The sequence below is a fragment of the Bufo gargarizans genome, chromosome 1 (assembly GCF_014858855.1).
Source record: "Bufo gargarizans isolate SCDJY-AF-19 chromosome 1, ASM1485885v1, whole genome shotgun sequence".
Classification (NCBI taxonomy): Eukaryota; Metazoa; Chordata; class Amphibia; order Anura; family Bufonidae; genus Bufo; species Bufo gargarizans.
In genome coordinates, this window is record NC_058080.1 from 13,880,015 (window position 1) to 13,952,103 (window position 72,089).

General features: G+C 44.8%; 1 protein-coding gene across 1 annotated transcript; it reads right to left on the bottom strand.

The window, feature by feature from the left end:
* Window positions 1–733: 733 nt before the first annotated feature.
* On the bottom strand, window positions 734–24,776 carry LOC122938854. The gene is made up of 9 exons (XM_044294702.1): window positions 24,615–24,776; window positions 18,044–18,409; window positions 13,179–13,307; window positions 8,564–8,668; window positions 7,782–7,850; window positions 6,926–6,982; window positions 6,343–6,435; window positions 5,751–5,852; window positions 734–1,613 (listed from the first exon to the last, which is right to left on the bottom strand). The coding sequence occupies exons 1-9, from the start codon at window positions 24,649–24,651 to the stop codon at window positions 1,516–1,518; spliced, it is 1,056 nt and encodes a 351-aa protein (XP_044150637.1). The 5' UTR covers window positions 24,652–24,776; the 3' UTR covers window positions 734–1,515.
* Window positions 24,777–72,089: the final 47,313 nt, after the last annotated feature.

Genomic DNA, 72,089 nt, shown 5'->3' on the forward strand with positions numbered 1-72,089 from the left:
TGCCCCCTTAACAAATCACTGAAAAGACCATACTGTAGTAATTGATGCAAGGTCGACAGCCTTCGACTCTATTGTAGAGGTCAGGGATTCTGGTCAAGAACACCCGGGTTTACATTTATTTATTCGTATGAAAATACCATACAAATGTAAGGTGTCACATGTACAGGTAGTAATACCTACATATAGACCCACGAGATACACGTAAACTCCGTGCTGGACTGTGGGGCCGAGCATGACAGCCCCGCCACCCCATCTGCTTCAGAATGGTGTAGAATGCAGATTTCTGTGCAAATTAGTTTATTGAGAAATAATACATTACAAACCAATAAATAATAACTTAGAAATTATACAGCTTATACAAAGGTAAAATAAAACATAAAAACAACAATTACAGCTAAACCCAGAAACAAAAAGCGAACGGTCAACGCTCTGAAATATGGACAACCAAAAAATCCAGTTTAGAAAGTGCCGCTCCCTAAATACTAGGGCGCATAAAGTGCTGGCCTGGAAAACTCTTGTAACTTTCTAATTTGAACGTAATTCAGGAGAATACGGGGGACACAGAAATGTATTCACTATGAAGGTTACTTTTGGCGCAGTAACCAGGGGCAGTAGTAGTAGCCGCCATCGGGAATGTAAACAGACATCAACAGTACTACCTAACCGACGTAATTATTAAATATTGTATAAATATCATATTAAAATGTAAAACTGCCACATTTTAAATTTTTTAAAAAATCACAGTGCCAACATAAGATTTAAGAAATGTTTCGATAACACTTTGCACATGTCCTGTTAAAAATGTAACAGCATGTCGGACCTCCTGGAGAACAGTCCTCCATTTGGAGGACCCATCTCTTTCATTTCTGTAGCTCTTAATTGATAAAAGGTAATACTCCATTTCTCCACTAGGAGTGCTACAGAAGAAATTAACACTTACCAGCAGCTAACAATACCCACAGCATCTCATTCTATGTTCAAGTATTCTGCTCTTCCTTCCAGATTATTCTGGATAATTTGAGGTCAGTTTTCCACAATCAACTGAATAGGAATACCTGACATTCTGACACTTATGAATAGTGTTGAGCGAATCGAAGTCCACAAAGTGGACTTCAATCCAAATTTCAGGATAAATTTGATTTGCCGTAAAGCCGAATTTCCTTAAGCTTCGTGGTAGTGAACCAATTTAACTTGAAATAGTACAAAAAAAGAATCTGCTCCATTTGCTCGGGACGGGCCGGCTGCCACCATCTTGCTTGAAGATCTTGACTTAAATCCTGTGCGCTGTGACGTAAGAACTCATCTTGGGCCATGCGAGATTTCGCTCCAGCTCTGGTAAGTATGTTTTTTGTTTTGTTTTTATCTACTGCTAGTCCTTCAGTACAGATGACAGCCCTTACCCCCAGGTTTTATCATTTTAAGTGAGGTACAATTTGGGTCCACTAGATCTGAGTTGTCCACAGCATGTACATTGGACACCGGTGCTCGGCAGGTGTCAGACAGATCATGGAATCTTCATACCAAGGTTTCGCAGGTCTTTCCAGGGTTATCAGGTGCCGTTTGAACTTCCTTGGAAGGAGCTTGAGTGAATCCATTCCGTTTCGTTTTATAACCTAAAAACATGAAATAAAGTAGAGATGAGAATGTACTGATACACACATGTAAAATCGATAAATCCAGTTGTCGTAAAGGCGTCAGCTTATTAAAAACGGTAGGCAGAGGTTCAGGGAGGGTTGAAAAGGATAACAAAGAAGTGTTACTCACCGATCCCTGCCACTTCCATTCCAGTCCTCACTTGTTGGTCTCTACTTCATGGACAAATCGTAAAAGACACAGAAAATGCCTGCTCAGCCAATCACCGGCCACAATCATGACCCGTCAGTTATTGGCTGAGCAGACATCTCCTGGCATTTCCTCTGTGTTGAGACGGGAAGGAAGTATAGACCAGTAGGACCCAGTAAAAGCTGGAAAAGGAGTGATGGATGTCGGTGATAAGAGTAGTGCATTTTTTATTTTTTATTTTAACCCACTACTTTTTTCCACCTGTACAATTTTTCCAGCTGGACAAATCCTTTAATGGAGTTCATGCAGCCGTGTGTAATCATGCAACTAGTCCCATTTAAAGGACCAGGGATGAGGCATTACATAGAGTAAAGCGTCAGCCCCTTGGCCGATAGCTATTCATGTTAAATCGTGCAAAACCGCACCAGTATTTCAAACCCTATGCATGGAATTTATGTAGAAACCTGTGACATTCAGGAGGATCTTAATGGAAGTTAAAGAGCATTCACTTCTACACTTCTCAATCTACAGGCAGCATATAACAGAGGGGGAGATGCCGAGCTCAGGGATATATTGGTTTCTATTATTTCACTCACTATTTTCATATCAAGAGATGTTAAACTTCTGCAAGGTTTACATTGAAAATCTGTGAGTCCTGCTTCCCCCACTCATTTATTGAAAAAGTCTGTTAGATCTGCTTTTCCAATCCAGAGTTCCAGAGGGCCCAGGCTCTGATACAGTACTGGGCCCTAAAAAACCTGGAGACTAGGGTCTACTTCTTTGATTCAAAACCTATAACACTGTATTTATGATATGAGGTTTGGGCCCTGAGAATAATCTCCTCTGATGGGCCCAAGAGACCCCAATCCAACTCTGTTTGTGAGTCCAGCATTCCTCTCCCAAACATATAGAAAGCCTGTGAGTCCTGCTTCCCCCTCGTTCTCATATAGAAAGCCTGAGAGTCCTGCTTCCCTCTACCTTCTCATAGAGAAAGCTCATGAGTCCTGCTTCTTCCTCCTCTCATACAGAGAGCCTGAAAGTCCTACTTCCCTCTACCTTCTCATAGAGAAAGCTCATGAGTCCTGCTTCTCCCTCCTCTCATACAGAGAGCCTGAGAGTCCTGCTTCCATCTACCTTCTCATAGAGAAAGCCTGAGAGTCCTGCTGTCCATGCACACACATAGAGAAAGCTTTTCAAGCCCTGCTCCCTACCCACTCACTGAAAAAGCATGCGAGTCCTGTTTCCCTCCTCAACCACCAAGCCATACAGAAAGCCTGTGAATTGTGCTTTCCCCTTTCTCCCCCATCCTGTAATACAGAAAGCCAGTGAGCTCTGGGAACCTACGCCCCACTTATTGAAAGCCTTATTGAAAGCCTGTGAGTCCTGCTTTCCCATCCGTTCATTTAAAAAAAGCTTGTGAGTTCTGCTTCCCCAGATCATTCATGGAGAAACCTGTAAGTCCTGCTTTCCCACTCATTCATAGAGAAAGCCCAATGAGTCCTGCTTCCGCCATCAACTTGTAGAAAAACCCTGATAACCATGCTTTTTGCTCCCACTCATTGAAAAAGCATGTGAGTCCTGCTTCCTCCCATCCATTCATAGAGAAAGCCTGTGAGCCATGGTAACCTATACCCTACTTATAAAAAGTCTGTGAGTCCTGCTTTCCCGTCCCTCAAATGGAGAAAACCTGTGAGTCCTGTTTACAACTTAAAGTCATAAAGAGAGCATGAGAGTCCTGCTTCCCCCTCCATCTAATAGAAAAAGCCTGTGAATCCTGTCTCCCCACTCACTCATACAGTAAGTATGTGAGCCCTGGTGTGGCACTGGTGTCCCATGGCCACCACTGCTTTGAGGGTAACAGGTGTTGTGCTCAACAGGTGTTGGCACAACTCATATCGCAGGCACAACTCACGGGGCTGGATTTCTCCGTCCATCATTCACTTCTGGCTGGCTGGCTGGCTGCCACCGATCAAGACCAGTTTTAATGTGACTCTGCCTGACTAATCCTATTCATTGTCCCATTAGTGCTGCTTACTGCCTGGACTCATCCCATCAATTTTTCTGCCGGGACAAAAACATCCAATCATTGACTGCTCATGTGCAAAATCTCTTAAAAAATCCCAGAAATGCCAGCACCAGTCTTCTGGGCAAAATACCAGTTAGGCCAGTTAAATACTGGCCAGAAAGCAACCCTATCTATAGCATATGGCTGGCCATCCCTGGGTATATTAGGCCCTCTCCCCAGTGGGAGGGTCACTGAGCTTAAGTTCTTAGTTTCTAATTTACCAGCAAAAGTGCATGATTCTGTCTGAGTGCACATGTACTGATCTTCTGCCTGTTAAGTGACTTTGATTCTCCGTCGCTTGCCTGACCTCAGACTTGTTTCTTGGATACAATTGCAAACAGGCTGCCCTGTTTCCTGACTACACTTCAGCCTGTTCCCTGACTACAACTATTGCCTGACTCCTTGGTACTTTTCAACATTGTCTCTGACCCTTGTGGGTCAGCCACCAACTACATAGGGACTATCTCAAGAGGTAGCGGCCTGGCAGCTCCCCTGCCAGGGTAATGCCCTTAGAGTCAGCCCAAAGTCAAGCCAATTAGTTGGCACAGTGGGTCCACTCTCACCACCCATTACTCCTGGTAACCCATGACCCACTCATAAAAAAAAACGTCAATCCTGCTGCTCTGGGTGGATGAGGGGAGCAGAACTCACAGGTTCTCTCTATGTATGGCAGGAGAAGCAGGACTTACAGGCTCTCTCTATGAGTGGGCAGGGGAAGCAGGGTTTACAGGTTCTCTCTATGTATGGCAGAAGAATCAGGACTCACAGGCTCTCTCTATGAGTGGGCAGGGTAAGCAGGACTCACAGATTTCCTCTATAAGAGGGCAGAAGAATCAGGACTCACAGGCTCTCTCTATGAGTGGGCAGGGGAAGCAGGACTCAGAGTTTTTCTCTATGAGAGGGCATAAGAATCAGGACTCACAGACTCTATCTATTAGTGGGCAGGGGAAGCAGGACTCACAGGTTTTCTCTATGAGAGGGCAGAAGAAGCAGGACTCACAGGTTTTCTCTATGAGTGGGCAGGGGAAGCAGGACTCACAGGTTTTCTCTATGAGAGGGAAGAAGAAGCAGGACTCACAGGCTTTCTCTATGAGTGGGCAGGGGAAGCAGGACTCACAGGTTTTCTCTATGAGAGGGCAGAAGAAGCAGGACTCACAGGCTCTCTCTATGAGTGGGCAGGGTAAGCAGGACTAACAGCTTTTCTCTATAAGAGGGCAGAATAATCAGGACTCACAGGCTCTCTCTATGAGTGGGCAGGGTAAGCAGGACTCACAGCTTTTCTCTATAAGAGAGCAGAAGAATCAGGACTCACAGGCTCTCTCTATGAGTGGGCAGGGGAAGCAGGACTCAGAGGTTTTCTCTATGAGAGGGCAGAAGAATCAGGACTCACAGGCTTTCTCTATGAGTGGGTAGGGGAAGCAGGACTCAGAGGTTTTCTCTATGAGAGGGCAGAAGAAGCAGGACTCACAGGCTTTCTCTATGAGTGGGCAGGGGAAGCAGGACTCACAGGTTTTCTCTATGATAGGGCAGCAGAAGCAGTACTCACAGGCTCTCTCTATGAGTGGGCAGGGTAAGCATGACTCACAGTTTTTCTCTATAAGAGGGCAGAAGAATCAGGACTCACAGGCTCTCTCTATGAGTGGGCAGGGGAAACAGGACTCAGAGGTTTTCTCTATGAGAGGGCAGAAGAAGCAGGACTCACAGGCTCTCTCTATGAGTGGGCAGGGAAGCAGGACTCACAGGTTTTCTCTATGAGTCGGCAAGGAAAACAAGTCTCTCTATTATATGAATACTTTCCATATAAAATGGCATGGAGCCATCTGAGATTAGCTTTCTGTAACAATAGTCTTCCTGGTCTCACATAGTATTTCTCCGAACTCTCAGCAGTTGGCCATAAACTTACAGTAGCCAATGAAGAAAATTCCAAGATTCAAAAGAAAAGAAATGATGAATGCGATGGCCACATAACCATTATCAGGAGATTGTCCTCTTGAATTGTCATCATCTGAAAATTAACAAAATTTTTGTGGTTAGATATTGGGATTGTTGGGCTCCTCAAAGAAACAACTAATACCCATGAGTGACCAGTCTTCATTAACTTTCTCTTGGTGCAACATATCTCAATATTTATGTCACAAAATGACCAACTTTTAAAATAAAATTATTTCATGATACTCTGTCACGAGATTTCTAACTTGTATGTGTCCATGTGTGGTCACCCAGTGGTTATGGTGTTACTTGTACTCTGTTAAGAGTTTTCATAGCATTTTGCTGCATGTAAGGCAGATGTGGAGACTCCTTCATCTCTAAAACCATTTAGGTGCCATGACCACCATGGTCTTCAACATCTTTGGGGTAATATTGCTGAGGGGTACGGAACCTGTGCCATATGTGTAGAACAATAATACAGTGTGGGGTTAGGTACTATCTTCTCACTACACCAAACTATTGCATCCCACTGCGAGAAGGGGATAGGATTTCCAGAAGACACCTACCGATCTCATAGTATATGATCCCAACACAGACTGTAAACGCGACCTGAAGCAGCAGAATGAAAATGTAGTGAGCGATCTGCTTACATCTGGAGTCTAAAAGGGAGAAAATAAAATGGAAACATTTTATAAAATCCCAATAATATACCATAAATAATACAAATCAATTCAGAGGACTACTCCTCCTCAATGCATATGATGTCCACAAATATAATATTGAGTCATCCTCTTGTGTTAAAGGGGCAGTATACGAAAGTATACATGGTATAAAAAAAATCCTAGTGCTGAGGATAGTGATTGGCTGCAGCTGTCACATGACTGATGTGACATCATCGCTGCAGAATCAGTTGTGACTCTTACAGGAGAGTATATCTCATTTCTTGGCAACATTTCCTGCTCTTACACAGGTTTCTTAAAATCCCAAACTTGCCCTTTTAAGTTATCACATATTCTATTTTGCTTCTGGAAAAGATGAGTGACAACCAATATGGCCGCCACAGTCGTTCTGGCTCCTGTATTGACTTATAATTAGATTGTTTAACCTATTGAGCTGAGCAGCTCACAATCTTTAAAATGTACAACTTACTGCAAAATCTGTCCATGAAGGTGGTGATTTGAGCTCCAACACATTTCTGGAGGCATCCTGCAAAAATGCTGAAATTAGGACTTTTTCTGGTTTTATTACCATTAAAGTAATAATACAACAAAACTGGTCATTATCAGCTGTTAAGGGCACGCGCTCTACTCCCCGACCAAGTCTCCTGGAGCAGGCCATGAAACACTGTAATGTGTAGGCTTACAACTAAGGCCTCATGCACACGACCGTTGTTGTGTTCCGTTCCGCAAAATGGGGTTCCGTTGTTTCGTGATCCGTTTCCATTTTTGTTTCCGTGTGTTTTCCTTTATTTTTGGAGGACCTCCAGACATAAAGGAAAGTAAAAAAAAGTCTAAGTCAGGTTTGCCATGCAAATAGAGGAAAAAAACGGACGCGGATGCACAGATCTTGTGTGCCTCCGCGTTTTTTTGCGGTCCCATTGACTTGAATAGGGCCACAAACTGTGTTGCGCAAAAATAATAGGACAGGTTATATTTTCTTGATGGACTGGAACCACGGATCACGGACGCGGATGGCAAATGGTGCATTAGCCGAGTTTTCCACGGACCCATTGAAAATCAATGGGTCCGCACAAAATTAACGAAAAACGGAGCAACGGACACGGAATAAAACAACGGCCGTGTGCATGAGGCCTAAGGGTTACACAATGAAGTGTTTCCGTATGAGATACATCAGTCAGACAGAACATTACATCCACCTGCCTAATACTGTGAAGATACGACACACACAAACATTAAATGAACTGGATGAAATATACCCGAGCGAAGCCGGGTCCTTCTGCTGGTATATATATATATGTATATATATATATACATGGAAAACTCACCAAAGTATAGCAATATGTCCATGACAAGAATGATGGGAATTAATATCAGGAACCATGAATAGGACCATTCTGTGGAAAGAAAGATTTCCTGTTCACCATCACCGGGTGAAGGGTTGTTACAATACATCAGTGTAGGCAATACTTATATCTTCCTTTTTCTACATTAGTTCCCAGGTTGACACTTTTAACCTACCCGGGGGCATAAATCTCCCCTGTAGGCTGCTGTCTAGGGTGGCTGTATTAAGGGCGGAGTGGGGGTTAATATGCATTATGATGGCAGATTATAAGGAGGGTCTTAGCGTAATTGTCTGGAGCCTCCACCATCTAGTGACCTTCACGGCCTAGATTTTTCCATCAGCATAAAAGTTTAACATTTTTTAGGGAGGAGATGATATTGCCCCGTCCAACAGACACGGCTGTGAATATTGTCCTACCACAAATTTCCAACCACAGCAATCTGCTTTGACCTTTAAATGGACCCTGCAGATAGTGTTCAATTTCCCTGTAGGGCCCCCTCAAAAAATGAAGCATTACACCATCCTCATTGAAATCAAAGGACTGAGTGAGAAATGCCATTGTTCTCCACTTCTGCAAATAGACCCTCCACTATTATTGTAACTTGTGCATGTGGACATATAGCGTATGAAGTCCAGTTTTAGGAGATGTTGTGTGTCCCTGCTCTGCTGGGGTCTGACATTTATCTTATTCTCAGGATATCAAGATATAGGATGGTAGAACTGAGAAAATCCATCCAGCATGTTTCATCTGTAACATACTCTTACCGCTGGAGATCAAGCCTAAGCTGACGACTTGAGATAAGACCATGAAACCGCAAATGATCCCACAAGCGAAATTCACACTGTGCTCCTCCAGCCTCTCGAAGAATCCTGGTAAAATTTAAATACATGTAAAAAATTCTGAAACCTTCTACATACAGATCTGTAGGTTTAATGGTTACATTGGGAGGTGTTGTCCATGGACTGCACACTCTCCTATTCTCCTGCAGTGATTCTGAGGAGCAGAAATCAACGCTTGGAGGTTCATAGTAGACAAAATATGTCTTCCCACCATGAAAACTGACAAAATCCTTACTATGCATCTGCACAAGATGTTTTTTGACGGACTGGTAAACTTACGCTGGGGCGCAGTACCAGCCCCTCATGGATTTTTAGATAAACCAGCAAAAGATAGAAAAAGAGCAAAATGTGCAGGTTATAAAGAACCACATGCTCCACATCTAATAAAATAATACATCTACTGCACTCTATCAGCCGTCTATGGATGAGGTGAATAGGGCTTCACTGTCCATCAGGCGAGATAAGCAACTGGTACTCCACCGTTACTGCAAAAGTGCTGGTGAAGGTGGCAATTTGGTCTTCAGCCCAACACTCGTGTACAGCCCTGCACATATCTGTGCTGTGAGGTCTATGATAATGAGGTCTATATGAGTGCTGGTGATAGTACACATGTCCACATCTATATGAGTGCTGGTGACGGTACACCTGTCCCCATCTATATGAGTGCTGGTGACGGTACACCTGTCCCCATCTATATGAGTGCTGGTGACGGTACACCTGTCCCCATCTATATGAGTGCTGGTGATGGTACACCTGTTCCTGATTGTCTATATGAGTGATGGTGATGGTACACCTGTCCCCATCAATATGAGTGATGGTACACCTGTCCCCATCAATATGAGTGCTGGTGATGGTACACCTGTCCCCATCAATATGAGTGCTGGTGATGGTACACCTGTCCCCATCTATATGAATGCTGGCGATGGTACACCTGTCCCCATCAATATGAGTGCTGGTGATGGTACACCTGTCCCCATCTATATGAGTGCTGGTGACGGTACACCTGTCCCCATCTATATGAGTGCTGGTGATGGTACACCTGTCCCCATCTATATGAGTGCTGGTGATGGTACACCTGTCCCCATCTTTAAGAGTGCTGGTGACGGTACACCTGTCTCCATCTAGATGAGTGTTGGTGATGGTACACCTGTCTCCATCTATATGAGTGCTGGTGACGGTACACCTGTCCCCATCTGTATGAGTGCTGGTGACGGTACACCTGTCTCCATCTATATGAGTGTTGGTGATGGTACACCTGTCCCCATCTGTATGAGTGCTGGTGACGGTACACCTGTCCTCGTCTTAATGAGTGCTGGTGACGGTACACCTGTCCCCATCTATATGAGTGCTGGTGACGGTACACCTGTCCCCATCTATATGAGTGCTGGTGATGGTACACCTGTCCCCATCTATATGAGTGCTGGTGACGGTACACCTGTCCCTATCTATATGACTGCTGGTGACGGTACACCTGTCCCCATCTATATGAGTGCTGGTGACGGTACACCTGTCCCCATCTATATGAGTGATGGTGACGGTACACCTGTCCCCATCTATATGAGTGCTGGTGATGGTACACCTGTCCCCATCTATATGAGTGCTGGTGATGGTACACCTGTCCCCATCTATATGAGTGCTGGTGATGGTACACCTGTCCCTGATTGTCTGTATGAGTGCTGGTGATGGTACACCTGTCCCCGATTGTCTGTATGAGTGCTGGTGATGGTACACCTGTACCCGATTGTCTGTATGAGTGCTGGTGATGGTACACCTGTCCCCGATTGTCTGTATGAGTGCTGGTGATGGTACACCTGTCCCTGATTGTCTATATGAGTGTTGGTGATCGTACACCTGTCCCCGATTGTTTGTATGAGTGCTGGTGATGGTACACCTGTCCTCCATTGTCTATATGAGTGCTGGTGATGGTACACCTGTCCCCGATTGTCTGTATGAGTTCTGGTGAAGGTACACCTGTCCCTGATTGTTTGTATAAGTTCTGGTGATGGTACACCAGTCCCCGATTGTCTATATGAGTGTTGGTGATGGTACACCTGTCCCCGATTGTCTGTATGAGTGCTGGTGATGGTACACCTGTCCCTGATTGTCTATATGAGTGTTGGTGATGGTACACCTGTCCCCGATTGTCTGTATGAGTGCTGGTGATGGTACACCTGTCCCTGATTGTTTGTATGAGTGCTGGTGATTGTACACCTGTCCCTGATTGTCTGTATGAGTGCTGGTGATGGTACACCTGTCCTCCATTGTCTATATGAGTTCTGGTGATGGTACACCTGTCCCTGATTGTCTGTATGAGTGCTGGTGATGCTAAACCTGTCCGCGATTGTCTATATGAGTGCTGGTGATGGTGCACCTGTCCCCGATTGTTTATATGAGTGCTGGTGATGGTACACCTGTCCCCAATTGTCTATATGAGTGCTGGTAATGGTACACCTGTCCCCGATTGTCTACAGGAGTGCTGGTGATGGTACACCTGCCCCCGATTGTCTGTATGAGTGCTGGTGAAGGTACACCTGTCCCCAATTGTCTGTCTGAGTGCTGGTGATGGTACACCTGTCCCCGATTGTCTGTATGAGTGCTGGTGAAGGTACACCTGTCCCCGATTGTCTGTATGAGTGCTGGTGATGGTACACCTGTCCCCGATTGTCTGTATGAGTGCTGGTGATGGTAAACCTGTCCCCGATTGTCTGTATGAGTGCTGGTGATGGTACACCTGTCCCCGATTGTTTGTATGAGTGCTGGTGAAGGTACACCAGTCCCCGATTGTCTGTATGAGTGCTGGTGATGGTACACCTGTCCCCGATTGTCTGTATGAGTGCTGGTGATGGTACACCTGTCCTCCATTGTCTATATGAGTGCTGGTGATGGTACACCTGTCCCTGATTGTCTATATGAGTGTTGGTGATGGTACACCTGTCCCCGATTGTCTGTATGAGTTCTGGTGATGGTACACCTGTCCCTGATTGTCTGTATGAGTGCTGGTGATGGTAAACCTGTCCGCGATTGTCTATATGAGTGCTGGTGATGGTACACCTGCCCCCGATTGTCTGTATGAGTGCTGGTGAAGGTACACCTGTCCCCAATTGTCTGTCTGAGTGCTGGTGATGGTACACCTGTCCCCGATTGTCTGTATGAGTGCTGGTGATGGTACACCTGTCCCTGATTGTCTGTATGAGTGCTGGTGATGGTAAACCTGTCCCCGATTGTCTGTATGAGTGCTGGTGATGGTACACCTGTCCCCGATTGTCTGTATGAGTGCTGGTGAAGGTACACCAGTCCCCGATTGTCTGTATGAGTGCTGGTGATGGTACACCTGTCCCCGATTGTCTGTATGAGTGCTGGTGAAGGTACACCTGTCCCCGATTGTCTGTATTAGTGCTGGTGATGGTACACCTGTCCTCGATTGTCTGTATGAGTGCTGGTGATGGTACACCTGTCCCTGATTGTCTGTATGAGTGCTGGTGATGGTAAACCTGTCCCCGATTGTCTTTATGAGTGCTGGTGATGGTACACCTGTCCCCGATTGTCTGTATGAGTGCTGGTGAAGGTACACCAGTCCCTGATTGTCTGTATGAGTGCTGGTGATGGTACACCTGTCCCCGATTGTCTGTATGAGTGCTGGTGAAGGTACACCTGTCCCCGATTGTCTGTATTAGTGCTGGTGATGGTACACCTGTCCTCGATTGTCTATATGAGTGCTGGTGATGGTACACCTGTCCCTGATTGTCTGTATGAGTGCTGGTGATGGTAAACCTGTCCCCGATTGTCTTTATGAGTGCTGGTGATGGTACACCTGTCCCCGATTGTCTGTATGAGTGCTGGTGAAGGTACACCAGTCCCTGATTGTCTGTATGAGTGCTGGTGATGGTACACCTGTCCCCGATTGTCTGTATGAGTGCTGGTGAAGGTACACCTGTCCCCGATTGTCTGTATTAGTGCTGGTGATGGTACACCTGTCCTCGATTGTCTATATGAGTGCTGGTGACAGTACACCTGTCCCCGGTTGTCTTTATAAATGTTGGTGACCTCATGCTTGTCCCATACCATCCCTATCAGTTTTTACAAATCTTTTGTTCAGACATAAAAAGAACTTACAAAAATGAGCACTGCTGGGGATGAGGCATTTCTCCATGTAGTGCAACACACCACCCCTCATCCCATCGCAGGAGTGGACTAATGGCATCACTTAATTACCATAAATCATGTGACCAGTTACAAAAAATAACCTCAGAGCACATCTGTATCAGAGGGTACCTTTCCTTTATCATGCCCTGTGAATAGGATTCACAACTATGCAGTATTAGTGCCCAACATGGATGGGTTGTGTAGTTGCACCTTTTTACTAATTACCAGCTATGGACACAGGACCTTCCACCTCTCCAAATCCCTTCAGAATGATTGCAAGAACCGGTGAAGAGGAAGGATGTGCCAGTCCTGGAACCATCTCCTAGTGTTTGACATTAGACTTTCTCTTTTTCTACAGCCCACCTTCTCACTCACATTCTGTATACCCGTTACTCACGTTTTAATATCAGTATTAGAAGCACAAAAGTGAATATGGCGTTAACCACAGAGTTCAGCGAAAAGCAGAAGGAGACAAAGCCGAGAAGTCTTCTAGTAGAAACCTGGCACTCGTTATGATTGGTGGGTTCTGAAACAAAGCAGACATATGCTGATATAAAGCAAAGTCTAAGATCATAGCTAACCTCCAACCTCAGGTGTGAACAGGGCGTCATTAAGGGCGATAGACACCATGAATAAAGTTACTTGAGGTTCAGCTTTAGGCTCTCAGTACAGGTCTGAGGGAACTTCTTCAGGATGACCATATGTTAGGATGTTGATTACAGTTCCTGTGTAGGGTGTTTGTGGTGAACTATGGTAGTAGCTCATGGTGGTGGGGGTCAATCCAGGCTGGCATTGCATTGCTTTGTTTATTACCCCGTTGGCCATGATGAAAATCATCACCAAAAGCATACCTTAGCAGGATAGTCCTGTATCTACATGAGAAACTGAATTATTTCATGCCACAAGATACTGATTTTGTATTTCTTTGGGCCAGAGTAGTCTCTAAACCAATAGTTCCAGCCGTGGTCTATAGTCAAGGTGACCTAACTCACTGTGCCAAGACCTGTTGAAGGTTGCATTACAGAGGCAAAAACACATTGCCTTATTGCAATCATTTTCTGGACTTTTTCCACTTGAAAAGTTGCCACGCGTCTTTTATTTTCCTTGCAATTCCTGCAATTAGCTAAGCAACTGGAGAATCCATGTCAAAGGGCACTGTTTATGAACCACTAGGCTTGAAGCTCACTGTTTCCTAGGGACATTTGGTTTCATGGAGATCTGGCCTTGAAAACAACAACTCCTATGGTCCTAAACTGTGCCCCTAAAAAGAAAAACACCAGTGACCTGTCCATGGGCGCATTGCTGCTCTGTTCACTGCCGGACTGGCTAGCGGCCTGTCACAGCCCTCAGCGGTACAGCGGCTTGAAGGATAAGTCACAGTCCTGGCAGGACCAGGAAGCGGCTTGGGTTGACGGCTGCAGCAAATCACAGGCCTCAGCGATTAGCAGTGATATACTGTCCAAGCTGATGTGACCACTGAGGCCTGTGACTGACCACAATGGCCGTGGGACCAAGCCGTGGACAGGAGAGCACAGGATTAGATACAGGACTCTGCAGACAGTGTCACACAGGAGGGGATTAGATACACAGCTCAGCAGACAGTATCACACAGGATGGGATTAGATACACCGCTCAGCAGACAGTATCACACAGGATAGGATTAGATACACCGCTCAGCAGACAGTATCACACAGGATAGGATTAGATACACAGCTCAGCAGACTGTATCACACAGGATAGGATTAGATACACCGCTCAGCAGACAGTATCACACAGGATAGGATTAGATACACAGCTCAGCAGACAGTATCACACAGGATAGGATTAGATACACAGCTCAGCCGACAGTATCACACAGGATAGGATTAGATACATAGCTCAGCAGGCAGTATCACACAGGGTAGGATTAGATACACAGCTCAGCAGACAGTATCACACAGGGTAGGATTAGATACACAGCTCAGCAGACAGTATCACAGGATAGGATTAGATACACAGCTCAGCAGACAGTATCGCACAGGAAAGGATTAGATACACAGCTCAGCAGACAGTATCACACAGGATAGGATTAGATACACAGCTCAGCAGACAGTATCACACAGGATAGGATTAGATACACAGCTCAGCAGACCGTATCACACAGGATAGGATTAGATACACAGCTCAGCAGACAGTATCACACAGGATAGGATTAGATACACACGCTCAGCAGACAGTATCACACGAGGATAGGATTAGATACCAGCTCAGCAGACAGTATCACACAGGATAGGATTAGATACACAGCTCAGCAGACAGTATCACACAGGATAGGATTAGATACACCGCTCAGCAGACAGTATCACACAGGATAGGATTAGATACACAGCTCAGCAGACAGTATCACACAGGATAGGATTAGATACACAGCTCAGCAGACAGTATCACACAGGATAGGATTAGATAACAGCTCAGCAGACAGTATCACACAGGGATAGGATTAGCTACACAGCTCAGCAGACAGTATCACACAGGATAGGATTAGATACACAGCTCAGCAGACAGTATCACACAGGATAGGATTAGATACACAGCTCAGCCAGACAGTATCACCACAGGATAGGATTAGATACACAGCTCAGCAGACAGTATCACACGGATAGGATTAGATACCAGCTCAGCAGCTCAGCAGACAGTATCACACAGGATAGGATTAGATACACAGCTCAGCAGACAGTATCACACAGGATAGGATTAGATACACAGCTCAGCAGACAGTATCACACAGGATAGGATTAGATACACAGCTCAGCAGACAGTATCACACAGGATAGGATTAGATACACAGCTCAGCAGACAGTATCACACAGGATAGGATTAGATACACAGCTCAGCAGACAGTATCACACAGGATAGGATTAGATACACAGCTCAGCAGACAGTATCACACAGGATAGGATTAGATACACAGCTCAGCAGACAGTATCACACAGGATAGGATTAGATACACAGCTCAGCAGACAGTATCACACAGGATAGGATTAGATACACAGCTCAGCAGACAGTATCACACAGGATAGGATTAGATACACAGCTCAGCAGACAGTATCACACAGGATAGGATTAGATACACAGCTCAGCAGACAGTATCACACAGGATAGGATTAGATACACAGCTCAGCAGACAGTATCACACAGGATAGGATTAGATACACAGCTCAGCAGCAAAGGGTAATACAAGCTATCACACAGGATAGGATTAGATACACAGCTCAGCAGACAGTATCACACAGGATAGGATTAGATACACAGCTCAGCAGACAGTATCACACAGGATAGGATTAGATACACAGCTCAGCAGACAGTATCACACAGGATAGGATTAGATACACAGCTCAGCAGACAGTATCACACAGGATAGGATTAGATACACAGCTCAGCAGACAGTATCACACAGGATAGGATTAGATACACAGCTCAGCAGACAGTATCACACAGGATAGGATTAGATACACAGCTCAGCAGACAGTATCACACAGGATAGGATTAGATACACAGCTCAGCAGACAGTATCACACAGGATAGGATTAGATACACAGCTCAGCAGACAGTATCACAGGATAGATTAGATACACAGCTCAGCGACAGTATCACCGGAGGATTAGATACACAGCTCAGCAGACAGTATCACACAGGATAGGATTAGATACACAGCTCAGCAGACAGTATCACACAGGATAGGATTAGATACACAGCTCAGCAGACAGTATCACACAGGATAGGATTAGATACACAGCTCAGCAGACAGTATCACACAGGATAGGATTAGATACACAGCTCAGCAGACAGTATCACACAGGATAGGATTAGATACACAGCTCAGCAGACAGTATCACACAGGATAGGATTAGATACACAGCTCAGCAGACAGTATCACACAGGATAGGATTAGATACACAGCTCGCAGACAGTATCACACAGGATAGGATTAGATACACAGCTCAGCAGACAGTATCACACAGGATAGGATTAGATACACAGCTCAGCAGACAGTATCACACAGGATAGGATTAGATACACAGCTCAGCAGACAGTATCACACAGGATAGGATTAGATACACAGCTCAGCAGACAGTATCACACAGGATAGGATTAGATACACAGCTCAGCAGACAGTATCACACAGGATAGGATTAGATACACAGCTCAGCAGACAGTATCACACAGGATAGGATTAGATACACAGCTCAGCAGACAGTATCACACAGGATAGGATTAGATACACAGCTCAGCAGACAGTATCACACAGGATAGGATTAGATACACAGCCTCAGCAGACAGTATCACACAGGATAGGATTAGATACACAGCTCAGCAGACAGTATCACACAGGATAGGATTAGATACACAGCTCAGCAGACAGTATCACACAGGATAGGATTAGATACACAGCTCAGCAGACAGTATCACACAGGATAGGATTAGATACACAGCTCAGCAGACAGTATCACACAGGATAGGATTAGATACACCAGCTCAGCAGACAGTATCACACAGGATAGGATTAGATACACAGCTCAGCAGACAGTATCACACAGGATAGGATTAGATACACAGCTCAGCAGACAGTATCACACAGGATAGGATTAGATACACAGCTCAGCAGACAGTATCACACAGGATAGGATTAGATACACAGCTCAGCAGACAGTATCAACACAGGATAGGATTAGATACACAGCTCAGCAGACAGTATCACACAGGATAGGATTAGATACACAGCTCAGCAGACAGTATCACACAGGATAGGATTAGATACACAGCTCAGCAGACAGTATTACACAGGACAGGATTAGATACACAGCTCAGCAGACAGTATCACACATGATAGGATTAGATACACAGCTCAGCAGACAGTATCACACAGGATAGGATTAGATACACAGCTCAGCAGACAGTATCACACAGGATAGGATTAGATACACAGCTCAGCAGACAGTATCACACAGGAGAGGATTAGATACACAGCTCAGCAGACAGTATCACACAGGATAGGATTAGATACACAGCTCAGCAGACAGTATCACACAGGGTAGGATTAGATACACAGCTCAGCAGGCAGTATCACACAGGATAGGATTAGATACACAGCTCAGCAGACAGTATCACACAGGATAGGATTAGATACACAGCTCAGCAGACAGTATCACACAGGATAGGATTAGATACACAGCTCGGCAGACTGTATCACACAGGATAGGATTAGATACACTGATGTGTTACCGCTGAGTGTGAGGAGCGGTGGAGCGGTGGTTGTGGAGTCTCCGGGGTTCATGGTGACGGTGTAGTTGATGTAATGTGGTCCGGATTTGGTGTCTATGCCGAACTGGAAGTAGACTTGGAATTTGGTGCCGTCCGCCTCAGTCAGGTCAGTCAGGGTCACTGTGCAGGTCGTCTCGTTGTACTTCAGACGACCATTATAACTTCTCAGTCCTTTCCATCCTACATGATACGTCCCGATCTTCTCTTTTTCAGAGTAAATGTCAAAGGGATACCTGTGGTTGGTGCGGCAGGCGTCCTCCACCTGGAAGAGAAGGTCGGAGCCCAACCGCCCGGGTACATCGATGACGTCCCCTGAGGTAATGACACCTGAGGGGGCCAAATACAAAAAGAAAGCATTACAGGGAGGCCTTTGTAAAGTGAGAATATGAAGATTTATCCTGTCAGGTGCAGATCCTACAAGTGGCCAGCAGGTGGAGCTTTACCGTGAAGAGTATAAATACAAGAAACAGACCTGGATCGCACATCCTCAATGCTAAGCTTTTATCTAACTGCTTCTCAGCGTAATTTATCATATACCGACCCCTCTGCTGCATGCTATACATGAGGCGTTAGTGTGCAATTTGGTCAAGAGCTTTACCGTGAAGCGCTCTCTGTCCTCTGCAGTCTAAGACGTATAGATTGGAGCGCTCTCTACTATCTGATGTGGCACGGAATCATTCAGTACATGATCACACTCAGATCATTTATTCTAAAATTAACAAAAAAGAGATAATCAATATAAAAATAATATAGGGCTACTGTCACACTAGCGTTTTTTGCGGATCCGTCATGGATCTGCAAAAACGCTTCCGTTACAACAATACAACGGCATGCATCCGTCATGAACGGATCAGGTTGCGTTATGTCTTCTATATCCAAGACGGATCCGTCATGAACAACATTGAAAGTCAATGAGGGACGGATCCGTTTTCTGTTGTGTCAGAGAAAATGGATCCGCCCCCGTTGACTTACAATCTGTGCCAGGACGGGATCTGTTTGGCTCCGCATTTGGTGTCCGACCTCCAGAGCGGAATGGTGACTGAACGGAGGCAAACTGAGGCATTCTGAGCGGATCCTTATCCATTCAGAATGCATTGGGGCTAAACTGATCCGTTCTGGACGGCTGAGCCCTGAACGGATCTTATAAACGGAAAGCCAATGCGCCAGTGTGAAAGTTGACGTAAATACATATACAAGTAATACATAGAACGTGGAGTCTATCTAACTGCTACAGAGCAATCCATCGAGCAGGCTTGTCACACTGAATAGAGAAATCAGTATAACAATGTTGTCACACTGATTAATAAAAAAAGAATACGTTTTTTTAGGTTCAGCGGCCATTCCAGTACAGCTCCGCCCCGCTGCCAGAGGCGGTCTACAGCGACAAGGTAATGTAAACCTCCGCCCCGCTGCCAGAGGCGGTCTACAGCGACAGGGTAATGTAAACCTCCGCCCCGGCGCCAGAGACGGTCTACAGCGACAAGGTATTGTAAACCTCCGCCCCGACGCCAGAGGCAGTCTACAGCGACAAGGTAATGTAAACCTCCGCCCCGGCACTAGAGGCGGTCTACAGCGACAAGGTAATGTAAACCTCCACCCCGACGCCAGAGGCAGTCTATAGCGACAAGGTAATGTAAACCTCCGCCCCAACGCCAGAGGCGATCTACAGCGACAAGGTAATGTAAACCTCCGCCACGGCGCCAGAGGCAGTCTAAAGCGACAAGGTAATGTAAACCTCAGCCCCGGCGCCAGAGGTGGTCTACAGCGACAAGGTAATGTAAACCTCCGCCCCGGCGCCAGAGACGGTCTACAGCGACAAGGTATTGTAAACCTCTGCCCCGACGCCAGAGGCGGTCTACAGCGACAAGGTAATGTAAACCTCCGCCCCGACGCCAGAGGCGGTCTACAGCGACAAGGTAATGTAAACCTCCGCCCCGGCGCCAGAGGCGGTCTACAGCGACAAGGTAATTTAAACCTCCGCCCCGGCGCCAGAGGTGGTCTACAGCGACAAGGTAATGTAAACCTCCGCCCCGCCGCCAGAGACGGTCTACAGCGACAAGGTATTGTAAACCTCCGCCCCGACGCCAGAGGCGGTCTACAGCGACAAGGTAATGTAAACCTCCGCCCCGGCGCCAGAGGTGGTCTTCAGCGACAAGGTAATGTAAACCTCCGCCCCAGCGCCAGAGGCGGTCTACAGTGACAAAGTAATGTAAACCTCTGCCCCGGAGCCAGAGGCGGTCTACAGCGACAAGGTAATGTAAACCTCCGCCCCGGCGCCAGAGGCGGTCTACAGCGACAAGGTAATGTAAACCTCCGCCCCGGCGCCAGAGGCGGTCTACAGCGACAAAGTAATGTAAACCTCCGTCCCGGCGCCAGAGGCGGTCTACAGCGACAAGGTAATGTAAACCTCCGCCCCGGCGCCAGAGGTGGTCTACAGCGACAAGGTAATGTAAACCTCCGCCCCGGCGCCAGAGACGGTCTACAGCGACAAGGTATTGTAAACCTCCGCCCCGACGCCAGAGGCGGTCTACAGCGACAAGGTAATGTAAACCTCCGCCCCAGCGCCAGAGGCGGTCTACAGCGACAAGGTAAGGTAAACCTCCGCCCTGGCGCCAGAGGTGGTCTACAGCGACAAGGTAATGTAAACCTCCGCCCCGGCGCCAGAGGTGGTCTACAGTGACAAAGTAATGTAAACCTCCGCCCCGGCGCCAGAGGCGGTCTACAGCCACAAGGTAATGTAAACCTCCGCCCCAGCGCCAGAGGCGGTCTACAGCGACAAGGTAATGTAAACCTCCGCCCCGGCGCCAGAGGCCGTCTACAGTGACAAGGTAATGTAAACCTCCACCCTGGCGCCAGAAGCGATCTACAGCGACAAGGTAATGTAAACCTCCGCCCCGGCACCAGAGGCGGTCTACAGCGACAAGATAATGTAAACCTCCGCCCTGGCGCCAGAGGCGGTCTACAGCGACAAGGTAATGTAAACTGTCTGTGTGTTACAACCACTGCACAAAGATCAATGTTGCTTTTATGAACATTTGCTACAAATATATAAACCGGACTATGGTATTGACTATAGTATCGATACATGAACTAGCGGAACTATGAACGCCAGAAAGGTGTCATAAACGCTAAACTGGACATCGACTCACAGAGGAGGCATCAGCTCTGTCTGACACATGGTATATATAACAGTGGGACTATAAACTCTATAACAGGTGCCATCAGTACGATATTGGGCATTTATTCACCTCTATTAACCCTTGCAGCGTCTTGCTCATTAAATATCTAAACATTCTATAATTCTGATATCATTATATTTTTGTCTACAATGCTGTATGAGCAATCATGGACTTTTTTTGGTTAAGGAATACGTCCTAGATGTTCACCTTCACTATTGACTGCGGAGCTGCAGATCCTATGCCAATGGCCATCATCTATTAATCAGTGTGACAAGCCTGCTCGATGGATTGCTCTGGTATTTAGATAGACTCCACATTCTAAGTATTACTTTTATATAGTTTTAAGATTTATATTGGTTTTAGAATAAATGATCATGTACTGAATGATTCTTTGCCACCTCAGATAATAGAGAGCCTCTTATAATTATTGCTCTTATAGTGACAGTCGGTGTGTGGTGGACACTGCACCTCTACTATAGACGGGGGCGGCGGAGACACTGGGACAAACTGTATTAGGTCTCTACATTCAGCTGCTCCCCGCCCCCTGCTGTGACTGACAGATGTATCATCCAACCAGATCTCTACTGTCACTAAAAGGGGCAGGGCTATGAAGAAGCTCCACCTCCAGTGCAGTATCTGTATCTAATCCTATCCTGTGTGATACAGTCTGCTGAGCTGTGTATCTAATCCTATCCTGTGTGATACTGTCTGCAGAGCTGTGTATCTAATCCTCTCCTGTGTGATACAGTCTGCTGAGCTGTGTATCTAATCCTATCCTGTGTGATACTGTCTGCTGAGCTGTGTATCTAATCCTGTCCTGTGTGATACTGTCTGCTGAGCTGTGTATCTAATCCTATCCTGTGTGATACTGTCTGCTGAGCTGTGTATCTAATCCTGTCCTGTGTGATACTGTCTGCTGAGCTGTGTATCTAATCCTATCCTGTGTGATACTGCCTGCTGAGCTGTGTATCTAATCCTATCCTGTGTGATACTGCCTGCTGAGCTGTGTATCTAATCCTATCCTATGTGATACTGTCTGCTGAGCTGTGTATCTAATCCTATCCTGTGTGATACTGTCTGCTGAGCCGTGTATCTAATCCTATCCTGTGTGATACTGTCTGCTGAGATGTGTATCTAATCCTATCCTGTGTGATACTGTCTGCTGAGCTGTGTATCTAATCCTATCCTGTGTGATACTGTCTGCTGGGCTGTGTATCTAATCCCATCCTGTGTGATACTGTCTGCTGAGCTGTGTATCTAATCCTATCCAGTGTGATACTGTCTGCTGAGCTGTGTATCTAATCCTATCCTGTGTGATACTGTCTGCTGAGCTGTGTATCTAATCCTATCCTGTGTGATACTGTCTGCTGAGCTGTGTATCTAATCCTCTCCTGTGTGATACTGTCTGCTGAGCTGTGTATCTAATTCTATCCTGTGTGATACTGTCTGCTGAGCTGTGTATCTAATCCTATCCTGTGTGATACTGTCTGCTGAGCTGTGTATCTAATCCTATCCTGTGTGATACTGTCTGCTGAGCTGTGTATCTAATCCTATCCTGTGTGATACTGTCTGCTGAGCTGTGTATCTAATCCTATCCTGTGTGATACCGTCTGCTGAGCTGTGTATCTAATCCTCTCCTGTATGATACTGCTGCTGGTAGGGACTGTGGGGAATCAGGAAGTGTGTAGTGAGTATCTTGTGTTTGTCGTGTGCAAAAATCTAAAAGTCAACGGAAGTAAGTGTGAAGGTCCTGGGAGCGGCTGCTGGTCGGACGTTTCTGGACATTTACCCTGCCCTGTGATATATACCGGGTCTGGATTTGTACTGGGTCTGGATTTGTACTGGGTCTGGATTTGTACTGGGTCTGGATTTGTACCAGGTCTGGATTTGTACCGGGTCTGGATTTGCACCTGGTCTGTTGATATATACCGGGTCTGGATTTGTACCGGGTCTGGATTTGTACCGGGGTCTGGATTTGTACCGGGTCTGGATTTGTACCGGGTCTGGATTTGTACCGGGTCTGGACTTACAATGTTGGACAGAAGTGCGAGAGTGACCTCCGGACTGACCCGTCTTCTGCTCTACATGAGGAGGATCCTGCTTGCACAGGACCTTTCCCTCACCTGTCAGGTAGGTCGCTGCGGATTTATCGTGTTTCAGTGAGTCCGGAGATCGTGAGACTATTTTATTGTACACTGATCATTTATTTTGCTATTACTTTACTTAAGTTTTTTTTTTTTTTCTAAAGTGCATTTCCACCCTGCGTCAGTCAGTGTTATTGCAGCAGGTGGACACCAGGTGGCGGTACTGCTTGGGAGGTTTTTTTCCATGCAGCACAGTTACTCCAGGAGTAACGCTCTGCAGGTACCGCAGTGGTCCTGAACTATGTTGAGAAGCTCTAAGATAATGGCGTCGCTCACCTGACAGGGTAAGGTCCCCCGTGTTGAACGGGAGGCTGTGCCTATATGTTAAGGAATTGTCCTTATAGCAATTTTCTACAATGTGTCTAAGAAAGGAGCGTCGTCAGTGTATACCGGCTGCAGTAAACGGTGCCGACAGGTTGATGTGATGACGCCGCTGAGCGGCTCTTTAAACTTATATTAGACGGTTCCTCAACACTCAATTTCCTAAAATGAGCAATAAACGTATATATACACGAGAAGCGATCTCCAGGCAAGTCTGGACATGTGGCCTGCCACCATCATCATCATCAGCCACAAACAAGTATCATTGTAGAGCTGAGTTTGTCATTTAGCTGTTTTCTTTGTAATGGCTGCACTATAAGAGGGTGATGAAGCAGGGGCTGCACTATAAGAGGGTGATGAAGCAGGGGCTGCACTATAAGAGGGTGATGAAGCAGGGGTTGCACTATAAGAGGGGGAAGAAACAGGGGCTGCACTATAAGAGGGTGATGAAGCAGGGGCTGCACTATAAGAGGGTGATGAAGCAGGGGCTGCACTATAAGAGGGTGATGAAGCAGGGGCTGCACTATAAGAGGGTGATGAAGCAGGGGCTGCACTATAAGAGGGTGATGAAGCAGGGGCTGCACTATAAGAGGGTGATGAAGCAGGGGCTGCACTATAAGAGGGTGATGAAGCAGGGGCTGCACTATAAGAGGGTGATGAAGCAGGGGCTGCAGTATAAGAGGGTGATGAAGCAGGGGCTGCACTATAAGAGGGGGGAGAAGCAGGGGCTGCACTATAAGAGGGGGGAGAAGCAGGGGCTGCACTATAAGAGGGTGATGAAGCAGGGGCTGCACTATAAGAGGGGGGAGAAGCAGGGGCTGCACTATAAGAGGGTGATGAAGCAGGGGCTGCACTATAAGAGGGGGGAGAAGCAGGGGCTGCACTCACCTATCATGCCAGTGAGCAGGAACAGTTTCAGCAGCATCTTCTCTCTCCAAAAGCTCCAATCACTGTCATGCTGCTCGTGCCGGCTTTATGTAGGCTCATCCCCAGTCACGTGGGTGCTCATTGATTGGCAGAAATGGTCACGTGTTCTTCGTGCTGGAATTCACCTTCTCCTCCGCGCTCTTACCAGCACAATCAAATGTTTTTTTCTCTGCTGAACTTTTTCTTTAGTTCCCTTTCACACGAGCGAGTTTTCCGCGCAGCTGCAGTGTGTGGCGTGAGCGCATAGCCCCCGCACTGAATCCTGACCCATTCATTTCAATGGTTCTGTGCACATCACACATCAGTTCTGCGTTGGGTGAAAATCGCAGCAGGTTCTATGTTCTGTGTTCTTCACGCAGCCCTGACCCCATAGAAGTAAATGGGGCTTCAGTGAAAAACGCATTGCATTCCGGAAGCAGGTGCGGATGCGATGCGTTTTTCACAGATGGTTGCTAAGCGATGTTGTTTGTAAACCCTCCGTTTTTTATTACGTGCATTAAAACGCATTGCACCCGCGCAGAAAAAAACTGAACAAGTGAACGCAGTCGAAGACAAAACTGACTAAACTTGCTTGCAAAATGGTGCGAGTTTCACTGAACGCATCTGGATCTAATCCGTCACGCTCGTGTAAGAGGCCTAAGGGCGTTGGTGTCCCGTTCCCGCATCTGAAGATCCGCAATACATGGGCACCGTTCCGTTATCATTTCGTATCACGGATGCGGACCCATTCATTTCAATGAGTCCGCAAATCCGGAGATGCAGAACGGTGTGGAACAAAAGCACGGGACGTTGTGGAACGGAACACTACGAAGTGCTTTCTGGGGTTCCGTTCAGTGCCTCCGCACCACAAAAAGATAGAACTTGCTCTATCTTTTTGCGGAACAGACGGATCGCGGACCCATTCAAGTGAATGGGGCCGGGATACCCATGCGGCTGGCACACGGTGGGTCCGGTGCAGTCCACAGCACGGGACACCAACGGTCGTGTGAACAAGCCCTTAAAGTTGCATTTCTTGGACGGCTCTAGTGGCAGCTCTACCGATGCATGACGCATTCCCTCTAGAATTCTCACTTCAAAGAGTCGCTAAATGGGACTGTTTGCATTTTTATAGAGCTCATTCTGGTTTTATAATATAGGTGGGAAAGTGGGCGTGGCCAACTATGCTAATGAAATCTGGCAAATTGTAGCAGAGTTAAATCAGAGTGTTTGAAAGAGGAGGGAAAATACCAGAAGAGAGAGAGAGGTTAAAGATTGTAGAGAGGTGAGTAATGACAGCCGGGGAGAGGGACTGGAGGAGGTGTGAGGGAATAGGATCGCTGCTACAGGGGGTGGGTCGAGAAGAAGAGAGAAGTCTGGAGGCTTCTTACATTAAACGGTCAAAAGAGGAGAAAGTACGTGTGGAAGTGGGGAAGCGAGGAGGATCAAAGCTGGTTGGGGCCTGGGAGATTATGTAGATAAGTAAGATAGTAAGATCAAATACACTTAAAATAACAATATTATAATAGGGACCCCTGATACCTTAACCCCTTAAAGGGGTTGTCCGGGTTTAGAGCTGAACATGGACATATCCCCATTTTCACCCAGGCAGCCCCCTGACTTGAGCATCGGAGCAGTTCATGCTCCGATGCTCTCCTTTGCAAAGGCATTTTCTGGAGTCGGTGCCGCAATCTGTGGCATGGCAGCTTGCAGCACCGCATGTGGGGGAAGAGAAGGACCGCGCTGAGGTGATGGATTTATTGTGCTGCATTGAAGCAGGGATCAGGCCCTGTAATGTTGAAGTCCCATAGTGGGAAAAAAATAAAAATTAATAAAAGCGAAATAAAAGTGTTTCTAACAATAAAAAAAAACGTTTCAATAAAAAAAAAAATTCATAAAAAGAGATATATAAAATTGTAAAAAAGAGAAAAATTATTAGGCATCACCACGTGCATAACAACCTGCTTTATAAAAATATCACATGATCCACCCCATGTGGTCAACACAGTAAAAAAATTTAATAAAAACTGTGCTAAAAAAGCAATTTTTTTTATCACCTTTCATCACAAAAATAAAAAAGATATGGCTTTTTGAAAATGGAGACATAAAAACGTGATTGTTTTTCTTTCAAAAATGCATTTATTGTGTAAAACCAAAATAAATATAAAAAATAGACAAATTAGATATTGCTGCGTCCCTAACAACCTGCTCTATAAAAACATCACATGATTTGCCCTGTCAGGTGAAAATCATAAAAAAAATAAGATAAAACTGTGCCAAAAACTATTTTTTTGTTACCATATATCACAAAAAGTGTAATACCAAACGATCAAAAACTAGTATGTACCCCAAAATAGTACAAATCAAACCATCACGTCATGCTGTAAAAATTGAGCCCTTACATAAGATAATCACCCAAAAAATAATAATAATCTGGCTTTCAGAAAAAGGAGACACAAAAACATGATTTTTTTTCAAAAATGCTTTATTATTTAAAACTGAAAAAAAATAAAAATAAAAGTAGTCGTCTTTTTTTTTTTTACCTTGCCTCTCTCAAAAAAAAATATAGAGTAATCAAAAGTCATATATACCACAAAATAGTACCAATAAAAGTATCACCTTATCCTATAATTTCCAAAATGGGGTCACTTTTTGAGGTTTCTACTCTAGGGGTGCATCAGGGGGTCTTTAAATGTCATATGGACGCCCTCAAAAATCCATATGGCGTTCCTTTCATTCTGCGCCCTGCCGTTTATGATCACATGTGGGGTGTTTCTGTAAACTGCAGAATCAGGGTAATAAATATTGAGTTTTATTTGGCTGTTAACCTTTGATGTGTTACAGGAAAAAATGAATTAAAAAGGAGAATCTTCCAAAAAAGTGAAATTTAACAATGTCATTTAATTCCTGTGGAACACCTAAAGGGTTAACAAAGTTTGTAAAATCAGTTTTGAATAACTTGAGGAGTGTAGCTTCTACAATAGGGTCATTTATGAGTGGTTTCCACTATGTAAGCCCCACAAAGTGACTTAATAAAGGCGTGGTCCTTAAAAAAGTGGGTTTTGGAAATTTTCTTAAAAATGTAAAAAATTGCTTCAAAAATTCTAAGCCCCTAATGTCCTAAAAATAATATTACATTTACAAAATGATGCAAACATGAAAGTGTACATGGGGCATGTAAAGCAATAACTCTGTTATGATGTATCACTATCTGACTTAAAAGGAGATTAATTCAAATTTAGAAAATTGCAAATTTTTCAGCATTTTTGGAAAATGTGGGATTTTTTAATAAATAAAGGTAAATTATATCGACCAATATTTTCCGCTATCATGAAGTACAATGTGTCGCGAGAAAATGTTCTCAGAATGGCTTGAATAAGTAAAAAAAACATTCCAAAGTTATTACCGCATAAAGTGACACATGTCAAGTTTCCCAAAAATGGCTTGGTCCTTAAGGTGTTAAACATTACTCTGACGATACATAGCAAACAATAGGATTTAACCCAGGATAATTGTATCGCGTCTCGATTTTAAACTAATATCCAGTGCTTATCAAAAATTTGGAAAATTCTCAATTAAATTTAATGTTAGATATTATTACATTTATACCTCACACACAATTATTTTGCTTTGAGATTTTTCTATAGTTGACAGGTACCGCCATGGGGACCAAATTCACGCCATGCTCTGCCAACCTACTTATGGGTTACTAGGAACATCTTTTTCCAACCCAATTTTTTAGTGAATCTGGTGCATGGACATAGACATCATATTAATTTGAAAAGGAACTTTCTCAAGTTTGGAACTCAGTGTCCCTTATGGACAAACCAACTGCAAAAAAATATTTATATACTTTGCTGTCTTGTACGTGAGGATAAGACCTTGGGGTCTGGTCCACCGTCCAAGCCATTCATTATTTATACTGGAGCACACAATTTGGGACTTAAAGTAGCTCCCACAGTCAAACAACCTCCTCTTACACTTCTGAATACTCTCAAAGGTGATTTGCAGATTTTTTAGATGTGGAGTCTGTAGCTGCTGCAAGAACTTCATATGTCCGTTCTATCCACTAATAATTATGTTTGGAGTATTGAGGAATGGCTGCTCTGCAACAGTGACGGAGTCACAGATATCACTCAGTATGTCGGAGGAACCTCTACACCCCCTAAAAGAAGGAGATCAGACTATATAGTACTCCACACATACACCAGAGCTTGGGTTGAAAATTTGCAGCCATCAAATCCATTTCTTAACGCTAGCATGGACTTTATTACCAAGATGTCTATCTAGGTGAAATCTAGGTTTATCTACAGCTTTCACACTCTCCCTCTCGAAAGGGTTAACCGGAAGTAAAAGGTTTTCTATGATTTTCTCAGTTTCAGATCAGGTCAGAAGGCGACCCTCGTTTTGTCCATTGTCCGGCACAGGGACACGTCTGTATCATGTTAGCCTCCATCCCTCAGTATGAGGTTATGACACATTCCCTAGCTTTCAATGTCCTTCTTTTTTATTTTTTCATTTTGTAGTTACTTTTTTATTATGTATACATTTGTTATAATCAATTATATTATTTAATTATCATAGGAAAAAATCCTCCAGCGCTGTCCTCGCTGTTAAAACCCAAGTTTTCTTCGGTAGTCATTAAAGGTACAGGAACATGAGCCATAACAGGAGGACGCATTTCGACCCCGAGTCTTAGTCCTAACCTACTGTTCTACTGATCCACCTTCCTGTAAAAGAGCAAGTACCCCCCCCCCCCTCAGGATGTGTCTGCAAAATTAACCCATCCAATCCATGTCTAAAAACCTAGTATATCAAATAAACAAGGTAGATACACGTAAGTACAGATGTGGGATTAGGAGCCTCCATTACATAACATAAAAATCCAGTAGGAGTCACGATTTAGTGCCTTTCTATGCAAGTCACCTCCCCTGCAGGGGTTAAAGACTCTTTTCGTGCTTGCCCCGGTGTACTTCCCTAATGTTTGCCTGCAGATGTTTGAAAGAAGCCGTATCTGTGAACAGAGCCTACACGTGGGATGTCCACACCTATAGCAACCAGTAGTCTTTACCCCGGTGGCCTGTCAGTACATAGACTTGGAGATCATTTACAACCTAATGTAGGTGTTCTAATTAAAAGGGATTGTCCTACAAAATATATTCTACAGTTTTCACACCAGCCCACGGATCTGAATACTTTTGTAATTGAATGTAATTAGAAATTTAGCATAGTCACTGAGTTATGCACTAAAGTGTATCTGTAGAGCGCCACCTGCGGTTTGTTTTGTTTCATATTTCTATGTCCTGCTCACTAAGAAGGTCGCACATGCTCGGTTTCATCTTTCAACTGCCTCCTGAGCTGTGATAGGGAGAGCATGGACACGCCCCCTGAGCTGTGATAGGGAGAGCATGGACACGCCCCCTGAGCTGTGATAGGGAGAGCTGAGACACGGCACCTGAGCTGTGATAGGGAGAGCATGGACAAACCCCCTGAGCTGTGATATGGAGAGCATGGACATGCCCCCTGAGCTGTGATAGGGAGAGCTGAGACACGGCCCCTTAGCTGCAAAAGAAAAGACACTCCCCTTGATATAAATCTAGCAGAGCAATGAATGGGGAGATCTCTGGATCCATGTGAGGTACAGGGCTGGGTCTAGCTTTGTTAGAAAGAGATTGTCATGTTCTATATGATGTCAGATTTTCATTTTTTACATTAGTCTTGGCATAACCCCTTTAATGCCAGGATCCAAACTGGCTTTTAATTTCTCATCCTGAAGACGGATGGATGCCTATGTGAACTGGAGGCTAGATGTGGTGACCAGTGTCATTTGTTAAATTTTGTCTTTTTTTCCTCTTTTTATCCTGTCCCTAGTTTTTGGCTTTTTCAGATTTTTTGATGATCTTCTGACCTCTGAGGTCCTTACTATCCACGTGTCTGATTTAATACCATACTTGTCTCAGTACACATTCCGGATATTATTTGCTTCTAAATCTTATGTGTAGCTGTCACGGAAGGTGTACAGGAAACTAGAAGACACAAAATGAAGATCCGACTGACTGGATCCAAAACTAAGGAACAAAAAAGAGAGACCAGCATCAGACCTGGCTCTCTCCCTAACTGCTCAGCCTATGCGAACATCTCAATGGTAGATGATCGCATATCCTCGTACCTCGACTGTATAACACCTGAACACCCTATAATAGTGAGGGGACACGGGCACCGGCTCCCTACACTTGATATGGAGGGAGTTAGGGTCACCTGGGATCCAGCAAACAGAAAAACACAAATGAATGAACAAAACTTATCTGTAGAAGACTCAGAAGTAGGATCAGCATGCACACACTCCAGGAAGGAATATAAACTGCAAAGTGAAGCAGTCTGGGAAGGGATTTAAAGGGATGCAATCAGTGCAACTACATGACAGCTGAGAGAGGCTAACAAGATGAGAAAATGAAAGCAAAACAAAAGGAAGCTCAAGGAGGAGGTTCTGAAAGGCTTCTGTCAGAGCTTCTCAGATGTTTGGTGGTGACGGTAGCGTCTTTAGCTTCTTCTCACGGGTAGTGTTTTTGGTGCAGTGTCACCTAATGCCTTCCCCATACGGAATGCTATTTATGACATGCCGCGGGTGGCATGAGGACAAACACAACACAGTGTTACCACTAAGGTCCTTCCTGTAGTGACTGAACACTACTCTATTAGACATCAGAATATGGAAGATCCCAGTTGGCTATATGATGTGTAAAATGAAGGTTCATGTTATTCTTGTTTAATTCCTTCAGGACCCTGCAATTTTTCACCTTAAGGACCAGGCAGTTTTTCCCTTTATGTGATAATAACTTTGGAACGCTTTTACTTATCCAAACCATTCTAAGATTGTTTTCTCCTTACACATTGTACTTCATGATAGTCATACATTTCAGTCAATATTTAAATTTCATTATTTTTTTTTTTATCCCAGGTTGTAAATGATCTCCAAGTCTATGTACTGAGTCCACCACCAATTTACTAAAAAATTAGAAAAATGTGCAACGTTCTCTGCTTTTAAAACAGATAGTGATACCTCATATAATAGTTATTACTTTATATTCCCCATATGTCTACTTTACGTTTGGATCACTTTGTGAATGCCATTTTATTTTTTGGGAACATTAGAAGGATTTAAAGTTTAGAAGCAAATCTTGATATTTTTCAATTTCCAAAACCCACTTTTTTGGACTAGTTCAGGTCTGAAGTCACTTTGTGAGGCTTAAATAATAGAAACCACCCATAAATGACCCCATTTTAGAAACTAAACCCCCTAAGGGCTGGATCTCACAGGCTTCCGTAGAAGTCAAGCCCCGATGTAGCGCGGGGACCCGATGGAGATGAGGAGGGTATCTGTACCCTCTGCAAACCCTCTGCATGCCGCAGTCGGCTTTAACCGCGGCATACAAGGGGTTAATATGCCAGCATCGGTGTTTTCACTGATGCCGGCTCATACAGCAGGGGCCCGGCTGTCATTGACTACCTGTTCTGTGCTGCTGATCGCGCGGGTGCAGCTTCTCCACCCGCCCGATCAGCCCGCCGTACATGTACGGCGCTGGTCATTGAGTCACACCCACCAGTGCCGTACATGTACGCCTAGGGTCCTTAAGGGGTTAAATTGTAACTGTCATATCTTTTTTTATATTTGCTAGTTTATTAGTGCTAGGCATGTACACCTGAGTAGTCTGTCCATGATCTCTAATTACTTTACGATAACAGCCTCCATTAATGTCCCCTGTCCCTTTCCACTGCTCCCTTAACAGATTGTTGTCAGGACTTGTCTGTCTTCCCTTCAGTATAAACAGAAGACAGAGGGGCGGTCCTCCACACTGCATGCCAATAGGCTTCAGAGTGAGGAGGCGTGTCTCTCAGTAATCCAATCTGATTGGCTGGCAGGAAGCTGCTGGCTTAAAGAGACCCTATCACCATTATTTTATTTAATAAAAATATATTTTGCAATGAAATAATGCAACTTTTAATTATGACAAAAAAAGAACAAGTAACAGTGTAATTGGAGTGTGTGCGGCAAGTGCGCTCCGTGTAAAAGGCCGAGTCCTCTGACAGGAAGCCCCCGGCGGGCTCAGTATCACACAGGATAGGATTAGATACACAGCTCAGCAGACAGTATCACACAGGATAGGATTAGATACACAGCTCACTAGGCAGTATCACACAGGATAGGATTAGATACACAGCTCAGCAGACAGTATCACACAGGATAGGATTAGATACACAGCTCAGCAGACAGTATCACACAGGATAGGATTAGATACACAGCTCAGCAGACAGTATCACACAGGATAGGATTAGATACACAGCTCAGCAGACAGTATCACACAGGATAGGATTAGATACACAGCTCAGCAGACAGTATCACACAGGATAGGATTAGATACACAGCTCAGCAGACAGTATCACACAGGATAGGATTAGATACACAGCTCAGCAGACAGTATCACACAGGATAGGATTAGATACACAGCTCAGCAGACAGTATCACACAGGATAGGATTAGATACACAGCTCAGCAGACAGTATCACACAGGATAGGATTAGATACACAGCTCAGCAGACAGTATCACACAGGATAGGATTAGATACACAGCTCAGCAGACAGTATCACACAGGATAGGATTAGATACACAGCTCAGCAGACAGTATCACACAGGATAGGATTAGATACACAGCTCAGCAGGCAGTATCACACAGGATAGGATTAGATACACAGCTCAGCAGGCAGTATCACACAGGATAGGATTAGATACACAGCTCAGCAGGACAGTATCACACAGGATAGGATTAGATACACAGCTCAGCAGACAGTATCACACAGGATAGGATTAGATACACAGCTCAGCAGACAGTATCACACAGGATAGGATTAGATACACAGCTCAGCAGATCAGTATCACACAGGATAGGATTAGATACACAGCTCAGCAGACAGTATCACACAGGTATGATTAGATACACAGCTCAGCAGGCAGTATCACACAGGATTAGATTAGATACACAGCTCAGCAGGCAGTATCACACAGGATAGGATTAGATACACAGCTCAGCAGACAGTATCACACAGGATAGGATTAGATACACAGCTCAGCAGGCAGTATCACACAGGATAGGATTAGATACACAGCTCAGCAGACAGTATCACACAGGATAGGATTAGATACACAGCTCAGCAGGCAGTATCACACAGGATAGGATTAGATACACAGCTCAGCAGACAGTATCACACAGGATAGGATTAGATACACAGCTCAGCAGACAGTATCACACAGGTAGGATTAGATACACGCTCAGCAGACAGTATCACACAGGATAGGATTAGATACACAGCTCAGCAGACAGTATCACACAGGATAGGATTAGATACACAGCTTCAGCAGGCAGTATCACACAGGATAGGATTAGATACACAGCTCAGCAGCACAGTCTCACACAGAGATAGGATTAGGATATGACCAGCTTCAGCAGCAGTATTCACACAGGATATGATTAGATACACAGCCTCAGCAGGACAGTATCACACAGGACTAGGATTAGATACACAGCACTCAGCAGACAGTATCAGCAAGGGGATATGATTAGATACAGCAGCATAGCAGACAGTATCACACAGGGACAGGATTAGATACACAGCTAAGCAGACAGTATCACACAGGGATAGGATTAGATACACAGCGTCAGCAGACAGTATCACACAGGATAGGATTAGATACACAGGTTCAGCAGGACAGTAATCACCACAGGATAAGGCATTAGAGATACACTAGCTCAGCAAGACAGTATCACACAGGATAGGATTAGATACAGCAGCTCAGCAGGGACAGTATCACACAGGACAGGATTAGATACACTCAGCAGACAGTATCACACAGGATAGGATTAGATACACAGCTCAGCAGACAGTATCACACAGGATAGGATTAGATACACAGCTCAGCAGACAGTATCACACAGGATAGGATTAGATACACAGCTCAGCAGACAGTATCACACAGGATAGGATTAGATACACAGCTCAGCAGACAGTATCACACAGGATAGGATTAGATACACAGCTCAGCAGACAGTATCACACAGGATAGGATTAGATACACAGCTCAGCAGACAGTATCACACAGGATAGGATTAGATACACAGCTCAGCAGACAGTATCACACAGGATAGGATTAGATACACAGCTCAGCAGACAGTATCACACAGGATAGGATTAGATACACAGCTCAGCAGACAGTATCACACAGGATAGGATTAGATACACAGCTCAGCAGACAGTATCACACAGGATAGGATTAGATACACAGCTCAGCAGACAGTATCACACAGGATAGGATTAGATACACAGCTCAGCAGGACAGTATCACACAGGACTAGGATTAGATACACAGCTCAGCAGACAGTATCACACAGGATAGGATTAGATACACAGCTCAGCAGACAGTATCACACAGGATAGGATTAGATACACAGCTCAGCAGACAGTATCACACAGGGGGATTAGATACACAGCTCAGCAGACAGTATCACACAGGATAGGATTAGATACACAGCTCAGCAGACAGATATCACACAGGATCAGGATTAGATACACAGCTCAGCAGACAGTATCACACAGGATAGGATTAGATACATCAGCTCAGCAGACAGTATCACACAGGATAGGATTAGATACACAGCTCAGCAGACAGTATCACACAGGATAGGATTAGATACACAGCTCAGCAGACAGTATCACACAGGATAGGATTAGATACACAGCTCAGCAGACAGTATCACACAGGATAGGATTAGATACACAGCTCAGAGCACAGTATCACACAGGATAGGATTAGATACACAGCTCAGCAGACAGTATCACACGGATAGGATTAGATACACAGCTCAGCAGACAGTATCACACAGGATAGGATTAGATACACAGCTCAGCAGACAGTATCACACAGGATAGGATTAGATACACAGCTCAGCAGACAGTATCACACAGGATAGGATTAGATACACAGCTCAGCAGACAGTATCACACAGGATAGGATTAGATACACAGCTCAGCAGACAGTATCACACAGGATAGGATTAGATACACAGCTCAGCAGACAGTATCACACAGGACAGGATTAGATACACAGCTCAGCAGACAGTATCACACAGGATAGGATTAGATACACAGCTCAGCAGACAGTATCACACAGGACAGGATTAGATACACAGCTCAGCAGACAGTATCACACAGATAGGATTAGATACACAGCTCAGCAGACAGTATCACACAGGATAGGATTAGATACACAGCTCAGCAGACAGTATCACACAGGATAGGATTAGATACACAGCTCAGCAGACAGTATCACACAGGATAGGATTAGATACACAGCTCAGCAGACAGTATCACACAGGATAGGATTAGATACACAGCTCAGCAGACAGTATCACACAGGATAGGATTAGATACACAGCTCAGCAGACAGTATCACACAGGATAGGATTAGATACACAGCTCAGCAGACAGTATCACACAGGATAGGATTAGATACACAGCTCAGCAGACAGTATCACACAGGATAGGATTAGATACACAGCTCAGCAGACAGTATCACACAGGATAGGATTAGATACACAGCTCAGCAGACAGTATCACACAGGATAGGATTAGATACACAGCTCAGCAGACAGTATCACACAGGATAGGATTAGATACACAGCTCAGCAGACAGTATCACACAGGATAGGATTAGATACACAGCTCAGCAGACAGTATCACACAGGATAGGATTAGATACACAGCTCAGCAGACAGTATCACACAGGATAGGATTAGATACACAGCTCAGCAGACAGTATCACACAGGATAGGATTAGATACACAGCTCAGCAGACAGTATCACACAGGATAGGATTAGATACACAGCTCAGCAGACAGTATCACACAGGATAGGATTAGATACACAGCTCAGCAGACAGTATCACACAGGATAGGATTAGATACACAGCTCAGCAGACAGTATCACACAGGATAGGATTAGATACACAGCTCAGCAGACAGTATCACACAGGATAGGATTAGATACACAGCTCAGCAGACAGTATCACACAGGATAGGATTAGATACACAGCTCAGCAGACAGTATCACACAGGATAGGATTAGATACACAGCTCAGCAGACAGTATCACACAGGATAGGATTAGATACACAGCTCAGCAGACAGTATCACACAGGATAGGATTAGATACACAGCTCAGCAGACAGTATCACACAGGATAGGATTAGATACACAGCTCAGCAGACAGTATCACACAGGATAGGATTAGATACACAGCTCAGCAGACAGTATCACACAGGATAGGATTAGATACACAGCTCAGCAGACAGTATCACACAGGATAGGATTAGATACACAGCTCAGCAGACAGTATCACACAGGATAGGATTAGATACACAGCTCAGCAGACAGTATCACACAGGATAGGATTAGATACACAGCTCAGCAGACAGTATCACACAGGATAGGATTAGATACACAGCTCAGCAGACAGTATCCACAGGATAGGATTAGATACACAGCTCAGCAGACAGTATCACACAGGACTAGGATTAGATACACAGCTCAGCAGACAGTATCACACAGGATAGGATTAGATACACAGCTCAGCAGACAGTATCACACAGGATAGGATTAGATACACAGCTCAGCAGACAGTATCACACAGGATAGGATTAGATACACAGCTCAGCAGACAGTATCACACAGGATAGGATTAGATACACAGCTCAGCAGACAGTATCACACAGGATAGGATTAGATACACAGCTCAGCAGACAGTATCACACAGGATAGGATTAGATACACAGCTCAGCAGACAGTATCACACAGGATAGGATAGATACACAGCTCAGCAGACAGTATCACACAGGACAGGATTAGATACACAGCTCAGCAGTCAGTATCACACAGGATAGGATTAGATACACAGCTCAGCAGACAGTATCACACAGGACTAGGATTAGATACACAGCTCAGCAGACAGTATCACACAGGACAGGATTAGCTACACAGCTCAGCAGACTAGTATCACACAGGATAGATTAGATACACAGCTCAGCAGACAGTATCACACAGGATAGGATTAGATACACAGCTCAGCAGACAGTATCACACAGGATAGATTAGATACACGGCTCAGCAGACAGTATCACACAGGATAGGATTAGATACACAGCTCAGCAGACAGTATCACACAGGATAGGATTAGATACACAGCTCAGCAGACAGTATCACACAGGATAGGATTAGATACACGGCTCAGCAGACAGTATCACACAGGATAGGATTAGATACACGCTCAGCAGACAGTATCACACAGGATAGGATTAGATACACAGCTCAGCAGACAGTATCACACAGGATAGGATTAGATACACGGCTCAGCAGACAGTATCACACAGGATAGGATTAGATACACGGCTCAGCAGACAGTATCACACAGGATAGGATTAGATACACAGCTCAGCAGACAGTATCACACAGGATAGGATTAGATACACAGCTCAGCAGACAGTATCATACAGGAGAGGATTAGATACACGGCTCAGCAGGCAGTATCACACAGGATAGGATTAGATACACAGCCCACAGACTGTATCACACAGGATAGGATTAGATACACAGCTCAGCAGACAGTATCACACAGGATAGGATTAGATACACAGCTCAGCAGACGGTATCACACAGGACAGGATTAGATACACCGCTCAGCAGGCAGTATCACACAGGACAGGATTAGATACACCGCTCAGCAGGCAGTAACATATAAGTATAATTCCATACCCAATGCTCTATTAAAGGAAGGTGGATCAGCAGAACTGTAGGTCCTGACTAAGATCTGATGTTGAGATGCCTCCTCCTGTTTTGGCTCCTGTACAGTTCACCTGATACAATGTGGCTTTTAGCAGCGGAGGACGGCGCTGGAGGACTTCCTGGGAGCTCGCTGCACGTCTTCTACTAGCTGCGGCTGAGCTGATGAGCACGCATTCTTCTTCTATAATACTTGGTCATATGTGGACAGGATAATATGAGAGATCAAGACGCTGACACCTGTTGATTTCATCAATTCAGAAATCCAGGGTTTTGTTTTTTTAAATATAATCTTTATTCGGACTTTACGATTTTATAACAGACCATAAATAATACTGTACAGTATAAGCAGCATATCCTACCAGAAACGGCAATAAACCCCCTTTCCAACACCACCCTATCCGCCCCCCATTTAGCATTCGTCCTACAGAAGTCCCTCATCCACCTACAGCCTCTCCAGGTTATTCGCTAGCTTTGCCAGAAGACACCACTCGGAAGTAGTGAAGGGTTGCATGAACACTTGTGTGTCAGCATCCGAACAACACATACTTCCCCCCTCCCCCATGTTGTTCAGCCTCAATCCTCTCCATAGTGAAGAATATTTTTGTGTGGTGGAGAACATCAGATGCAAAGCCCAGATGAAGTTTGAGATGGGATCTAATCAGCTCCCAGTATTGACGGTTTCCGGGCAGGACCATACCCCATGGCAGAGATCTGTGCTCTCCAGATGATATTTCGGGCACTTAGACATTCTGGCCTGGATTAGATTCAAAGATGAGAACCAAAAGCCATAGATGGCCTTACGTATCTTCCTGAAGAGCCTCGCTCCAACCTTCTTCCAGCACCCGTCTCCAGCCCTGTAAGATCTCTTTCTTGACATAACCGGTGGCAGAGAGAAATCCAGTTTTGATGAAAATCCAGTTTGAGATTCTGAAGTAGAGTGTTTTAGGGCACTTTTTTGAACCTTACCATTTTTATTCAGTTTGTGGTGCTTACTACTGAGGAAGGGGACAGGTGCCCCGAAATGCGTCTAGCATTCACCAGTCCGTATTCAATATTGGACGTAATCCAGGACGTACGACATATCGTGGATTCATTTGTTTATTCAAGAGAGCGCTCTCTGATTTCCATCTTCAAAACCGACCTTGTTGCAACCGATTTCCACCACGAAGCGTTACCGGTGAAATCGAGGGGCGCAGTAAGCAGTTTCTCGTCTTCTATGCTATTTTTTTGCTCAAACGTTAACTCCATCAAGACACCTCAAAAGCGATCTTGTGCAGTATGTATTTCACCTTAGAGCACATTCACATCTGCAGTAGAAAACAGGATCCGGATGTTTCCATTCACCGGTGGACCCCATGGACTAGCATGGGACTAGAGATGAGCGAATTGAAGTTGACGAAGCGGAATTCGATCAGAATATCAGTAAAGCTTTGATCTGTCCCAATTATGAATTTCTTCGCGCTTCGTGGTAACATTTTTTTTCCCCAAAATGTCTGCTGCTCATGTTACAAAGTGAAAGTAAGAAGCCTGGGAACGAGGTACTGTATCACCCATAATGCCATGCATGCAGCCAATCAGCAGCTAGCCAGCCCCTGTGATGTCACAGCCCTATACAGAGCCTCATCCTGTCCTATCTCTGCCATTTTATGGTAAACTTAGTGCAGGGAGAGACATTATATGCGCTAGGGACAGTCTTACTCTCAGTAGTTGTAAGGGTGAAGCTCCTGTGATTTTTAGAGGCAGATGTTATAGGGGAATTTGCCTGCTTATAGTCAGACATGGCCATGGCTCTAGATGGCATCCACGCCAGAGTCCTTGCTGCTCCTCTAACGGATTTGTTTAGGCATTCCCTCCTAACAGGTGTTGTTCTGAAGATTGGAGAATGGCCAGTGTTGCACCCATCCACAAGAAGGGTAGCAGAGAGGAAGATGGAAACTACAGACTAGTGAGCTAGACCACCTAGAAACCAACAACGTATTGGACTCAAAACAGTATGGCTTTACTGGGGGCCGATCATGTCAAGCTAATCTTCTTGATTTCTTGGACTATGTCACAAAAGTAGATGCAGTAGATGCCATGGATATTGCCTACCTGGATTTTAACCCCTAAAGGACACATGACGTACATATACGTCATATCTGGCCGGGACTTAAAGACCAGTGACGTACATGTACGTCATGCTAATTGGGTGGGTGCAGGAGCTACACCCGCCCAATCAGCGGCAGGGGTCCAGAAGTCACTGATAGCCGGACCCCTGCTGTATTCGCCGGCATCGGTAAAACCACAGATGCCGATGCATTAACCTTAGATTTGCCGTGGATAGCGCTGACCGCGGCACGTACGAGCCTGTGAGATCCAGCCCCCTGTATTACACTGGTCATACACTTACAGCCAATGCATTACAATACAGAAGTATTGTCATGCATTGTAAAGGGGATCAGACCCCCAAAAGTTGAAGTCCCAGAGTGGGACAAAAAATAAAGTGAAAAAAGAAGTTAAAAAAATAAAGTTTTACAACAAAGATTAAAAGTTTCAAGTAAAAAAAAAAAGCTCCCTTTTCACAAAATAAAGTAAAAAAAAATTGTAAAAAAAAAGTATACATATTAGGTATCGCCGTGTCCGTATCGACCGGCTCTATAAAAATATTACATGACCTAACCCCTCAGGTGAACACCGTCAAAAAATAAAAATAAAACTGTACAAAAAAAAAAAACAAGCGATCAAAAAGGTGTATGCCCCCCAAAATAGTACTAAATAACGGGCCTCTGAATAGAAGCAAAAAAGGAGATAAAACTAAACTTGTACTAATACTGTTAGAAATCACCACACTACACCAAAGGGACTTACAAAACACAATGACATGAATGTCATGTACTAGAAATCACCTAGACTGCAGCAACCCAGAGCACAAAGAGGGAAATCTCACCCATCAGATATAATGAAGGAAAAATTATTGGAACAATCTCACCAATGGGACACAGTGGATTCTCAACCGGGTGCAGAGTCCTTTAGCCTACCATTTCTTATTTTCTTTTGTTTTAATTTTTTCTCTAATTTTCTTTTTCTTTCTTTTTTTGGAAATCACAGTCCGCCAGGAAGTGCATACCACCTTTTTTCCATCCCTTCCACTATCCTCCCTCCCCCACAATGAAGTCTATGGTCTCCCGTTTCATAAGCCTCTCCTGTTGATAATTATGTTCATCCTTCATGTATGATATGCATAATCTAATATATACAGTGCTATACCACGACAGTAACTCGATACACTTCAAAGTTGTTATCTATTGTTCTTTTTCCCTGTCCTTTTCAATAAAAGTATTTGAGCACCAATACCTCCTTATTCAGCAGATTAGTCACTTCTGGAACCAGAAAAACAACCTTGACCTTTCCATACAATGTGAGCACAGTGAGCACGCTCCTCTGAATGGTTTCACACACAGGGGTTTTATGGGTGTTTTTGTTTCTGGTGTTCATGGACATGGATTCCGTCACAGATCTGTCCGACTTTTTTCCGACCAAAATAACTGATACCATAACGGATACCAAATGTCCATAACTAGCTTTTTTTATATGGGAAATGTGTGAATAAAAAGAGCACCAACTGTGATAGGGAATTTGTTTAAGTGGATGTGGAGATCTATCTCAATCTAAAGTGATCCAAAATAGGGGTGTTTGGGGCAGTAGATGTCCAAAATGCATGTGCAGTGCAAACAACCCGAAAGGAGAGAACTTTGTGATATGAGCTTCACTGCTAGAGACCAGGAGAGAGGAAGGTAGTCAGGAGGAGAAATCGAGGAGTCCCACCAATAAAATTATGGCTAACTTTCCCGCGCTAGGCCAGTCGCCCAGCAGAGCAAAACATCGCTCCACCATTAGAAGTAGCTTGTCGATAGCTCAGTCGGGGCCACTATGTGAGGCTGCCTGGGCTGGCACAGCAGTCGTCTCCTCCGCATCCTTCTGAGTCCTCCACCTGACTGAGTCTACTTAGACATTAACATTAGCTAGAGCGCTGGCTGGGCCGCTGCATGCTGATCTCAGTCATTCTGCTAGGGCACAGTTTGTGACGTTGCTGTATGAAAAAATAACTATGGGGCGGAACATAGAAGGAGGGATGTTCAGGTAAAAATGGAGGGACGCGGTCCAAGTTGAGTAAACAGCCCCTGACATGCATCCATCAATCCCATCCCCAGATATTGATGTGTCCACCATTAAGTTCCTAGAATAAGGGGTTACCCAACCTAGTGAAACTTGTTGTGAGAAGTATACTCATCTGCTCCCTGACACTAGATCCCAGCTCTGTGGGTCCACCGCCATCTTCACCGCCATCATCCCCGAATGTAAACTTTTGGCATTGATGTCTACATGTAGCTGCATGCAGCCAATGACCGGCAGGAGCTGTAATGTGTACACAGGCAGCATGTCGGTGCTGAGTCATGTGCCGCTCGGGCACCTGTCACCGCTAGAGCCAGTCATGAGCTGCAGCAATGCACGTGACCCTGACGATACCGTAAGTTTACATGCGGGGACTGAAGTGGAACCAGGCTGGAACCAAGGAGCAGTAAATTACTCTTCCCTCAACAGGTCCTGCTAGGTGTGTGTAAGGGGGTATTTAGAAAAATTTATAAAGTTGGACAATCCCTCTAAGGATTCCAATCCCAAAAAACTAATTCAAAGAAATATAGCTTTATGTGGAGGACATATGTGTAGAAGTAACCTCATGATTTGCACCATAAAGTGGCAAATCCAAAAACGTGGTGAGGTTTAGCTCGCATCATCGTTTATGCAGGACTTTTTTGTCCTTCTAAAACAGATCTCAGACTGATACTGTGCATGACCGATACTTAGAATAATTTTTTCTTAATTTTTCTGTCCTTTTGATGTTTCCAAAAAATGGAAAAAATAACAGGTGATGTGAACTTGGCAATAGTGAACATGAAATTTCGATATTCTGTGAAAACTGGTGTGGCAGACACATCTCCCGGCCAGATGACCATTATACCATCTCAACGGATCTGCTATACCAGTGAACATAACCAGAAAAAGGATTTTGCAAACAATGTGTTCCTCCCATCATGAAAGAGTTACAGTGCCCTAAAAAGTATGTGTCCCCTTCTTTTGTGTTTGCACATTTGTAAGACTTGAATGTTTGAGATTATCAAAGAAAGTTGTATATCAGACAAAGATAATCTGAGTAAATACATAAAGCTATCCAAACCAGCCTGTCCCTATGTGAAAAGGTAATTGCCCCGCTTCTCCCAAAAATGAATTAACTGTGGTTACCCACAGTTTTTGGAAAGACTAGTTCAACTTCACCAGCCAGACCCAGGCCTAATTACTGCAGACCTATAGAATCAAGTAATGACTTCACTAGAACCTGTCTGACCACATCCGGTAGGCTAAAAGATCTCAAAAAGCAACACCTCATGTCCCGATCTGAAGAAATTCAAGAAGAGATGAGAAGGACAGTCATCCCCCTCCCTGCTGTACATTCAGTGCAGAGGGGAAATATTAAAAAACCACAGCAGGAAATACTGTAGGGTCTCGCCTCCGTCCCATAACCATAGCAGTAGCAGTGGTGGGGGTCCGTACAGAACAGAGAGGAAATGCAGACACTGCAGTTTTCCTGGTAACTACAACAGACACCAAACAGAGAAAACAATACTGTAACAAAAATCAATTAAAGAAATAATAGCAATAACAACTAGAGGGCTTCTGTATCAGTGCAGCCGTGCCGCAAATGATAGGGCATGCCCTGTTCTTTGCCACAGATCCGTGGTTTGCGGACTGTGGACATGTGTACTAACCCTTAGATCCCATGCCCTACATCGAGTACAGTAAATTGCATGTAGCCATTCAACTTGATCCGCGATTCGCCACAAAAAAATTGGGCATGTTCTATATATTTTTTTGTGTGGAGGTACAGAGAGAAATGCCATGAAAGCGCTCCATAGAGCTTCCGTGGCCTTCCGCTTCGTGTCTCTGCTCCATATCTTCTGTCATATGGTGCACACACAACCGCTGCCTGTATATAATGTGGACCACCGGGCTGTTCGCGGGCCACAATACGGACATGGCCGGCACAAGTTCGTGTGTATGAGCCCTTAATCACATTCTTGCTCATGAAAGCTAAGTGGACCAAGGAAAGCTGCAACATTAGATCTCGCGATCGGTGGTGGTCACGGTGATCGGACCCCCAGCAATCAGCTAGCTATCCCCTATCCTTGTCACCTTTACTATTGACCAGTGGTTTTAGGTTGATACAAGTGTTCTTATAAAGGGTAAGACTGACGTCTCTCTGACCTCTGCTACTTAATAGCGAAGATACGTTGCATTGTCGAAGTCCGTGTCCACACAATTTACATCTGTCTCTGTTAATTCTCTCCGGTATGCCGTTGCACCACACAATTAGGAGGCCATCGGGGTGAACTCCTATAAAGCTATCCCTAAAGGATGCCCTTACAGATGGGTTGCATAATCTAAGCCTATGGGGTTCATTTTTCATACAGTGTTAAGCCAGTTTTTGAAGGTAAAAAAAGTTGCAAGACGCCCATTTTGCTCTTACCTTACCACTGGGAAGTGGCAAGGGCATGGTGGAGGCCAGACCGGGACAATAGCTCCCGGCACATTTACGTCATTTTAAAAAAAATTGCTCCATTTGGGCGGGGGGGTTTATTAGGAAAATTGTCTTAGTTGCCTATAGTAACTTGAGATGATCGAATTTCATGTTACCACGGACAATAACGCAATTCTATGACGGAACGCCTTCAGAGGCATTCCGTTATTCATTCCGTCATAATAGAAGTCTATGGGCTGCAAAACAGATCTGTTCCGTTTCCGTTATGCAGGAGAGGACTCAGGATTAGGAGAGGACTCCCCTGCATAACAGGAAACGAGACGGATCCGTTTTGCAGCCCATAGACTTCTATTATGATGGACTGAATAACGGAATGCCTCTAAAGTCATGCCGTTATGCATTCCGTCATAGGATTGCGTTATGGTCCGTGGTAACGGAATCCATAACGCAATTCTGATTTTACCACCAAACGAAGGACACATTTTTTACACCATTTTTGAGGAATCTATCCCAGTGAGTAGAGTAGAATGTCACCGCTAATTCCTGATGGGGTGCGTCCACCAGCAATGAGGCTCCCTATCTGTTTACCAGCAGTAGCCGTTGTATGCATTGTCATGACTGGGCACACGTGTGTGTTTGGTTGTATCATATGATTTCCTGTAAACTCCATATGGGAAAGTAATAGGAGACTAGAATTTTTTTGATGATTTTTTAAAAGATTTGTTGATTTAGTCCCATCAGTTTTGAAACATGTGTTACATTGTACCAAACACACTGCTATGAATAAGGATACAGTGTGTGTCTGAAATGCGTGAGCATTGCTTGGACCATATTAAGGCCCCAGTTTTAGGATCCTCAAGCAGGGGCGTTGCTAGGGTCTCAAAAGATCCGGGACCCAAGCCCCAATGCATATGGCCTAAGGCGACCAACCGACCCCCCCACCACCAAATACACTAGCAGTGAAGGCATTTTGCTGTACTCACTATACAGCAGCACATACCCTCTCACATCCAGCTCCTCCCAGGTGACATCTCCTCCGATGTAGGTCTTCTCTGTCATCATCTTCTCCATTCGGTCCATGCAACTTCTCTCAGTCGCTTCAGTCTCTGCAGAGTGTGACACACGGACATCTTAGCTTCCTCACTTTTCTGTATCCCCAAATACTATCCTAAAGAAAAATGAGTGCCCCCCAGAGTAATAGTCCCACCAATAGTAATTGCCTTCTAGAATGTCTTTATTAGTAATACTGCCCCCTACGGTGCCCCCAACAGTGATAGTGCTCCCCAAGAGTGCCCCCATTAGTAAAAGAGCCCTCTAGTATTAATAATACCCTCAAACAGCCCCCAGTAGAAATTAGGCCCTCCTATTGTTCCCCCAGTGGTAATAAAGCTATCTACAAACCCCTCAGTAGTAATAATAGTGCTCTTAGTAGAAATACTGCAGATCCCTCCTATAGAGCCCCCAGTAGTAATAAGAACGCTTAATGTCCCCTGGATTTAAAATGCCCCCCACAGTGCCCCCAGTAATTTACACTGCCCCCTACTGTTATAATGCTCACCCTGAAGTGCCCCAGTATTTATAGTGCCCCTACTGTTATAATGCTCGCCCTGATGTGCCCCCAGTATTTATAATGCCCCCTGCAGTTATATTCCTCAGTTTAGTGTCCCCAGATATTATCATTCCTCAGCCCCTCCACCATACAGTCCCATGTAAATAACATTATTTCCCTCCGCCATATAGTACCATGTAAATACCATAACACCATCTGTCCAGCCCCCTCCAATATACAGTCCCACATAAATAACATCACCCCCTCCCCAGCTGCCTTCAACATGCAGTCCCATGTAAATAACATCACTCCCTCCCCCAGCCACCTCCAACATGCAGTCCCATGTAAATTACATTACCCCTCAACAATCAGTCTCATGTAAATAACATCACTCCCTCCCCCAGCTGTCTTCAACATATAGTCCCATGTAAATAACATCACCCTGCCCCAGCCACCTCCAGCATGCATTCCCATGTAAATAACATCACCCCCTCAACGTTTAGTCCCATAAATAAATAACATCACTCCACCCCACTGTCCCATGTAAATAACTTCCCTCCCGTCAGCCCTAACATACAGTCCCAGTTAAATAACTACAACTCCGAACATTGTTCTGCCTCTCACACTGAGTAAGGGTACTTTCACACTTGCGTTGCTGGATTCCGGCAGGCAGTTCCGTCGTATGCAAACGGAAACCATTTGTAGACTGATCCGTCTCACGAATGCATTGCAATACCGGATCCGTCTCTCCGGTGTCATCTGGAAAAATAGATCCTGTGTTCATTATTTTTTTTTTTTTCATTTTTAAAGGTCTGCCCATGCGCAGACCGGAAGACCGGATCCGTCAATGAGGCAATTTTCTGAAAAAAATGCCGGATCCGGAATTCCGGCAAGTGTTTTCTCTGTCCAAATACCATAAAAGGACTGAACTGAAGACATCCTGATGCATCCAGAACAGATTGCTTTCCATTCAGAATGCATTAGGATAAAACTGATACTTTTTTTCCGGTATTAAGCCCCTAGGACGGAACTCAATATCGGAATTGACGCAAGTGTGAAAGTACCCTAATCTACCCCTTCACTTACCTCTCCTTATGTAGCAGACATCACCACAGCTTCTTCTCAGGACTTCTCTTCACCGCGGAGCCGTCCTCTCCTGTACTGGTCACATGATGGTGACACCATCGCAGGTCCTTTTCAGCTACTGCCTTCAGCACTGATCACATGGACTGTGATGTCACCACAGGTCCTTCAGCTCTTGCAGTGCATTAGATTCAATTGTATTGCTGTCCTGAGGATTTACAGTTGTATCTAGCTGGCAGGCAGTACATTTGGGGCCTGGGACAAAACATCAGGAACCCAGGCCCTGAATGTTTTAACCTAGCAACGCACCTGTCCTCAAGACATGGGACACTTCTTTTTGTATAGTGTGGTTTTGTCACAGACGTTCCCGTGACAGGTGGCAGGAGATCGGTGAGACTGGCAACACGTGGTTTGATCTGACAGGTTTACCTTGTGGATCAATAGGCGTCTGTGTTGTTTCTGGTAATGGCCTCACCCCTTGCCACAGGTGTTGCTAATATGGTCATTTAACCTTCCTTATTTATTGCTGCTTCCCCCACAATGCTGTGCAGTTTATAGCTTCAGCTTCAGTTGTGGATAGCTGTTGTGTGGATCTCGGCGGAGTTCCTGGTGCTTCCATAGCCCCTTTGAAGTTAAGTCTTTCCTTTCCCTTTTTGTATTTTGTTTGCGTTCTGTGTGTTGCATTTCCCTATTGTTTGTAATTAGGCCTAAAAGGAGACTCCTGTTCATCCTTCCTTTTGGAGGAACAGGTAGTCTTGTCCCTGCCATTAGTACCAGTAGTCCCAGAGCTAGATAGGACTCTAGATATTCCTGCGTATGAACACACCTACCTCTGTGGTCTGTTCATAGTGGTAGTCAGTCAGGATTTTGGTTAGGGATTTACTAGGAGGTGTCCATCTTGCTTCCCTAGTTCTCAGGCCTGTTTCCCTGTTCTCCCCTTCCCTCTTGAGCTTAGTGTGGTGTTTCCCTCCCACACTGAATCGTGACATTATAAACCACCTAAACCGTCATGGATCCTATTGCTGCACTGGCAGGGCAGCTGCAAGGGCTGTCTTTGGAGGTAGCTGACCTCTGCATGACCGTCTCGCATATGCAGATGCAATGGCCAGGATACGGGTTGTTAAAGTTCTGCCAATTGCAGCATGCACAGGGTACTACCCCAGGGCCCTTCCAAGGTGTTATAACGCACGTCCCAGATTAGGAATGCCAGAGTGGTGCAATGGCCTATAATGTATCTATAGGGTGGTGGTAATTGTGTCAACGGTGTCTCCCACCTGGGTACGGCTGGACTCCTGGCTCACTTGCAATAAATCTGAGTGTAGTGATACAAGGAGTAATAGAGGAATTGTGCAGCAGAAATGATGTCCAGACCTTTAGATGAAGTTCAAACGTTTCTTTACTAAAGATAACTTGTATCCAAGCGGTATACAGCTTTGGTCTCTTGGTCCCAGCAGGTTTTAGCAATGATTGGCAGGAAACGAACGCTTCTGCTTTAAACTTGGAGCTTGCAGGATAAGTCGTCTGCTTGGTGGCTCTGTAACTGTGGCAGGAATTCATCTTCAGCAATTTTCTATAACTTCTGCTGTGCGGGGACAGACTAGCTGAGGAATGGCTTCTCCTAGGTCTCTGGACTTATCTCTCTGATGGATTCTCAGGGGATGCTTGCTTCCTGGAACTCTGGAGGTTGTAGTTAGTTTTCCGCTTCTTCATCCAGCTAAAAACAAATGCAATTAAGGGGAGCTACTCCTGGATCCGCTTTTAAGCAGGGACATTTTATCAGAGTAGGTCCATACATTTAACGCCAAAAAGAAAAAAGTGGGACATTTAATTCCCATCTGACTCTTGGAGGGGTGAGAGGAGAGTCATAAAATGTGCATTTGTCTTTTACTGGTAGTACCTGATTTCTCCTGGCTGCTGAGGTGGCGCTTGAGTTAAAACCTGTGGGGATTGAGGTGTTTATTAACAGCGGGGCCGGGGAGAACCTGATTGATGCTCAGCTTGTCCGTATGTACGGGTTGTCACTGAGTGCATTAGAAAAAAAACATTCCTGTTTTTGCTATTGATTCTGCACCTCTAGCTCAGAAGTGTTTATCACAAGTGGTGCATGATATCAGATTAGGAGTGGGTGACTTTCATCAAGCATTTGTCTCGTGTTTTATGTTGGAGGGTCTCCCCACTCCAGTGGTTCGGGCTTTAGCGTGGTTAACAAGCACAATCCAACCATCGATTGGCAAGCTAGACAGATTCTGGGGGGATTATTGCATTGGCAATTGTCTGAATACATCTTTTTCTGTTTTAACTAACAAGACATTACCCTCTTTTATATCTGATTTTGCCAAAGTGTTTTCTGACACAGGATTTACCTCCGCATCGGTCATATCATTCTTATTCCCAGAGCTAAATTGCCAAAATCTAGGTTGTATAACCTTTCTGAACCTGAAAGACTGGCCATGAGAGAGTATATTAACGAGAGTTTAGCTAAAGGACACATAAGACCTTCCAAGTCTCCAGTGGCAGTAGGGTTCTTTTTTGTTAATAAAAAGGATGTAGGTCTTTGGCCATGTCTGGATTTCGTTGAACTCAATTGTATTACTGTCTGTGATCCTTACCCTCTTTCTTTGATTCCCAATTTGTTTAACAATATTATTGGTGCCAAGGTGTTCTCCAAGTTGGACTTAAGAGGGGCATATAATCTGGTTAGGATCAAGGAAGGGGATGAATGGAAGATGGCTTTTAATACACCTGAGGGGCACTTTGAGAACCTGGTCATGCCTTTCGGGTTGACCAATGCTCCTACGGTTTTCCAACATTTTGTGAATTACATTTTTCATCACCTTGTGGGGAGGTTTGTAGTCGTGTATTTAGATGATATTCTAATTTATTCTCCAGACGTGGAAACACATCAGGATCACGTTAGACAGGTGTTACAGATCCTAAAGGACAATAAATTGTACACAAAATTAGAGAAGTGTGTTTTTGCTGTCATCTTCAGGTTTTCAAATGGATCCAGAGAAAGTCTGTGCTGTATTGGACTGGGATCAACCCAAAAATCTGAAGGCTCTTATGCAGTTTTTGGTGTACACCAGCTATTACCGAAAATGTATTCAGAATTATTCGACAATATTAAAACCCTTAATTGATATGACTAAGAAAGGGACAGATTTCTCAGTGTGGAGAAAACCGGCACTTTGGAGTGCCGGTTTTCTCTTCATTGTTTTCTCTTCATTGGTTTATCTGGGATGACACCCGCTGACCGAGCACCCACCTTGTAACGCAGTGCTGCATGACATCTTCGCATAAAATGTCTCAGTGTGGTCTGATTCGGCGTTGCGAGCCCTTTCTGCGATTAAGCAATGCTTCTCTTCTGCCCCTATATTGGTGCAGCTGGATGTATCACAACCTTTCATTGTGGAAGTTGACGCGTCCGAGGTGGGGGTAGGAGCAGTTTTATCGCAGGGCTGTCACCTGGTAAATGGTGTCCATGTGCCTTTTTCTCTAAAAAAAATCTCTCTTCCGCAGAGAGAAATTATGATGTGGTTAACAGAGTTACTAGACATTAAGTTGGCTTTTGCCGAATGGTGTTATTGGTTGGAAGGGGCGATTCATCCGATCACAGTGTTCACAGATCACAAAAACCTGGCTTACCTGGAGTCGGCTAGATGATTGAACACGAGAAAAGCCAGATGGTCTTAGTTTTTTACCAGAATCTATTTCATTGTCACCTATCATCCTGGGGTTAAGAACGTCAAGGCAGGTGCCTTGTCACGTAGTTTTCCTAGAGGTGGTGATTTTGAAAATCCGAGTCCAATACTGTCAGAAGGGGTGGTGATATACGCCCTGACCTAGAGGTGAAGGTGTTAGAGGCCCAGGGAGATGCACCCGATTCTTGTCCCACTGGGAAACTCTTTGTGCCATTGGAATTGCGTCACATGGTGTTTAAGGAACATTACTGTACGGTTCTTACGGGACACCCTGTGAGTAGATCCACTGCCGACCTCATCTCTCATAGACTCTGGTGGCTGGGTTGCGTAAGTGTGTTGAGGACTATGTGTCAGCCTGTAGTACCTGTGCACGTGCTAAGGTAACACATACTCGGCCTTCCGGATCTCTACTGCCGTTGCCCATCCCATCCAGAGCATGGACTCACTTATCCATGGATTTTATCACTGATCTACCTAATAGTTCAGGAAAGACAGTTATTCTAGTGGTAGTTGATGGCTTTAGTAAAATGGTGCACTTTATAGCGTTGTCGGGCCTACCTAATGCTAAAACACTTGCACAAGTGTGTGTTGCAACATGGCAAAACTCCATGGCATTCCCTCTGAGGTTGTCTCGGATCGTGGGACTCAGTTTGTTTCCAGATTCTGGAAGGCGATCTGTACTCGACTGGGGGTACAACTGTCCTTTTCTTTGGCTTTTCATCCTCAGTCAAAGGGACAGACGGAACACACTAATCAAAGTCTGGAGACTTAATTAAGATGTTTTGTCTCTGAGAACCAGGAGGAGTGGTCTTCGTTTTTGTCTTTGGCAGAGTTTGCCATAAACAATCGTAGACAGGAGTCTACTGGTAAGTGACAGTTTTTTGAGGCATATGGGTTTCACCCGCAGTTTAGCACATTTTCTGGTTCTGATACTTCTGGTATCCCTGAGGAGGAACGTTTTTCATCATCATTGTCATCTATATGGCGGAAAATTCGAAATCACTTGATGAATATGGGCAACAAGTATAAACGTGTGGCTGACAGGAAAACTATGAATTGTATGGACCTAAGAGTGGGTGATTTTGTGTGGCTGTCCACAAGAAACATTAAGTTCAAGGTACCTTCTTGGAAGTTGGGTCCAAGATTTATTGGTCCATATAAGATCACTGCCATTATTAATCCTGTAGCTTTTCATCTTGAACTTCCTCAGGTCCTGAAAATGTATAATGTGTTTCATAAATCTTTGTTGAAGAGATATGTTGAACCTTTGGAGCAGTCTTCCTTGCCACCCGCTCCTGTTATGGTGGACAGTAGTTTGGAATCATGGTATCTGAGAGGTTAAATGTCCTCCATCGGCATTACTACCGGTCGTGGATATTATCTGCGGGGGCCTGCTGTATAAATACAGCAAGCACCCAGTTGCTATGGCGTCCGCTCCTGAGGAGCGGGTGCCGCCTTTAAAAACCCGACATGTGACATACTATTACGTCACATGTCGGGAAAGGGTTAAAATAACACACCCAGTCAAATACCGCAGTTTGACCACGGTATCTGAGAGGTTAAATGTCCATCATCGGCATTACCACCGGTTGTGGACATTAGCTGCAGGTGGCTTCTGTACAAAACAGTAGGAACACAGTTTCTTTGGTGCCCGCTCTACTCAGGAGATGCCGACACCATCTTTAAAAACCTGACATGTAACATACTATTACATCACATGTCCGGAAAGGGTTAAAATAAATATAAACAACAACAACAACAAAAAAAATGTAGGCATGGTTGCGTCTGAAAATGCCCATACAAAAACAATATAAAAAAATGTATCCCATATGGTGAATAGCGTAACGGGAAAAAAGTCAATATGGCCAATTCGCTGTTTTTTCAACACTTCACCTCCCACAAAAATGGAGTAAAAAGTGTTAAAAAATAGTAACAATAAAAACTGCAGATCGATCAGTCGATTCTGTGCATTTCTCCTCAGCACCTTGCGTTGCGTCCAGTGATCCCATGGGCCCTAATATCCACAACTACAAACCGGCGAACACCGACATCACCACTGAGATTTAATGCATGCTGTGGCGAAACCAACCTCGCCACTGGGTTTTGGAGAGGACTGTTTAAAAGCCTCTTGCCTCAGGATTATGGCCCATAGTAACTGTAAAGGAGAAGACAGACCGGCCGCACAGCTTAAATCTGTCTGTAGAATTGTATTTTATGTTATTATGCGTTCGGTTAAATTGTATGTTATGTGAGGGCACCCAGATAGCTAATATTATTGTATTCGTGTATTCTGAGTGCCATTCACCTAATGATATGCACTCAGACTTGAGCTATCTGGGGATATGTTAAATGTCTGTGTTTGCTGTGGGGTGTGCCATTGTGTGTTTGGGTGGTGATTCCTGTCCTGTTGTCTCCACATGTGTATTGGTGATCTCCCCTTTGTCCTGAGAGATAATTGGATTGTCTTTGGTCGTCTACGGGACAGAGGGGAGGAAACCATGATGCATTGTGGGGATATGTTGTATCTGTCCTGTATTTGCAACAACTAATAAAAACCAGGCTGGGTGTGCCAGCACTTCAGAGCACTGCTTGACCCTCAACACGGAGCCTTGTCTCGTCATTGGGGGGATTCCATGTATGCTGTTGGAGACTGATTGCCAGGAGTGTAAGCCGACTGAATGCTTTTCCTGTTCGCCTGCTGACAGCTACTCGCGAGGTTCCAGTTTGGAGTGCTATTTTGTATCCAGTTCGGGAGGTTGGTGTTCTGCAGTAGCTGTGCCTGTCTCCTCGGAAAGGGGCATATCGCCTAAACGGATCTTAACCCCTTGTCTGCTGAAACGGTGCCGTTACATTGGTGGCAAGCAGCGGGATCGTTCCTACAGCCAGAAGGACAGCTACAGGAGACACCATTTCTTTGGATTTTACAACTTAAGGGCAACGCATGTCTCAGTACAGTGACCCTAAAAGCACCAGGATGGAACCAGCAGTGGAGTACAGATACTCTGTGGAGGAATTTGACCGTATGATGTGGTTGCGGCTGAACTTCTTCGGACCCAATCCAGCTGAGAAATACGTGAAGTTCGTGAGGAATCTAGTGTCTAAGACCCTACTATACCGGGCAGAAGGTGACGGTCAGCTGCCACGTTGGGTGGACCTCCATCGGAGGTTACGGTTGCGGGACAGTGGGAGCCTAGTCTCCATTCCCCAGCGTCAGTGTGAAGTGCAGGGAGAGGAGAGCAGCGGCCTCCCTCCCCAGCGGCAGGCTGAGTTACAGGGGGCAGAGGTAGTTGTTCCTGCCCCCCAGCAGCAGAGTGATGTGCCGGGAAGGCAGTGTGAAGTGCAGGGAGGGGAGAGCAGCGGCCTCCCTCCCCAGCGGCAGGCTGAGTTACAGGGGGCAGAGGTAGTTGTTCCTGCCCCCCAGCAGCAGAGTGATGTGCCGGGAAGGCAGTGTGAAGTGCAGGGAGGGGAGAGCAGCGGCCTCCCTCCCCAGCGGCAGGCTGAGTTACAGGGGGCAGAGGTAGTTGTTCCTGCCCCCCAGCAGCAGCATGATTTTTTGGGAATTGGGAGCCGAGTCTCCATTCCCCAGCGGCAGGCGGAGTTACAGGGGGCAGAGACAGTCGGTCCTGTCCCCCAGCGGCAGAGTGTCCTACAGGGAATAGAGAGCCCAGTCTCCTTTCCCCAGCAGCAGGACACTGTATTGGGAGCGGAGGCGGTCGGTCGCACTCCCCAGCGGCTGGAAGTATGTATGGGAGAGGAGCTCGTTACCCCCTCTCCCCAGCGGCAGCTTAACGCACCAGGGGGAGACAGTAAGCCCCACAACAGTGCAGATGGGACCGTGGTCTCTGCACTTACAGCACAGGGGGTAGAGACAGTCGGTCTCCCCCTCCAACAACCAGGCTCCAACCAGGCTTCTTCCGTGGTAGCGCTGGCACCAGGGCTGAGTACCGCTGATCCCTGCCCACAAAGCAACCTCCACTCCAAACCAGGGAGCAACACAGAGACCGGGAGTACCAGCTTCCAACATCACCTTGGTGGACTTACTGGACAGAGACAGGCTACGAAATTCAGCAGGTCCAGTATTGGGTTGTGGGTGGGCTGCCAGACTAACTCAGGTACCGACCGGCGTGAGGTCAGGTATCTGGTTAGTCTTCCCTGGGGGGGGGAGATGTGTGGCGAAACCAACCTCGCCACTGGGTTTTGGAGAGGACTGTTTAAAAGCCTCTTGCCTCAGGATTATGGCCCATAGTAACTGTAAAGGAGAAGACAGACCGGCCGCACAGCTTAAATCTGTCTGTAGAATTGTATTTTATGTTATTATGCGTTCGGTTAAATTGTATGTTATGTGAGGGCACCCAGATAGCTAATATTATTGTATTCGTGTATTCTGAGTGCCATTCACCTAATGATATGCACTCAGACTTGAGCTATCTGGGGATATGTTAAATGTCTGTGTTTGCTGTGGGGTGTGCCATTGTGTGTTTGGGTGGTGATTCCTGTCCTGTTGTCTCCACATGTGTATTGGTGATCTCCCCTTTGTCCTGAGAGATAATTGGATTGTCTTTGGTCGTCTACGGGACAGAGGGGAGGAAACCATGATGCATTGTGGGGATATGTTGTATCTGTCCTGTATTTGCAACAACTAATAAAAACCAGGCTGGGTGTGCCAGCACTTCAGAGCACTGCTTGACCCTCAACACGGAGCCTTGTCTCGTCATTGGGGGGATTCCATGTATGCTGTTGGAGACTGATTGCCAGGAGTGTAAGCCGACTGAATGCTTTTCCTGTTCGCCTGCTGACAGCTACTCGCGAGGTTCCAGTTTGGAGTGCTATTTTGTATCCAGTTCGGGAGGTTGGTGTTCTGCAGTAGCTGTGCCTGTCTCCTCGGAAAGGGGCATATCGCCTAAACGGATCTTAACCCCTTGTCTGCTGAAACGGTGCCGTTACACATGCCATAGCACCTGATCCCTGAGCAAGGCGGCTTCTTTAGACTTTATTAATGCCTATTGTACATGTTTTTACAGTGGGGAAAATAAGTATTTGATACACGGCCGATTTTGCAAATTTTACCACCTACAAAGAATGGGGAGGAGTGTAAGTTTTACTTTATGACATGTCAGATCCTGTAGACAGGACAGGGATACAAGCGGCTGTAATGACTCCTAACTTCCCCGTGTTTGACACAACACACTGTGAACACGTAACAGTGCTGGAAACTAATCGACTTTACTAAGCAGCAGGGATTTTGGCCCACTCCTCCACACAGATCTCCTCTAGATCTTTCAGGCTTCGGAGCTGCTGCTGGGCTACATTGAGTTTCAGCTCCCTGGGTTCAGGTCTGGAGACTGGCTAGGCCACTCCAGAACCTTGATATGCTTCTTACGGAGCCACTCCTTAGTTGCCCTGGCTGTGTGTTTCTGGTGATTGTCATGCTAGAAGACCCAGCCACGACCCATCTTCAATGCGGGGAGGGAAGGAGGTTGTTGGCCAAAATCTCGCAATACACGGCCCCATCCATTCTCCCGTCAATACGGTGCAGTCGTCCTGTCCTCTTTGCAGAAAAGCACCCCAAAGTATGATGTTTCCACCTCTATGCTTCATAGTTGGGACAGTGTTTTTGGGGTTGTACTCATCCTTCTTCTTCCTTCAAACATGGTGAGTGGAGTTGATACCCAAAAGTTCTATTTTGGTCTCATCTAACCACATGACCTTCTCCCATGCCTCCTCCGGATCATCCAGATGGTCAATAGCGAACATCAAATGGGCCTGAACATATGCTGGTTTGAGCAGGGGCACCTAGCGTGCCCTGCAGGATTTTAATCCATGACAGCGTAGTGTGTTACTATCAGTAATCTTTGAGACTGTGATCCCAGCTCTCTTCAGGTCATTGAACAGGTCATCCCATGTAATTCTGGGCTGATTCCTGACCTTTCCCAAAATCATCCTTACCCCACAAAGCGAGATCTTACATGGAGTACCAGACCAAGGACAGTGTTTCTTTCATTTTCTAATAATTGCTGCCTTCTCACCAAGCTGCTTGCCTATTGTCCTGTAGCCCACCCCAGCCTTGTGCAGGTCTACAATTTTGTCCCTGATGTCCTTAGGCAGCTCTTTGGTCTTGGCCGTGGTGGAGAGGTTGGAGTGTGATTGAGTGTGTGTGAACAGGTGTCTTTTATACAGGTAACAAGTTCAAACAGGTGCAATTAATACAGGTAATGAGTGCAGCGCTTCTTAAATGATCAACTACTTATTTCATGCAATAAAATGCAAATTCATTATTTAAAAATCATACAATGTGATTCTCTTGATTTTTTTTTTTTTTATTATATCTCTCACAGTTGAAGTGTATCTGTGATAAAAATGACAGACCTCTTCTTTATTTGTAGGTGGGAAAACTTGCAAAATCGCCAGGGAATCAAATACTGTATTTTTCGCCCTATAAGACGCACTTTTTCCCCCCAAAAGTGGGGAGAAAATAGCAGTGCGTCTTATAGGGCGAATGCTGCATTTTTCTGAATTTTCAATGAGCCGGTACTTTTTTCCCCACTGTATATCCGGATTCTGACCTGTTTAAGCTTGTCCAGGGCCATAAGCCTTTACACTTCTGGACAATGTTTGTTGTGGAGTCTAGAGGCAGTTTATCTCCACAGGTTTTCTACATGCACCTCCTTTCAACACTGATTCTCTGGCCTTGCTCTGGCTGGTACCTGTTCCAGGCTTGCTTTTCTCTCACCTCTCCTACTTATCATTTGCCCTCATCAATGTCTAGACTCTGTCTCTTTTCTAGAATCTTTTAACTCCTCCTCCCGAAGGGGAGAGGAATCAGCCTCATCTAGTGGTGGATGTGGATATGGTCTATTACCTCCTTTGCACAAATACACACTCTTGAGCGTGAGATATGAGTTGGAACCTTCGAAATGATCAAATTTATAACTGACAGACAATAATTTTGGACTCTTCATCTTCTTTTCTACTTCTTGAATATGAAATATAATGTTCATAAATACCTGAATTACCCAAATATGAATAATTAAAGTGAAGAAAAAAAAACACTTTAACTGGGGAATGTACAATTACCTTGTGACCGTCTTTTCATCTGTTTAGCTGCAAAGTCCATCAATTCCCAGGCTACTCTTTTGTCGTTCAAGATGGCCGCACCTTCTCAAACTGCCTAATGGATAATGTGCTTTTAATATCCGAATACACTTCCAGCTGCACTTAGATTGGCCAGTACTGGTCCATATGAACAGTGCTGGCCAATCCAAGCAGTGCTAGGCAAGTAGGAAGTGTCTTGGAAGGCAGAAGAGTTGACCGGGAATTTACTGATCTGCAACTGAAAGAAGGGCACCAGATTAGTATTCTGTTTGTTCCCCAGTTAATGTGAATTTTATGTTCTTAAACCAGAGGGTCACTTTAATTTTAGGAAATAGATTCTTGACATTTGATAAATGTATGGTAGGCTGTGATTGGCTACAAAAATATAATAAAGTAAAAATCGTCCTAAACCTAATGATCATGGCGTCATCTTCTCATCCTCTTCCTGTGGTCTAATTGTTGTTTTGTTAAACTAGAAACCACATGAAGTCTATGGATGAAAGGTTCGATTAACAGTAATCTCTGCAGAGTATGTTGTGCACCCCTTAAACTGCATTTCAGTATGACACAAAGTCCATATTCGTTTCCCCCACCATACCTGTATGTCGGAAGTGTGTGAGTTATTTATGGAGCAAGATCACAAGCGGAACTGGTGTAGATGGAAGTATAAAAAAGTGTTGGCAGTCAGAATACGGTGTTGCAAAGAAAAAAACTTGGTATCACTCTGATCATACCGACGAGCACAGTAAAAACAAAACCAATAAATACATGGCAGAATTGACAACGACGAAAAGAAAATTGGCCTGGCTTAAATGTGTAAATATAAAAGCTAAGCCCCTATGTATTGAAACTGCAATTCACGGTCCACACTTGAACTTCATCAGTAAGGAACAGTTCACACACACAAACATAAGCATAGAAGCATAGAATGTGTCGGCAGATAAGAACCATTTGGTCCATCTAGTCTGCCCAATATACTAAATACTATGGATAGCCCCTGGCCCAATCTTATATGAAGGATGGCCTTATGCCTATCCCATGCATGCTTAAATGCCTCCACTGTATTTGCAGCTACCACTTCTGCAGGAAGGCTATTCCATGCATCCACTACTCTCTCAGTAAAGTAATACTTCCTGATATTAGTTTTAAACCTTTGCCCCTCTAATTTAAAACGATGCCCTCTTGTAGCAGTTTTTCTTGTAAATATTCTTTCCTCTTTTACCTTGTTGATTCCCTTTATGTATTTAGCAGATTCTATCATCTCCCCTCTGTCTCGTCTTTCTTCCAAGCTCTACATGTTAAGGTCCTTTAATCTTTCCTGGTAAGTTTTGTCCTGCAATCCATGGACCAGTTTAGTAGCTCTTCTCTGAACTCTCTCCAAAGTATCAATATCCTTCTGGAGATATGGTCTCCAGTACTGCGCACAATACTCCAGATGAGGTCTCACTAGTGCTCTGTAGAGCGGCATGAGCACTTCACTCTTTCTACTGGTAATGCCTCTCCCTATACACCCAAGCATTCTGCTAGCATTTCCTGCTGCTCTATGACATGGTCTGCCTACCTTTAAGTCTTCTGAAATAATGATCCCTAAATCCCTTTCCTCAGATACTGAGGTTAGGACTGTATCACTGATTGTATATTCTGCTCTTGGGTTTTTACGTCCCAGGTGCATTATCTTGCACTTATCAACATTACATTTTAGTTGGAAATAGGTAAGTGAAATGGACTGGCACTCTGTATGTGTGAAATAATAGGAATAAAAATGTGCAATAAAATGCTATAAAAGGCAATATAAAGTGATCACACAATTTAATTCAAATAACAATAAAATCAAATAACTAAAAAAGGATAAAAATAGACGCTGCGCAGCAAAATGAGATTGCAGTGACAATCGTAAAAATGATCATAAAGCTAGACGTTATCTAAAGTTATATTTATAATCTAAAGTTATATTAGCTTTATGATCATTTTTACGATTGTCACTGCAATCTCATTTTGCTGCGCAGCGTCTATTTTTATCCTTTTTTAGTTATTTGATTTTATTGTTATTTGAATTAAATTGTGTGATCACTTTATATTGCCTTTTATAGCATTTTATTGCACATTTTTATTCCTATTATTTCACACATACAGAGTGCCAGTCCATTTCACTTACCTATTTCCAATATTTTCTCCTGTACGGGTGATACAGTTCTCTGGCCTAGAGCACCTGGTCCTAATTGCTTAGGAGTGAGCTATTCCTGTAATTAATTTTAATTAAGTTACATTTTAGTTGCCAGATTTTTGACATGTATCACAGTGAATATTTCTTTGGCCATATACATACGAAGTTTCTACGGGAATTGAAATGCGATCTCTTTAACAAAAGAACTTCCACAAGACGATTTTATCTCGATTCTATACAATTCCAGCTCCTCGGTCTCAATATCCACCAGTAATCACAGCTCTTTTATCCTTTAAAAGGAACACGACGGGTTATTGAAACACTACATGTTTTATTTTACTTACAAGATCGACACTTGTTCACATCACATATAAAATCAATTTGCCCGACCCGGGTTTCCCTTTCACTATCTTCTGGGGCGTTCCTCTCCTCTCCAATTGACACAACTGAAACAACCTCTAACCTCTGGTCACATGTGGTAAGTCTCTGTGTTATTTCCGTTAAATCAACTTCCACATTTTTCTTTTGTTAAAGAGATTGCATTTCATTTCCAAGTAGAGACTTACTATGTATATGGCCAAAGAACTAGGTGTCTGAACACCATCCGAGGAAACTGAAGACTGACCGCAGCTAAATACAACTACCGTATTCCACCTAGTAAAGCCTCATCCACCAAATTCTCCCTAATATCCTAGAGCATGCTGCAAAGAAAGAAGAGAAGAAAAACACAACCACAATAAAAAAATATATCACGCCATACTGACGGCTCTCATGTCCCATTCGATATTGAGACCTGCGGGTTGTAGCGTGTTTAACTTAAAAATCCATTGCGCTTCTTTTTTATTTGTTTTACTGGATCCCCTCCCCTCCAATTCTTATGCACTTGTTCCATTCCCATGAATTTCAAACCCACCGGATTTCTCTGATGTGCTCTTTTAAAATGTGCCGAGTCTCAAGTCCCTTTTTTATATTATTATTATGTTCCCCCGCTCTTACTTTTAATTTCCTAAGTGTTCTTCCCACATACTGTAACTTGCATTCTAGAACATAGATAACCCCTGCCGTTTCTCATGATGGATTCCCTTTTACTTTCTTCTCCTTCTGATTAGATGGAGCTGTCACTTCCTTCGTTATTCGGTTACATCTGTCTTTTCTGGATCTATTTTTGCAACCGGAACAAAAGCCGCACCATGTGAAACCGTCTTCATTTCATTTCTTATACAGCCATGCACTATTTTGTTCCTCACTGTTGATGCTCCTCTAAAAATAAACGGGGGTTTGTCAGGGATCAGCGATCCTATTATGGGATCATTTTTTAGGATCCTCCAATTTTTTGGAATGATTTGTTTAATCTGGGGGAACATAGTGGAAAAGGTGGTTGTGAAGACGAACCTCTATCTATCCTCCCTCTTTCCTGTATGATCCTTTTTTATTATACCTTCACCCTCCCTAATGTCCTCCCTCTGTCTCTCTAACAATTCTTCCTTATATTCCTTCTCCTTGAATCTGTTAAGTATAATACCACTCTGCTCATAACAATCCTTTAGTTGGGAGCAATTTCTTTTGATTCTTTGGAATTGGCCTCTGGGAACACTTTTTATCCACGGGTTGTAATGACAGCTCTGCACGTCAATATACCCATTCCTATCCGTAGGTTTAAAATAGGTTCTGGTAAGTATTTGGTTATTAACAACAGAGATTTCCAAGTCCAAAAAATTAACACTGCTTTTACTGATGTTCTCCGTAAATCTGATGTTCCAATTGTTATTATTAATGTACCCAAGAAATTCTCTCAAAGATGGCTCATCCCCTCGCCAGATACACAGGGGATCATCAATGTTGCCAAAATTGCAATTTTCTCCTTCCTTCTGTAAAAGGGGGTCGATATATAGATGTTCGCAGTAAGCCATAAAAATATTGGCGAAACTCGGTGCAAATTTAGCACCTATCGCCACGCCCGCTGTCTGTACATAAAACTGTTCTCCATACCAAAAATAATTGTGGCCAAGGCAATAATCAATACACTCCAAGAAGAACTTTTTTTGCTCCTCATCCAGCTGATCATCCTTATCCATAAAAAACTGTACTCCCTTAAAATCTCCTTCAGAAGAATTGTATATAATGATGTGACGTCTACTGTCATAAGATACATATCCTCTGTAAATTCTCTTATCACATCCAGAGTATGACCCGTGTCTTTAAGATAAGAGGGTATTTTGGGCACATATTTTTGTAGGAATATATCCACGTATTCCGAAACTCTGCTAGTAATAGACTCAATTCCGGGAACTATAGGTCTCCCGGGAGGGTTTATTGGGTCCTTGTGGACTTTTGACAGGTAATATATGATCGATGTTTTGGGGTGGGCATTATTCAAATAATTATATTCCTTCTTATTAAGGATCCCCTTCCCCAATCCTCTATCCTGAAGTATTTTTAAATTCTTCTTATATTCATTCACAGGGTTTATCTTCAATATTTTGTATGTCACACGATCACTAAGGATCCTCTCCATTTCTTTTTCATAGCTGCCTTTGTCTATGACCACTATCCCCCCCCCCCCTTCCTGTCTGCCGGTTTTATAACTATGTCTAAATAAATTTTGCAGAGCTTCCTTTTCTCTTTTCATAAGATTGTCCTTTTTCTCACCCTTAGGCCTCATGCACACGACCGTTGTGTGCATCCATGGCCGTTGTGACCTTTTCGTTTTTTTTTCGCGGACCCATTGACTTTCAATGGGTCCGTGGAAAAATCGGAAAATGCACCGTTTTGCAGCTGAGACCGTGATCCGTGTATCCTGTCCGTCAAAAAAATATGACCTGTCCTATTTTTTTGACGGACAACGGTTCACGGACCCATTCAAGTCAATGGGTCCGTGAAAGAACACGGACGCACACAAGATTGGCATCCGTGTCCGTGATCCGTGGCTGTAGGTTACTTTCATACAGACGGATCCGAAGATCCGTCTGCATAAAAGCTTTTGCAGATCTAAGTTTTCACTTCGTGAAAACTCATATCCGACAGTATATTCTAACACAGAGGCGTTCCCATGGTGATGGGGACGCTTCTAGTTAGAATACACTACAAACTGTGTACAAGACTGCCCCCTGCTGCCTGGCAGCACCCGATCTCTTACAGGGGGCCGTGATCAGCACAATTAACCCCTTCAGGTGCGGCACCTGAAGGGGTTAATTGTACTATCATATCCCCCTGTAAGAGATCAGGGCTGCCAGGCAGCAGGGGGCAGACCCCCCATCCCCAGTTTGAATATCATTGGTGGCCAGTGCAGCCCCCCCCCCTCCCTCCCTCTATTGTAATAATTCGTTGGTGGCACAGTGTGCCCCCCCGGCCCCCCTTCCTCCCTCTATTGTAATAATTAGTTGGTGGCACAGTGTGCGCCCCCCCCGCCCACCCGGCCCCCCCCTTCCTCCCTCTATTGTAATAATTTGTTGGTGGCTCAGTGTGCGCCCCCCATCGGCCCCCCCTCCCTCTATAGCATTGACAACATTGGTGGCCAGTGTGCGGCCTCCCATCTCCCCCCCTTCCTTCCCGATCATTGATGGCAGCGGAGTTCTGATCGGAGTCCCAGTTTAATCGCTGGGGCTCCGATCGGTAACCATGGCAACCAGGACGCTACTGCAGCCCTGGTTGCCATGGTTACTTAGCAATAATACAATAGTAAAAGATTCATACTTACCTGGGAGCTGCGATATCTGTGTCCGGCCGGGAGCTCCTCCTACTGGTAAGTGACAGTTCATTTAGCAATGCACGGCACAGACAAGTCACTTACCAGTAGGAGGAGCTCCCGGCCGGACACGAACATCGCAGCAGCCAGCAGGTAAGTATGAATCTTCTACTATTGTACTATTGCTAAGTAACCATGGCAACCAGGACTGCAGTAGCATCCTGGTTGCCATGGTTACCGATCGGAGCCCCAGCGATTAAACTTGGACTCCGATCGGAACTCCGCTGCCACCAATGATCGGGGGGAGGGGGGGAGATGGGAGGCCGCACACTGCCACCAATGTTGTTAATGCTATAGAGGGGGGGGTCGATGGGGGGCGCACACTGTGCCACCAACGAATTATTACAATAGAGGGAGGGGCGCACACTGAGGCCACCAACGAATTATTACAATAGAGGGAGGAAGGGGGGGCGGGGGGGGCGCACACTGTGCCACCAACGAATTATTACAATAGAGGGAGGAAGGGGGGGCGCACACTGTGCCACCAACGAATTATTACAATAGAGGGAGGAAGGGGGGGGCCGGGGGGGCACACACTGTGCCACCAACAAATTATTACAATAGAAGGAGGAAGGGGGGGCCGGGGGGTGCACACTGTGCCACCAACGAATTATTACAATAGAGGGAGGGAGGGGGGGGCCGCACTGGCCACCAATGATATTCAAACTGGGGAGGGGCAGCCTCCCCTCCCCAGGGGAGCCCTGAGCTCTTACAGGGGGATATGATAGTACAATTAACCCCGCACCTGAAGGGGTTAATTGTGCTGATCACGGCCCCCTGTAAGAGATCGGGTGCTGCCAGGCAGCAGGGGGCAGTCTTGTACACAGTTTGTAGTGTATTCTAACTAGAAGCGTCCCCATCACCATGGGAACGCCTCTGTGTTAGAATATACTGTCGGATATGAGTTTTCACGAAGTGAAAGCTTAGATCTGAAAAAGCTTTTATGCAGACGGATCTTTGGATCCGTCTGTATGAAAGTAACCTACGGCCACGGATCACAGACACGGATGCCAATCTTGTGTGCATCTGTGTTCTTTCACTGACCCATTGACTTGAATGGGTCTGTGAACCGTTGTCCGTCAAAAAAATAGGACAGGTCATATTTTTTTGATGGACAGGATACACGGATCACGGTCTCGGCTGCAAAACGGTGCATTTTCCGATTTTTCCACGGACCCATTGAAAGTCAATGGGTCCGCGAAAAAAAACTGAAAACGGCACAACGGCCACTGATGCACACAACGGTCGTGTGCATGAGGCCTTATCCTGTATTTCCCCTAATCCCTTTGATACACTTTTTTTTTGAAAGCCTCAAGGCATTCATTTTCCTTATTGTTGGGGTAAAAGGTTGATTTGTTCCTAAGATTGGTATATATACTGTCTCCCTCTGGTTTTTGATTTTGTATGGGGTTGGAGGTTACGTATTTAAAAGTTTGTAATTTCTCCCTTCTCCTGATTCCCTCCCGTCAATAATCCCTTGATCCTTAGGTGGGGAAAATTTTCCTTTTCTATCCTTTCCTTTCTAATTTCTTCTCCTCCCTCTTGTATCTCCTTTCTATCTTTATTTTCCCTTTCGGTGGTTAATTTACTATGTTGTACTTCTTTCTGATCATAGAACGATATCTATCCCCTCTATCTTCCCTTCTATAATCCCGTCTATATATTCTTCCCACTCCTGGTCTTCTAGGTCCTCTGACATACTGCTGCCTATTGTAATTTCCATATCCATAATTGTAATGCTGGGTATAGTTATCATGTCCCTGATAATTGCGGGTAAAATTATATCTGTGTCTCGGTACAAAGGGCGGTCTACCGTATATCCTTGGTGTTCCTGATGACGCCTCCATGTTGCCTGTTGATATTGGGAATCTGTGGGTTCATCTCTAACAAAATCTCTTACACCTTAATTTTGTCTTTTACCCTCAAATACCGAGTTGCTAGTTTTTCAAAAAATGGGAAAGATATCTGAGACCCCTTCCCATTCGTGTGCTTTTTTTTCTCATTGTGGTTGTGTTTTCTTTTTGTTATTTTTTTTTCTCTTCTTTCTTTGCAGCATGCTCTAGTATATTAGGGAGAATTTGGTGGATGAGGCGTTACTAGGTGGAATACGGTAGTGGTATTTAGCTGCGGTCAGTCTTCAGTTTCCTCGGATGGTGTTCAGACACGCATCGCAGTGCCTAGTTCTTTGGCCATATACAGTGGGATGCGAAAGTTTGGGCAACCTTGTTAATCATCATGATTTTCCTGTATAAATCGTTGGTTGCTACAATAAAAAATGTCAGTTAACTCTATCATATAGGAGACACACACAGTGATATTTGAGAAGTGAAATGAAGTTTATTGGATTTACAGAAAGTGCTATAATTGTTTAAACACAATCCGGCAGGTGCATACATTTGGGCACCACAAAAAAGAAATGAAATCAATATTTAGTAGATTCTCCTTTTGCAGAAATTACAGCCTCTAAACGCTTCCTGTAGGTTCCAATGAGAGTCTGTATTCTGGTTGAAGGTATTTTGGACCATTCCTCTTTACAAAACATCTTTAGTTCATTCAGGTTTGATGGCTTCCGAGCATGGACAGCTCTCTAAGTCACACCACAGATTTCCCATTATATTCAGGTCTGGGGACTGAGATGGCCATTCCAGAACGTTGTACTTGTTCCTCTGCATAAATGCCTTAGTGGATTTTGAGCAGTGTTTAGGGTCGTTGTCTTGTTGAAAGATCCAGCCCCGGCGCAGCTTCAGCTTTGTCACTGATTGCTGGACATTGGTCTCCAGAATCTGCTGATACTGAGTGGAATCCATGCGTCCCTCAACTTTGACAAGATTCCCAGTCCCTGCACTGGCCACACAGCCCCACAGCATGATGGAACCACCACCATATCTTACTGTAGGTAGCAGGTGTTTTTCTTGGAATGCTGTGTTCTTTTTCCTCCATGCATAACGCCCCTTGTTATGGCCAAATAACTCAATTTTAGTTTCATCAGTCCACAGCACCTTATTCCAAAATGAAGCTGGCTTGTCCCAATGTGCTTTAGCCCACCTCAAGAGAGAAAAGGCTTCCTCTGCATCACTCTCACATACAGCATCTCCTTGTGTAAAGTGTGCCAAATGGTTGAACGATGCACAGTGACTCTATCTGCAGCAAGATGATGTTGTAGGTCTTTGGTGCTGGTCTGTGGGTTGACTCTGACTGTTCTCACCATTCGTCGCTTCTGTCTATCCGAGATTTTTCTTGGTCTGCCACTTCAAGCCTTAACTTGAGCTGAGCCTGTGGTCTTCCATTTCCTCAATATGTTCCTAACTGTGGAAACAGACGGCGGAAATCTCTGAGACAGCTTTCTGTGTCCTTCCCCTAAACCATGATGGTGAACAATCTTTGTCTTCAGGTTATTTGAGAGTTGTTTTGAGACGCCCATGTTGCTACTCTTCAGAGGAGGGAAACTTACAATTGACCCCCTTAAAGGGATTCTGTCACCTCCCCTAACCCAAAAAACGATTTTAAAGCAGCCATGAAGCACAGCTTACCTTGATTAGGCTGTGCTCTTTGATCTTGTAATCCGTCCAGCAGTTTCTTCAAAAAACGACTTTTATTGATATGTAAATGAGTCCTGAAGGTGCCCAGAGGGGCGTTTTGTTCCTCTTAGAGAGCCCAGTACCGCCCCTCTTACAGTGCCCAGCCCGCCTTCCTTGCACTGTCTAACCTCCCCCAGCCTGCCACAGCCTCTCCTCCCCCTCCCTCACGCCGAACGAACTCTCGCACAGGCGCAGTGCCCACTGAGGGCTGCGCCTGTGCGATCAGCAGGAGACTGAGGGCAGGAGACTTCATGCGCCGAGCCCAGTGACGTCCGATGCTCGCTCTTCCCTCAGTCAGCAGGGAAGAGCGAGCATCAGACATCACTGGGCTCGGCGCATGCCCAGTGACGAGGATGAAGCTCCTGCCCTCAGTCTCCTGCAGATCGCACTGGCGCAGCTCTCAGTGGGTACTGCGCCTGTGCGAGAGTTCATTCGGCGTGAGGGAGGGGGAGGAGAGGCTTTGGCAGGCTGGGGGAGGTTAGACAGTGCAAGGAAGGCGGGCTGGGCACTGTAAGAGGGGCGGTACTGGGCTCTCTAAGAGGAACAAAACGCCCCTCTGGGCACCTTCAGGACTCATTTACATATCAATAAAAGTCGTTTTTTGAAGAAACTGCTGGACGGATTACAAGATCAAAGAGCACAGCCTAATCCAGGTAAGCTGTGCTTCATGGCTGCTTTAAAATCGTTTTTTGGGTTAGGGGAGGTGACAGAATCCCTTTAAATACTCTTTCTCATAATTGGGTTCACCTGTGTATGTAGGTCAGGGGTCACTGAGCTTACCAAGCCAATCTGAGTTCCAATAATTAGTTCTAAAGGTTTTGGAATCAATAAAATGACAACAACAGAGACCAAATGTATGCAGCTGCCTGATTGTGTGTAAACAGAGACCAAATGTATGCACCTGCCTGATTGTGTTTAAACAGAGACCAAATGTATGCACCTGCCTGATTGTGTGTAAACAGAGACCAAATGTATGCACCTGCCTGATTGTGTGTAAACAGAGACCAAATGTATGCACCTGCCTGATTGTGTGTAAACAGAGACCAAATGTATGCACCTGCCTGATTGTGTGTAAACAGAGACCAAATGTATGTAGCTGCCTGATTGTGTGTAAACAGAGACCAAATGTATGCAGCTGCCTGATTGTGTGTAAGCAGAGACCAAATGTATGCACCTGCCTGATTGTGTGTAAACAGAGACCAAATGTATGCACCTGCCTGATTGTGTGTAAACAGAGACCAAATGTCTGCACCTGCCTGATTGTGTGTAAACAGAGACCAAATGTATGCACCTGCCTGATTGTGTGTAAACAGAGACCAAATGTCTGCACCTGCCTGATTGTGTGTAAACAGAGACCACATGTATGCAGCTGCCTGATTGTGTGTAAACAGAGACCAAATGTATGCAGCTGCCTGATTGTGTGTAAACAGAGACCAAATGTATGCACCTGCCTGATTGTGTGTAAACAGAGACCAAATGTATGCAGCTGCCTGATTGTGTGTAAGCAGAGACCAAATGTATGCACCTGCCTGATTGTGTGTAAACAGAGACCAAATGTATGCACCTGCCTGATTGTGTGTAAACAGAGACCAAATGTCTGCACCTGCCTGATTGTGTGTAAACAGAGACCACATGTATGCAGCTGCCTGATTGAGTGTAAGCAGAGACCAAATGTATGCACCTGCCTGATTGTGTGTAAACAGAGACCAAATGTATGCACCTGCCTGATTGTGTGTAAACAGAGACCAAATGTCTGCACCTGCCTGATTGTGTGTAAACAGAGACCACATGTCTGCACCTGCCTGATTGTGTGTAAACAGAGACCAAATGTATGCACCTGCCTGATTGTGTGTAAACAGAGACCACATGTATGCAGCTGCCTGATTGTGTGTAAACAGAGACCAAATGTATGCACCTGCCTGATTGAGTGTAAACAGTGACCACATGTCTGCACCTGCCTGATTGTGTGTAAACAGTGACCACATGTCTGCACCTGCCTGATTGTGTGTAAACAGAGACCAAATGTAGCACCGGCCTGATTGTGTGTAAACAGAGACCACATGTAGCAGCTGCCTGATTGTGTGTAAACAGAGACCACATGTAGCAGCTGCCTGATTGTGTGTAAACAGAGACCACATGTATGCACCTGCCTGATTGTGTGTAAACAGAGACCAAATGTATGCACCTGCCTGATTGTGTGTAAACAGAGACCAAATGTCTGCACCTGCCTGATTGTGTGTAAACAATTATAGCACTTTCTGTAAATCCAATAAATTTCATGTCACTTCTCAGATATCCCTGTGTGTGTCTCCGATATGATAGATTTAACTGACATTTTTTATCAAAACAACCAACGATTTATACAGGAAAATCATGACGATTAACAAGGTTGCCCAAACTTTCGCATCACACTGTACATAGTATGAGTGCAGCCATACTGAATTGCCCTGTATATGAAGTGGTATCATTTTTGACTGTGTGATATTTTATTTTTTTATATTTTGATGTATGCTATATGACATGCAGATGTTCATTTTTATTGGGATACGTTATTTTAGGTATTTAAAAAGAAAAAAATTAAAAAAATGTGGAAGTTGATCTAACGGAAATAACACCGAGACTGTAAGTTACCACGTGTGACCAGAGATTAGAGGTTTTTTCAGTTGTGTCAATTGGAGAGGAGAGGAACGCCCCAGAAGAAGCGGACAGCGAAACCCGGGTCTGGCAAATTGATTTTATATGTGATGTGAACAAGTGTCGATCTTGGAGGTAAAACATGTAGTGTTTCAATAACCCGTCGTGTTCCTTTTAAAAATTAAAAGAGCTGTGATTGCTGGTGGATATTGAGAGCGAGGAGCTATAAAATCGTCTCGTGGAAGTGTCGTGTGTGTGGACTGTTCCTTACTGATGAAGTTCAAGCGCGGACCGTGAATTGCAGTTTATTTTGGTTAAAAAAGGAGAAGAGACCGACTCCTGTTGTTTGGGACTGCTGCTGATTGTGCCGCTTGGAAGACCACCCAAAATATCTTTGGTTTTCTTTCCTATCTATTTAAAGATCACCTCCAGACCTCAGACTTGCAACTATTCCCGTAACTGTTGCTCTGTAAGGCAGGCAAAGATTCTGTAAGATCTTTAAGATCAAGTATGATAATAGACTAACTACAAAAGCTCCCCCCCCCTCTGGTACTAAAATGCTTATCTTTATTAGTTTCTTTTTATACCGTCCAACTACATTACTGAAAAAGGTGCAGAGTTCACTGCTAGTCATGCACACTGGATCAGTGGTGGAATCGGAGCAATGAAGCTGGTATCTGCACTGGCATATAGCCAAGTAGGGCTGATAACGATGCCGCACTTCGCTATATAGTCCTTGTAGGAAAATACTAGCAATTAAAAAGAAAAAAACTACCAGCACCGGCAGGGCCACTAAAATGCCAGCCTTACCGGTGAGATTCCCGGCAACCCTAAGTGGAATGCGCTTTGTGACCAAGAAATTCCTAATTTCTTTGTGAACTTCGGTGAAGCGGCCCAATCTCATTTCTGATAACTTTGTTCATCTCTATTCACAATATCACAATTATATAATAGATATTGTCACACGTCAAATGTCTGGACTTTATGATCGTTCAATTACTTTTATGACGGTTTCTAAAGTTGTAGATAACTCAGAAGAGCTCGTGTAACCTCTGGACGGAAATCAGACTCTATACACTTCAATGGCTGACACTGGGAATTATATTCACACTGCAAACTTTGGACTGTACTTATGGCCAGATATGTGCCCCCTCACAGTATATATGCCCAGATATGTGCCCCCTCACAATAGTTATGGCCAGATATGTGCCTCCTCACAATAGTTATGGCCAGACATGTGCCCACTCACAGTATATATGCCCAGATATGTGCCCCCCTCACAATAGTTATGGCAGATATGTGCCCACTCACAGTATATATGCCCAGATATATGCCCCCTCACAGTATATATGCCCAGATATGTGCCCCCTCACAATAGTTATGGCAGATATGTGCCTTCTCACAGTATATATGCCCAGATATGTGCCCCCTCACAATAGTTATAGCAGATATGT

Excerpts from the sequence above, each read along its gene's own strand:
- LOC122938854 (XM_044294702.1), bottom strand. The coding sequence starts at position 24,651 with ATGCTGCTGAAACTGTTCCTGCTCACTGGCATGATAG. Across the intron at positions 8,669-13,178 it reads TCTAATACTGATATTAAAAC|GATTCTTCGAGAGGCTGGAG; the intron begins GTGAGTAACGGG and ends AAATTTTACCAG. Across the intron at positions 7,851-8,563 it reads CTTAGGCTTGATCTCCAGCG|AATGGTCCTATTCATGGTTC; the intron begins GTAAGAGTATGT and ends TTCTTTCCACAG.